Source organism: Jatropha curcas, chromosome 5 (assembly GCF_041381405.1).
Source record: "Jatropha curcas cultivar XTBG-Jc1 chromosome 5, XTBG_Jcur_1.0, whole genome shotgun sequence".
NCBI lineage: Eukaryota > Viridiplantae > Streptophyta > Magnoliopsida > Malpighiales > Euphorbiaceae > Jatropha > Jatropha curcas.
The window spans coordinates 2,050,704-2,122,792 of record NC_143155.1 but is presented as its reverse complement, the minus strand read 5'-3'; the positions used below and the strand labels follow the sequence as shown (position 1 = coordinate 2,122,792).

The 72,089-nt window shown below is 31.2% G+C and overlaps 5 protein-coding genes and 2 pseudogenes across 7 annotated transcripts; 3 read left to right on the top strand and 4 right to left on the bottom strand.

Moving 5' to 3' along the window:
• Positions 1 to 1,032: 1,032 nt before the first annotated feature.
• Positions 1,033 to 11,263, bottom strand: FUS12 (proteasome family protein). Its single transcript, XM_012220580.4, has 12 exons — positions 11,106 to 11,263; positions 10,848 to 10,940; positions 10,035 to 10,113; positions 3,698 to 3,938; positions 3,554 to 3,628; positions 3,338 to 3,472; positions 2,522 to 2,709; positions 2,060 to 2,128; positions 1,891 to 1,981; positions 1,674 to 1,808; positions 1,448 to 1,560; positions 1,033 to 1,301 (listed from the first exon to the last, which is right to left on the bottom strand). The coding sequence occupies exons 1-12, from the start codon at positions 11,113 to 11,115 to the stop codon at positions 1,211 to 1,213; spliced, it is 1,320 nt and encodes a 439-aa protein (XP_012075970.1). The 5' UTR covers positions 11,116 to 11,263; the 3' UTR covers positions 1,033 to 1,210.
• A 591-nt stretch (positions 11,264 to 11,854) lies between these two features.
• Positions 11,855 to 16,496, bottom strand: LOC105637168 (putative serine/threonine-protein kinase PBL3). 2 transcript variants are annotated; one of them, XM_012220579.3, is made up of 6 exons: positions 15,989 to 16,496; positions 15,219 to 15,544; positions 14,958 to 15,093; positions 13,733 to 13,866; positions 13,520 to 13,643; positions 11,855 to 12,618 (listed from the first exon to the last, which is right to left on the bottom strand). In XM_012220579.3, the coding sequence occupies exons 1-6, from the start codon at positions 16,056 to 16,058 to the stop codon at positions 12,206 to 12,208; spliced, it is 1,203 nt and encodes a 400-aa protein (XP_012075969.1). In that variant the 5' UTR covers positions 16,059 to 16,496; the 3' UTR covers positions 11,855 to 12,205. The 2 variants fall into 2 exon arrangements, with proteins under 2 accessions (XP_012075969.1, XP_089578288.1); XM_089722162.1 differs by lacking the exon at positions 15,989 to 16,496 and adding an exon at positions 15,798 to 15,816.
• A 24,308-nt stretch (positions 16,497 to 40,804) lies between these two features.
• Positions 40,805 to 46,057, top strand: PAG1 (20S proteasome alpha subunit G1). The gene is made up of 10 exons (XM_089721894.1): positions 40,805 to 41,012; positions 41,226 to 41,265; positions 41,381 to 41,464; positions 42,737 to 42,810; positions 43,072 to 43,158; positions 43,239 to 43,323; positions 43,476 to 43,522; positions 43,929 to 43,994; positions 44,703 to 44,793; positions 45,732 to 46,057. The coding sequence occupies exons 1-10, from the start codon at positions 40,909 to 40,911 to the stop codon at positions 45,801 to 45,803; spliced, it is 750 nt and encodes a 249-aa protein (XP_089578020.1). The 5' UTR covers positions 40,805 to 40,908; the 3' UTR covers positions 45,804 to 46,057.
• Positions 46,058 to 47,268: 1,211 nt separating this feature from the next.
• Positions 47,269 to 49,199, top strand: LOC105637166 (uncharacterized). Its single transcript, XM_012220577.4, has 4 exons — positions 47,269 to 47,410; positions 47,590 to 47,688; positions 47,792 to 48,006; positions 48,743 to 49,199. The coding sequence occupies exons 2-4, from the start codon at positions 47,599 to 47,601 to the stop codon at positions 49,041 to 49,043; spliced, it is 606 nt and encodes a 201-aa protein (XP_012075967.1). The 5' UTR covers positions 47,269 to 47,410; positions 47,590 to 47,598; the 3' UTR covers positions 49,044 to 49,199.
• Positions 49,200 to 50,763: 1,564 nt separating this feature from the next.
• LOC149496017 ((S)-N-methylcoclaurine 3'-hydroxylase isozyme 1-like) lies at positions 50,764 to 52,718 on the top strand (annotated as a pseudogene). Its single transcript, XR_016320803.1, has 2 exons — positions 50,764 to 51,855; positions 51,984 to 52,718. The product of XR_016320803.1 is annotated as a (S)-N-methylcoclaurine 3'-hydroxylase isozyme 1-like (transcript).
• A 14,127-nt stretch (positions 52,719 to 66,845) lies between these two features.
• On the bottom strand, positions 66,846 to 68,868 carry LOC105637220 ((S)-N-methylcoclaurine 3'-hydroxylase isozyme 1). The gene is made up of 2 exons (XM_020680548.3): positions 67,842 to 68,868; positions 66,846 to 67,674 (listed from the first exon to the last, which is right to left on the bottom strand). The coding sequence occupies exons 1-2, from the start codon at positions 67,977 to 67,979 to the stop codon at positions 67,072 to 67,074; spliced, it is 741 nt and encodes a 246-aa protein (XP_020536207.3). The 5' UTR covers positions 67,980 to 68,868; the 3' UTR covers positions 66,846 to 67,071.
• Positions 67,992 to 68,723, bottom strand: LOC149496016 (putative (S)-N-methylcoclaurine 3'-hydroxylase isozyme 2 pseudogene; annotated as a pseudogene).
• Positions 68,869 to 72,089: the final 3,221 nt, after the last annotated feature.

The following is a 72,089-nucleotide window of genomic DNA, read 5'->3' as shown; positions in this document are numbered from 1 at the left end:
ATATTACTTTTGGCAATGGCCATACATCTATTAGTTGATGAACACATAATTTAATCTCAGAATTTTGATTAAAAAAAAAACACTTGTAACGAATTCAAATTTTAAAATTGATACTGTAACATTTTCCAACTTAATTTTTGTACATACATGGTCATACTAACATCAATAATTTTTAAAGTTTGACTTTTCTATACAAAATATTAATTTACTATGTAGTTAATGCATCTCTTAGAATAATAATTTTCTCAATTTTTAACTATGCAATAAGAGTTTCACCGATATAATTTAACAAATTACAAGTTCAAGTATTTAATGGATTAAATTAAAATATTTAACAGATGTAGTTTTATAAGTAGAATTTTTAAATAATCATTATAAAAGTGTTAAGGGTGCCACAAAATGTTTCTTGAAATGAAACTAGCTTAAAATAATAATAACATCTAAACAAAGTTGGGCCAATGTATGAAAAGAAGGAACACCTGTCGACCTAATCAACTGAAGATGTCGAAAATGAAAGGTAAATTGCAATTAATTTTAGCCAAATCAAACCAACTTCAGACCCTACAATTACTTGTTGATTAAACTTCGGTTAAAGTATATCTCAATTATATCATAATTAATATTTTCATCTTTTTTTTATTTTCGAAAAATAACTATAATAACCTAATTTGTAAATTGAAGGATCTGACAGTGGAACGACAGCAAAAATTAAAGACATCATAGTTAGATAAGAAAATTTTAATTATGGTATGATTTAGAGACCCAGATAAATTTTACCATATTTTAAATGATTTAAGTTTAAAAAGGTCATTTTAGTCTTTGCATTTTAATCATCAGTAAAAACTAACTTTCTAGATTAAAGGACCTGACAATGGTAAAAGGTTAAAAGACATAACTATTATTTTTAAAAAATAGAGAAACAAAAATATATATTAGGACATTTGCCTATTAACATTTATGGAGAATAACTACTCTGGACTTCTTTTATTAAAGCTTGATTCTTGTTAATGAAATAATGAAACAGGGAGGGAATAGTTGAATAGGCATTTTTTTTTATTTAAATATAAAATAAATATTTTATGAAATACCAATTTATAATCTCAAATTTTTTAAAAAAAAAGCCTTTTTGTTCCACACGAGAGAGGAAAAGTTCCTACCAAAATACTGAGAAGTACCTCTACCAGATGGAAATCGTGACATAAACAAAATCTTAGAACACACGGTTACCGACAGTTTGATAAAGTGATCTAAGTTGTGTATTCCATTTATCGATGGCAGTATACTTTTTCATTCCCTTTGACCTGCATGACATTTTACAATGATAATGATCATGATGGCTGCAGAAATAGCAAGTGCTAACGACATTCATATCAGCATCAACAAATCAGAGAACTGATACCAAACAGAAAAAAAAAAAAAAAAAAAGGGTAGATCAAGGATAGGATACCTGTCTCCACGCTCCAAAAGCCTGTTCACTTGGTCAATATGTCCATCAATGCGATTATCCAATATCAATGAAACCAACAGCTGCTCGACATCTTTTTCTGGCACATTGAGTTCCTGCAAGTCAACCATATTCACAATATTTCAGAGATGATCTTCCTAATAAAAATAAGATAACAGCGTCATTGAAAGAATTGATACAATAGTTAGAAAGAAACAGTGTCCTTCACCTTTGATATGAATGGTATCCGAATTCTTGTATAAGGTTTAATAAGCTTGAGGAGTACTTGAGTTCTGACATTCTTCAAGAGATCTTCAATATAATTCCGTATGAATGGATCATCCATAATTGTCCTTCTGTTACTCTGAAATGTCCAACTTAAAATTAAGCACATGCAGAGAAACAACCAACAGTTATAACATTCCTCCAAAATACATTAACCATACCTTCAGGATTTTCTCAAATTCTAGTATTTCATTTCGTTGATATGCTGCTATAAGGTTCGTCATTGCCAAAATCTCAGGGTCATTTTTATATCTGAAGGGCAAATATCATAAGAGAGGTGCAAAAGACACAAAGGAAGCATATCTCATGGTGATGCATACAAATACTTACGGCTTTGCCTCTTGACCATCAAATGGATTCACTTCAGATTCCATCAGCATGTTTGCCAGGACCAGATATCTGTCAGCCACAATGATTAACATAGTTAGATCATACTGAAACAGTTCATTGAAAGTTCTCAGCAATGAAGAATCCTACAGCCAGATAAACCATCTTGAATAGAACATAAATCCTAATTGAAACTTCTTTTTTAAAGCTTATAAAATTAAAAATCTCAATCTAATGTCCAATTACTCCATAGTCCATACTGTTGTCCAAATGCCACGAATTTAGTATGTAAATAGAATGATACGATCCTGGATGTAGGGTTTATTCAAAGGCAGGGTTATGTTTCTAATAATCCTAGTACCTGATATTAATCTCTTACACATTTCAGGTAATACATAAAAGCCTTACTTTATGTTTGTGTGTTTGTAAATAGAAGAAAGAAATGAAAAGAAATAGGAAACATACTTTAGGCATTGTATGCGTCTTTGGTTCCCAGCCTCATCATAGTTCTTGAAAGCTTCAAAGAAATCTGTTGCAGCCTCAGCCCATTGACGCTCTGCCATATGCATCTTCCCACCACATTCTCGAATTATCCCCATTATTCGTGGATGTGGAATTGCTGACTTGATCGCAAGTGCTTTTTGGTATAATTGCTGGTGAGTCAAAACAGAGACACACATCATTATATTTCAAGCCTTCAATTAAATCCAATAACATAAATAGAGACTCAAGAAACAAAGCATATGTATGCTAAAGCTTAATGCCTGCATGCATTCTGTTCTTAAGACTGACACAGCCGCTACCCTGTTTCCTGTCCTTGGGAGGCACTAGGCATAACAATTTTGCATACTACGCACAATGGACAAATCAAATAGCTGGCAAGCTATCCAAAACTTAAAATAGAAAACCTTCCCCAACCTATGCAACCACATAGGCTGAGGACTTTTTCTCTACTTAATCTGTCTAGTTTAGTTAATTTCAACAATCACATGGCAAATTATTTGATAGTAGCAGATGATTAGGTCATAAATCCCCTACCCTCTAAGCCTATTTACAAAATTTCAGGTTCTATATCAAGTGAGTGTATGATCAGGTTGTAATTTGAACATGACAATATTTTAAAGAGTTCGGATTCAAAATTAGTCAATCATTTAACATCCTTAAACATAGTTTTGTTTTTGGAAATGAATTCTTTTGGAGATCGGATTGTAGTACAGGATAATATGATACATCATCTCGATACATGAGTGTATGCACAAAGTAAACAGTGGAAATCCTTACCTTTAGCTTTTTGTTGTTCTTGGTCTCAGTGTACATTTGAATCTCAATTGCATATACCTCCAGAAGTTGACTGCCTTTCTTTTGGTCATCTGTTCCGTCTTCTCGTTGACAAGATTTATGGAGTTCCTTCAGAATCTGAGCATGCAATTTATTCTCCCAAATAATTATTAAAAAAGATGAAAAATATAGCAAGGTCAAGCAATTGTGATAAAGTACCTTGCTCATCCGCCCATATTCACCCATGTCAAACCATATCTTGCAGAGCTTAAGATTTGTCTTGAACCAAAGTCTCTGCACAGGAGAGAACTATGTAAACATCCTCACATAAAAGGCATCACAAAATATTTATTAAAATATTACCTCATTCTTTGCTTCTTCCAGGGCCTCCAGGGTAGTTTGATAAAATTCTTGCAGAAGACCAAAGTTTTGACTAGCTGATCCAGAAACAAAATCCATGATGTTGTTTATACATTTCTCACTGTAGTTACGTGTGACTGCTGATTTAATGTATGTAACCATCTCCCTGTAAGCATCCATCATTTCTTTATACTTCCCCAAACGATAATAAAGCTTAACTGTTTGCTTCAGTGCTTTGAACCCCCTGGTAAGAATAGGAGCAAGTATCTGATTATGAAAACAATGGCTTGAAAAGAATAAACAACTATATGCCAAAAGGTTCCGAACATGCAAGAGTAAAACTACTAAACTACTAAACTACATCTCTCCAATCACATCATATTTTTCAAACAGCAAAGAGCATAACAAAACATGACCAAATAGAAAGGAATATAAATGCCTGTCTTTAGATCCTTTTTACATCTCTCCACTTCAGGCAAACCCCTATTCACTCTATCAAAAGTAAATTTTGAAATGCAAATTATTAAACTACTATTATTATGTGAAAACGAGCACTTGCATAGATCACTCCAAAATATATCCAAACACCACTTTGCTGTTACATGGAAAGGAGCATCTATTATCCTATTCATCCATAATGCCATAATAATAAAACTCAACCAGGATGTTAAATGAAAATACACAAATTCATCGACACCTTGCCAAGTCAGACAGTTTTCTACCAGCTAGAAAAAGATTATACTACTAACTGACTTCCCAAGTATGAGAACTGAAATCAAGACAACAGTGTATTTTACTAGGGCATTATTAATTTATTATTGCAATGGACTGGAAACTCAAAGGTGTACGTATCTGTTAGATTTTCCATAGATATGAAAACAAGAAAGTGCCTTAATTTCTCATTTTCAGCATAACCATCTTGGCGCATTATCTCCGCATCTTATTATAAGCCACAGCTTATTTTGACATTTCAAATTTCGATATTAGTATTTGGCATATGATTTCATCGAAGTAGCCCTGTCAAAGTGGCAAGTTTTATATTTTACATTTAGGAGTCCAAGCTTATATAAGCACTAGCAATTACATGCATCTTACTAATACTCCTCTTTCCATTTTTATCTTTCACTTTTGGCTTTTGCACAGTGATTAAGCAATTTTATATCACCTAAATTATAACAGAATATTTCTTAATTTGACTAAATTACCCTTTATCCCACCTAATTACTTCAATCTCAATAATTCTCTCTCCATTAATCTATAACTAAAATCAAGAGAGAAAAATGTGGATATACTAAGATGGTTTTAGAAAATTGTAAAAAACTATTGTGTTTAGTGGAGATAAGGGTAAAATTGGAAAAAAAATAATTAATACTCCTTAAGCTTCTCAAGGCAACAAATAATTTTGGACAAACAACTTCTAAAAAGCAACAGATAAAAATGGATGGAGGGAACTGTTTTCAAATATTTTCTGGTGTGCTGTCATTGGGCTTGTGTGAAGCATCCTAACCCTATATGTGATGCCTATTACCCTAGGAATGCAAGAGAACAGCACATAAAACCCTTGCCGTCAGTAGTTGATGATTTCTCTAGTTTCTTTCCCTTATAGTGCTTTTAATGAGTACATTTGGTATAACATGATTCCCACAAATGTTACACATATCCTTCTCAGTTTGGCCTTGGCTTTATAGTCTAAATATGACTTAGAAGAGAAAATACATGCCTCTTTGTTTCCCCCTTTTATCTGAATAAGATCCTAAAGACAAATCCTGTGATTTTACATAGAGAACTTGAAAAGCTAAAGTAGGAAGCAAAACCAGTACCACTGCAAACAGAAAGGTTAAAACAAAAAGGTAGAAGAACCCAAACTACAAGAGGCCAAAACGGCAATGGCAGAATCTAGTTTGGCTAATACAAAACCCAGAAACAGAGAGGATAGAAACAATTACCACAAAGGACCACAGCAGAAGCAAAAGTTGCAGATTAGTGAAATCAGGAACCAATAGCTACACCGATTACATCCAAAGGAGCCAAAGCAACAAGTGTGTGGCAACAAAAGAATGTAATGAATTGCAGAAACCAATAGAAGGAACAAAGGCAAGTAATCATGCTGTTTGAAAAGAAATCAGCTAATAAACGAGCTTATAATCAGGCTATTAGGCAGCCTTATTAACCGGCTTGCTACTTGAAGACTCATCTGAGGTTATTGCAGATGGAATTGCAAATGAAATCTATCAATTCTATATGAATATGATTCCTTAAGAACATCGGCAGCATCTACTCTCATCCCTATGGAGTTGACAAAGAAAACAGTAGCAAAAGAAAAACATTCAGCCAATTAAACTTCAAAAAAAAGAAACTACAAAAGATATTTTGATAAAGCATGAGGTCAAAGAAATGAAATTTCTAATTGCAAATCATATTGAAATTGCAGAAATTAAGTTGGAAGCAGAACAAAGAAAATCATGCTGACAGATGAGTGTATCTTCATTGTTCAGTATGCTAAACATGCTGAGTTTGTGCTGCTGCCTCTATATAGCTTTCAAGAGATCTAGACTATAATTTTCAACAAGTTGGCAAATGATTTTTAAGGGATCATTCAACTATAATTGTTATGATATAAATTAAGAAATTAATAAAAGAAGCAATGATGCAGGAGCATCCAAGTTAAATTAGTATTTCAATGTTTTAGTTTTTTGGTTTTCCTTCTTTATTTTAGGATTCCTATTTAATCGGCTTATTTTCACCCTTCGTGCCTCAATTATACCCTCTATTTCTTAATTATCCCTAAACTTTAATTCGTCACTTAAAAGTACCTTAACAATTATTTGAGGAACATAAATGTCTATTTGCCAGTTTTCCGGTCAACTCCCAGTGAGAAGCTGACATGGAATTTACCGGTCAGCAAATAATTGTCCCAAAAATGCCACATCAGATTATTCTAATATTTTTCTCTCCCAATTTTAATTCTATTTTTCTCTCTCCTCTATCCCACACTTTCCTCTATCCCTTCTTTGTATGAATGGAATGAAACACCAAACTGCAATTTTTGATTCCTGAGACTTCAACTGTTACCAGTTCCATCGTCATAGAGATCCTGGAAAAATAAAATTCCTCTTAAATTGTTTGGAGAAATAAAAGGAGAGAGAAAGACAAAGTTTTATAAAGAAGCAAAGCGAGAGAAAGAAAGAAAGAAAGGAATGGTCAAATTGAGGTAGGAAAATCCCAGGAAGGAAGAAAGGAAGAAAGAGGTGATTTGTTATTGTGCAATGGAGTAGAGTATTTCATTCTTTTTGGCTTGGATATCGTAGCTCTCTCCCCTGTCCATGTACAACCCCTTTCACTCTTTTTTATTATTTTTTTTCTTTCTCTAATTATTGGAACTCTGATAGCGATCTGTCCACTCATTTAGTATTCCAAATTTTGTTGTCTTCTTCCACATCTCAACCCAACCCCAAAACTCACAAACTGATACTGCCATTGATAAGCCTTTTAATTTTTCCAAATATGTTTTCTAGTTTCTAGAAAAAATTGATAGTAAGAAAGATAGAGTTGTTGAAGAAAAATCAAGCAAGTGATGAGAAGTTAAAGTTTATTTGTTAAATCATGGATAAAAGCATATAAAGATGAAAAGGACAAAAAAGTACAATTTGGACAGTGGAAAAGGAAAGAACAAAAGAATGTCATGGGAAAGAAAAAAAAGATTCACCTTTCCCTAGTTTGATGTGAAATTTTTTTCATTTATTATGTTAAAAATGTTTCCACATCAGCAAATTTACCGGTTGTCAACCTGGAAACTGGTAAATAGATTTTTGTGTTACACTAATCAAAGTTGATATATTTTTAAGTGATGAATTAAAGCATAGAGACAATTAAGAAATATAAGGTATAGTTCAGGCACGACAGGTGAAAATAAGCCTATTTAATATAGTTTCTTACTTAATTAATTAGGAATAGTTTTCGGTTTTTTCTCTTTCAGTTCAGAATTTTAATTCTATGTTTTTCCTTAAACCCAATTATTTTATATTGTCCCACCCACAATCATTCTAGCCTAGCCCTAATAGTTGGGAACTAATTGCCTAAACTCTTCCACCACATTTACTGGTGTTAGAGCTCATAAGATTCTAAATTACACTGGGATTTCATTTTTCTGGTATAAACTATGGTTGGTAGAAGCGGAGATTGAGGTAGAGGCAATCAGCCCCAACAAATGGAGTTGACTGAGATGCAACGAATGATTGAAAGAAGATCTTGAGACTGAAGAGGAAGCTGAGGATGCAAACCCATGTCATGAAGCTGGATCTGCATATCAAGCAGGAAAGTTGGATTGGAATAGCAATTGCTACATACTCTTGATTTGAATGGTGGAGGAGGGAAGATTGAAGTACCTAGTTTTCATGGAAAGTTATGAGTGGAATATTTGGATTGGGAAGCTAGTCTGCAGAATTGCTTTGAATTGAAAACCATGGCTAAAAATCTAAAGGTGCTATTCGTAAAGCTTAAGTTTAAAGGTATTGCACTTCAATGGCGGAAGAGAGTAGAGGAGCAACATGCACAAGTAAGCTTAAAATCATCAGTCAGAAGCACTCGAAAGTTAAGCTACAAAAGCAATTTTTGCCTGCTAATTATACAATGGAATTGTATGCGAAGTTCCATTGTTTGAAGCAAAACAACATGTCCAAGGAGTACACTGCCGAGTTTAATTACTGATTTGAATTAGTCTATTACATACAAGGTGGAAGTAGTTTGTTTACGCAATATTGAGGATGCTCTTCAATATGCATCAGTGGCTGAAAAGTGACTTCAAGTTACGGTGCAAGAAAACCCATATACAGAACCAATTGCAAAAAACAATTTGGGAGTTGCACGTGGGCATCAAGCAAGCCAACAAATTGGAAAGGGATGCAACAAATGTTGAAAGGAATGGTAAAACAAAAAATATAGTGCCTTATAGTGGAAAAAATTATTCTAGTTCATACACAGCTAAAGGAGGCAGCAATTCTTAGGTTCAATGTTTACTTATAGAGAGAATGAACATATTGCATTCACCTGTCCACAATGGAGGGTGAATTTAGCTGAGTTTGAAGAAGAGTTATCCAACAAGTTGGGCAGTGGCTAGTTGCAAAGTTTGATGTTATTGAAAAAGTGTTAGATGTTAAGGAAGTTCGATGTAGGCAAGGCAACCAATGTAGAAGGTACTCGTAAATTTATTGGTTAACCAATAGATGAAAGTATGGGGATTTCTGACGAAGAGCTAAAACAAATAAATCCAGCCATATATGAGAAATATGTTAAGGCTTGATCATTGGAGCTGAGTTTTTTTCTGACCCAAGGAGAATAATGCAGGAGCATCCAAGTTTAATTAGGATTTCAGTTTTTTTTAGTTTTCAGTTATCTTTCTTCATTTAGGATTCCTATTTAATGAAGTATGTTAATTAGTCAAGGACAATTTTAAATTGCCTTCTTTATTTACGATTACTATTTAATAAAGTATGTTAATTACTTAGGAATAGGTTTCAGTCTAGCATAAGGATTTGTCCTAATTAGTATAAATTGGACAGCGATAGCCATTTTGCATATTGTGTTTTTTTCTCTTTCAATTCAGATTTTTAATTCTAAGGTTTTCTTTAAATCCAATTATTTTATATTGTTCCAACAAGAATCGTCCTATTATAGCCCTAATTGATGAAAATAATTCCCTAGACTCTTCCGCTAATAGATTCGGCTACCCAAGCATTTTAATGATCAAGGTTAAGTTTCTCCAACAAAGAGTGAACGAATCAACAAAGGTGATACCATAAACCAGCAAAATAGTGTAACTCAATCATAATGATGCAATTTAAGGATTTGAGATTTTCCTACTTACTCAAGTTTGTCCAAATAGGCAAATTTGATTTGACCAGGCAAAAGACCTAAATAATACAAGTTTTCTAACACAAAGTAATACTGTAATAGTTTGATAGATGACTTCAACATGTTCTAAAAGTATTCCAAAGAGGTGTTCAAGCACTAAGGATGTTCTTTAAAACCATTAGAATCATAAACTAGTTTTCCTAAAGCAACTACTCTAATTAGGCTGCAACAAGATTTATAACTTCTCATTATTAAAAGTGAAGCCAATGATGCATTTGTATTACCTAAGGTCGCTCCCAAAGGAAATTCATAATTTTGATAAGTGGCCTCTTCTAACCATCTAGTCTCTATGTAATTACATATCACATTGAAAAATGAAATTTGAAGAGGAACAAAAGTAAAATTGAAAACAACATTCTCAAATGGACAACAAACATGGATTCTAACAGTGCAAGAACATCACAATAAATGTTAGTTCTATGGTGCTCACCATTCTGCCTTCTCTGGTTCCATGCTAACAACTTGTGCAAAACCTGCAAGTGCTCCTTCTGGGTCTGTTTCAACCAATCCTTTTTTTGGCAAAGAGAAGGAAAGAAAACCAGTGAAGATAAATTAATATAGTATATAAAGAATCAACTGGTATATTTGCAAAGATTAGTGCACAGACAGAGCGTCATAAAAAAACAGATTTCCCAACAAAAAGTTCTAAAAAATTCATAATACCTATTTACCACAAATGAACATTGTTAATCATAAGATACAAATCATGGAACACAAATTAACTGAATGAAAGATAGTAAAGATTACGCAAAAGCTATCAAATAAGGATATGACAATTACATAGAAAAGCAATACAATCATAGTAACTTGTACATGTCTAAGAATTACTATGCAAAAACACATAATTCATGCTTTCAATACGTTAAATCATTTCATAAGCACTTTAACGGGTTTCATACAAAAGAATTTTGTTCTTAGAGAACCAGTTTCTTAATAATCTTCAAAAGAAATCAAAATCCATATGCATTAACTCATGAGATTGCAACTGACAAAAAGCAAAACCCTAAGATATTTGCTCAGTATAGGTAGACTACTAGTTCTTCATCCTTTGGGTTAATAGGAAAATTAAGAATAGCCATTGGGTTAGTAGCCAAGTAGTGCACTACAACTAAAGTTATAGTCAAACAATTTTACCCAACAAGAGCTCAATGATATTAGTTTAGATACAGAGCATAAAGCTCAGAAATTTTTCTGATAAAAAAATAACTATTTTCAAATCTGTATGTAACTAAAAGAAGAAAACCTTTGGAGTTGTAATACTGATTCTCAATAACAACGTCCTGCTCCTCAGGCTCCTCGTCTGAGTACTCGAACCCATAATCCTCCATATCAGCATCTGCACATCCCCAAATAAATTGAACATCAAATTGAACTTCTAAGAGAAACAAAATTCTGATTTCCTGTTCAAGCCCTTGCTAGTTAATGGCTACTGATGATTGATTGAAGACGATAAAAAAATTAATAAATAAAAAAATAAAAAATAAAAAGGCAGATAGAGCACCTGAACCCATGATTATAAGCAGAAAATTGAGGCACGAGTGTTGAGAGTTGGAAGAAATGTGGGAAATAAAAGAATGGCAGATGATCGTAAGCAGTAGCACTCTGGTTCAAATCCTAGGGCACTTTCTCTCTGTCTATATAACTACTGCTTTTATGGTTTCACGGAAACTCTATGCTACTAATATCATGTTAGCACTTCCACTGCGTTTTGCTTTCTCCCACTTCTCCTCTCGCAAAATTAAAAATAAAAAAACAATTATTTTTTTTTTTTTTATTTATTAAGAAACTTACAGACACAAATAATATTACCCACTATATAATAATAATAATAATAATAATAATATATTTAAATTACAATGATAAAAAAAAACATTTAAAATGAGATTTTTCTAAGCATAACCTGATATTTTTTTTATTTAACAAATTCAAAAATTAAATTATTTCGTGCCAAAACATCCATTGTTTAAATAAATATTTTATTTTTCTATAACTATGCAGTAATATGAAATTTTGAGTTTTTATTTAAAATAAATAAAATAATAGTTTAAAAAACTATACTTTTCATCTGACTATTAATGAAATTTCAATTTTAAATTTGTTATTTCACTTAAAAAAACTTTAGAATGGAAAACAAATGTCTTTTTAGTCCATCAGTTAATAGATGTGAAATTATTTTGTATGATAATGTTGGCTTTGTGGAAGAATAGGAAGGAGACTCTTTGGAATGGCAATTGCTGCTCACCACCCAACTCTGCTGAAGTTGTTTTTTATATTTTTCCTCCATTCTATAACAAAGAGAGAATGCAATCTTATACAGATTTTTACAATAACAGTAACAACATTCTCCTAACAAACAAGAACTACTAAACTGATACTAAGCCACGATCTTCAAAAAGTTGAGAGATTATATACAAACATTCATTTGAGATTATATACAAACATTCATTTGATGCTAAAAGAACCTTTTATCATCATCTGGGAAACTGATCTCACAATTATGTGGATGTCGCATTTTTGCACGCAGTAGCTTCAACCAGCTTCAGTACCCAACACTAGCTATGAGTAACATGAATAATGCACAAGCACACAAGCAAAAATTGGTCATACCAAATTGGTGGTTACTCTATTACTCTGGCGAGGGCTATTAATATTCTTGATATTGTGATTATCCAGCTTAGCAGAAGGGGGTGTTCTTGGCACATCCTTTGATATGTTAAGTTTTTCTAAGGCAGTTAAAACTTCAATCATTGAGGGCCTATTTCTGGGGTCTATATGCAGGCATTGCAATGCAAGTGAGGCTGCAGCTTGGGCTCCTTTCTTCGAGTACTGACCACCCAATCTAGTGTCCATGATTCTCAGAACTCGCCTGCTGTCACTTAAGAAAGGTTTTGCCCAGTCCACTAGAGTTTCGTCAACAAAATTGGTTCTTTCATCATCCATTGCCCTTCTTCCTGACAGTAATTCTAGCAAGACAACGCCAAAGCTATACACATCGCTCTTTGGAGTCAAGTGACCTGTTTGGTTTAACCCAAGAAAAGGAGAATGCTGTTAAATATGTCTGAATGCATATTTTGCATTCTTTGATTTGATTTAACTTGCATTAAAATGCAAATCTATGGATGAAGAACAGCTAATAATATAAAAATTTCAATCATATTTCTCCTCATAAACTGACAGGAATAAGAGGTTAATTTAAGATGACTAGTTCTTGGTTAAATTTATTTATTTTATTTAAAAGACCATCATTTGTTTATTGTATTATATATATATATATATATATATATATATATATATATATATTTTTTTTTTTTTTTTTTTGTGTGTACAAATAATAATCTTTCTCCAAGTGATGATCATATGTCCAACTTCTCAATCAAAGGATAAAAAGAAAGAACATAACGGCAAATAAGTTTCTGGCATACAATAGACTGATGAAGCAAGTGCTGACAATTTCCACTCATTTTGAGCTTCTTAAAAAACATACACTTCTCAAGTAATAAATTTCCCACACCCAAAAATAAATGAGATGAGAAAAGGGGAAGAAGAAGATGCGGAGCAGTTCCAAAGGGAAAACAAATGCTGCCAACTATCCTTTGAATCGATAAGTATATTTTTCTGAAGCAAATAAACTAGAAGACCGGAGGTGTTTCTGTTCCAACTGTAAAGGGTAAAAAAAAAGGAAGATTGAGGGACACCTGTACAGGTCACATGTCTCTTGCAGCATCATTGGCAGCTTCTATGATTGGAAATGTACTATTAAATAGATAGCACAACATTTTGCAACATGCAATTTTCAAATTTTCTCTCAAAGAATTAGCCGGCAACTGTTAAATTTTGATCTATTTTGTGTTGTTCCAATGATTTTAGAACATATATATTGAAAACAAATTCGCATGTAACAGAAAGTTTACTAACCAGTGGCGACATATTCCGGTGCAGCATAACCCCGAGTTCCCACCACTCTGGTTGAAACATGAGTATTATCTCCAGTAGGACCATCTCTTGCTAGGCCAAAATCTGAAAGCTTCGCATTGTAATCCTGAAAAATATTTCACAAGTTCATCAGCTCATACCTTTAAGTATATCTCTATTTATCGATAAATCAAGAATTTTAAGGTTTCCACATACCGAATCAAGTAGAACATTGGATGCTTTCAAATCTCGATAAATGACATTGGCATTTAAACCATGTAAGAAGGACAATCCCCTTGCAACATCAATGGCAATGCGCATCCGAGTAACCCAGGTGATAGGTTGATCCCCTTTTATATATAAAGAAAGAATGTCAATTCATTGTAGATTCAGGTGGAAGAACAATCAATAAGTGGTCACTCGTACAATAAAGATGCATGATGGATAGGCTTTAAACACTCCCATCCTCACCCCCCAAAAGTAAAAAAAGATAAGAAAATGGCAATCAACCTTTAAATATACTTGAATGAGTTATTAAAATGGTTCATAGTTGTTAAGACAACTAAACTGCTTTGAAAATTCATTTAAAAATGCTATCCACATGCAAGAAAACAAAAATTATGGAAAATAGCATTTTTGTGAAAGCTCTTGCTGAATGTATTTCACCAAGTGCGCCTAACTTCTGTTATATAGGGAAAACAGAGCCAATTTGACTTACTAGAAACATAGCCCTAAAGCAAAATGTTAAGAATGCAATATTTCCTATCACTAATCAAATTAAGCACCCTCGGGTACGTCAGTCTCATTGGTCCAACCCTAAGTCTGCGGTGAAGCAACTTCATTCATTTACAAAGACATCTATAACACGTAAATACCCACAACCTTGTAATGAAAAGGATAACTTTCTTTTGGCTCCCTTTTGAACTGCTTGAAACAAGAGTTGATAAAAACAGGAAATTTATCCAAAATTATCTTCATAAATTTTCAAGAGCGTCGATGATCCCCACTAACCTTCAAACAAAATTCAAGTTTTTGTTCACTTGATCATACAGAATAATTGAAAATCAAAAGTTCCTATTTAAGGCCCTTTCAAAATGTTTGTCTATGTTTTCCTGCATCTATAACACATAACATGTATTCTTCTTCCATGAACTGCCTCTTTCTGCTTTTAATCAAATACTCCTCATCATCCAAATGACCTCACACATCAAATTCACTTCATCTCAAAAGAATCTGAATGTTTAGTAGCTATAAAAGAACAAATGAAACAACATGAAGATGATGTCCCTTATTCTAGTACTCTTTTGAATCTTAGTGTACTCCTGTCAGACATAATTTACAGGAGTTAAAAATGGAAAACAATGTCATGATAAATAAGATTTTACCATAAATTTTAACAAAAAATTGAAGAAATTAATCCTACAAGAACAGATTGACTTACTTCTGAATAAGTGATTCTCCAAACTTCCCTTTGGCATGAACTCATAAACTAGAAGTCTACTATCAGATTCAGCACAATAGCCAATGAGTTTCACTAGATTTTCATGACGAAGCTGACCTAGATAGTTTACCTCTGCCTGCCAAATTTCAAAGGATAACAAACGAACAAAAATGAGCTATTGCAAAGCAAAAAAAAAATAATAATAATAAATAAATAAAACAAAATAAAAAAAAATCAAATAATAGTCCTAAATGCACATACAAGCCACTCCTTGTGACCCTGACAACTTTCTGCCTTGAGCCTCTTTACTGCCACAACAATTCCAGTTCCTGGTTTAGTAGGAGCTAAAGTGTTTTCATCAAGCCATCCTTTGAAAACACACCCGAAACCGCCCTCTCCCAGCATTGTTTCGGAACGAAAGTTCTTGGTGGCATTCTTCAAGTCACTAAAGCTAAAGGACTTGAGATTGCTGGAAACATTTGCATCAACTTTGCTTGTTATTGAAGATTTGTTCGAGCTTGCTACTGATGTTTGATTGGAAGATGTAGAATCTTGCTTCAATCCATTATTATGAGACTTTTTACTTCCTAAATAACACAAAAAAAAGCAGCTATGGTCTATCAATATGTTCATATGCAGATAAAAGTTATCAATAACTTAACACCCAATAGAGTTTTTCCTCCTGGAAAACACAAAAACAGCGGAAGGAAAAAAAATTCTTCCCTTTTGGGATAAAATTAGAAGCAAAAAAAAAAGAGCAGAATTCAGGAACAAATCATGAGAATACTATTATTTATTAATAGAGCAAACATATAAGAAATTGAGTTAAATAAAAACTACCTCTTGAAAGGAATTTCATCTGTGAAAGAAAATTTGATCTTTTAGAAGACATAAAACTAAATAATAATAAGAAAGAACCATTCATTATATATATATACACACACATGCTCCATTACTTAATTTGTTTGATAAAGCAAGAAACAAAAACAGTTTAAAATAATAATTATAATGAAAAGTGAGAGCAGACCCACCAGAAGCAGAAGAAAAATTAGTAGAAGAAGCATGAGTGCACTTGGCGGGTTTCCTACAACAATTTCCCATAATTAGTTAATCACAAGAATCACTCCTTCTCCCATATAAAAATAGGAAGAAGAGAAGACCTTGAGATGGAGTGTATAGTTGAAATCTTTGAAAAGGAAATAAGAGTAGAAAATAAAAAATAAGAAGAAAGAGGAAATGGGTAAATGGGCAAAAGGGTCCATTTTATAGTATTTGATTATTTGACGGGAACAAAGCTAAGCTAGAACAGAGAGAGAGAGAGAGAGAGAGAGAAGGAGAAGAACAGAGAAGCAAGACAAGCTAGCAATCTAGCAATCAATCTGGTCAATGGAGGAAACCTCCTTCATTGACATTAGCGTATGAAATTCATTGCAAGGGCTATGGACCCACGATTTTTTTAGGGATCGAAAATAATTCTTTGTATTTGACTCTACTCTTACATAATAATAGATAATTATTGTTTGAAAGTTCAAAGCTATGAAAAGTAAGGCGTCTGGCTGCTCTATAGATATGGTTCAGGGTGGACCTGCAGTTCCAACTCTGCATTTCTTTCTTTTTTTTTTTTATTACTATTTTTTTAATAGAAACAATGTTGAATTTGCTTCATAAATTTGATTGCCATGTATAATTTATTTAAAAATGTTTTTTCTATTAATTTTAACAAAACTTTGAAATAGAAAAACAATTTAGCATTTTTTTTTTTCAAACTCAACTCTTATTTTAAACCATTAAACACTTTCACTTTTAAAATTACACATATTAAATAATTTTTAAAATTATTTTATTAAATATTTCAACTTGCAATAGATCAATTAAATACTTATTAAAAAGTTAAAATTTATGAAAATTATTGTTCTAAAAGCCATGCTAACTATATCAAGTCATGCTAACTAATCATTGGCTTTCTATATTATTTATTTGTTATGCGTATTGCTCAGTAAAATATTTTTTTTTTTTTCAAGTGGAAAATTGAATCTCATCAAGGAAGAGAAAAGGCTAACTCAACCTGTACAAGAATATCAAAAGGATGAGGTACTTCCTCAATCCAAATATGCTTCTCATCAACAGCAGAGATAGCATGCTTTGCTAAACTATCCGCTACCTTATTACTACTCCTATGGACATGAGATAATTAGAAAGACAAAAAGTTATCTAATAAAGCAAAAACCCATAAAAATCTAGTTCCCAACTCATTGAGAGAACATCTTTACTTCTCAAGATCTTAATATTGGCCAAGCAATCAAATTTACGGACGATCCTAGTGAAATTGAGATCGAGAGCTGTTTGAAGAGCAAATAACATTGCTTCTAATTCCGCATACTGGGGAGACAATGAATAGTTAACTCTTTTGAAGCCCGACGCTAGAACTGCTCCTGTGGAGTCTCTCACCACCATTCCAAACCCACATTTTGACCCCTCCACCACCGAAGCATCCTTCATAAAGTCTCTGACCGGAGCTACCCATTTTTATAGCACCTGTCGACTATGAGATTTTGTGGGAGTCAGTGTAGACACAGTTGTTGTATCCTGATGACACCTGCTGTCATGAAACTCTGTTAGCAAACTCATAGCCAATTGAGTAACCTACATAATTGTAAAACATTGATTTTGAAAAATCAGTACATTGCGAGCTTTCCAAAGACCCCACGCCACTGTCAACGCAATCTGTAGCTGGACTTGTTGATGCAAACTCATATAGCCGCAGTTTAAAAGAAAGAATCGGTCTAAATGGCTCATACCTCAACGGACTGAGTTTCCATAGTAATTTTGAGAACACATAATTGAGCAGTATATGGGTCGAGTGTTCTAGCTCCTCACCGTAAAATTTGCAAACTAGATCCACTTCCACTTTGCATCGCCGGAGGTTCAGTGCCGTCGGTAATGACTCATAGCAAGCTCTGACAATAAAGTGCTGGACCTTTAGAGGAATTTCTTGTCACCAGATTCACTTACACAGACCCGAATTGAAAGTGCTTGAGGACCGATTTCAGTTTCCGCCATTTTTAAGTGAAGGGCAAGGTGATAGGCTGATGAGACTGAAAAACATCCATTTTTAGTCAATGGCCATGTCAGTTGGTCACTAGCCCATCGCCTAGAGAGTGGAATGTTACAAATTAAACTCGCTTCATCTGGAGAAAAAAGAGATCCAACAAGCTCTCGATTCCAACACTCGTTCTGATGATCAATCAACTCCTCAACCAACTAATGTTTATCGAGCTGAGATGGAGGGGACGAAACCCGTGAGAGTGTCAAATGAGGCAGTCACTTGCCTTTCCATATTCTTATTTTATTGCCATTCCTAACTAACCAACGAGCTCCTGTATCTTGCAATCACCGGGCATTCATCAATCTCCTCCACATAAAGCTTGGCCTAAAATCAGTCTGAGCTTCCAAAAAGGTGCAGTTAGGGAAATACTTGGCCTTCAAAAAATGAAAGAGAAGAGTTTTCATCTTTACACAAATGCTAGCATTATTTTACCAATATAGCCATATTAAAACACTGTATATCCCTAAAACTAATGCCCCCCACTTGCTTTGCCTTACACAAATTGATCCACTTGCACCAGTGGATTCTCCTTTCTTCGTCTCTTTGTCCGCACCAAAATCTAGCCATAGAAGTCTCAGTTTGATGACAAAAATCATTAGGAAGCAAGAAGCAACTCATCGTGGAAGTAGGGATAGCTTGAATCACCGATTTACGTAAAATTTCTTTACATGTGCGAGAGAGGGACTTTTCTTTCCAGTTCTTAAGTTTTTTCACAACCCGATCAATCAAATTGCTATATGTTAGCTTCTTCTTTCTCCCGACTATTGCAGGTAAACCCAAATACTTATTTTGGTGATCAATGCCTCGAACTCCCATTTTTAATCTTATAGCCTCCTGAATGCTAGATTGAACATTCCAGCTGAAAGAAATCTCAGACTTCTCAATATTCACCTTTTGCCTTGAAGTGAGATTATAATTTGCCAAAATATATAAAAGAACATCCGCTTCAGCTGTATTTGCTCTACCAAAGATGATACTATCATCCGCAAAGAAAAGATGGGATATGGATGGAGCCCTCTTGTAAAAATGGAAATACCATATAATTTATGCTCCCTTTCTGCTTTTCGCAACTGGCTTGAAAAAGATAAGAGAATAAAGAATCACCCTGTTGAAGCCCTCTCTAAGGAAAGAAAACTTCTTGGGGTTCTCCGTTAATAAGCAATGAGTAAGACACAGAAGATACACAACTCATAATTAAATCAACCCATTACTTATGAAAACCTATCTTCAACATGGTGTTCTCTAAGAAAATCCACTCGGCCCTGTCATAAGCTTTGCTCATGTCCAATTTAAGTGCAAAGAACCCTTTCTTACCTTTTGTTTTGAGTTTCAAAAAATGAAAGATTTCAAGCGCTATAAGGGCATTATCAATAATCAAACGGCTTGGAACAAAAGCAGATTGAGAAGGGTGGATAATATAAGGAAGAATTATTTTCAACCTATTAGCTGTGGTTTTAGTAATAAGTTTAAAGATAACATTACATAAGCTAATAGGTCGAAAATCTTTTGTATGCTCGGGATTCAGAATTTTGGGGATAAGAGTGATAAAAGTATGATTTAAAGAAGCCCGCTGTTCCCCATTATTAAGAATAGCCAGAATTTTATTCTCTACATCTGTACCAACTATATGCCAAAATTTTTTTAAAAAAAGAAAGGGGGCATACCGTCTGGTCCTAGAGCTTTGGAAGGATGCATTTGTTTCAAAGCGAAACATATCTCCTCACATGTGAAAGGACGGGATAGGTTATGATAATCTCTGGAGTGACTTTTCTCTCCTATATCAAGCACATGATTAAAATCAGATGAATTGGAGGTGGAGAAAATTTTTTGTAATATCCTCATCCTCCTCAAACCTACAATCAAAATCATCTTTAATTTTCAAAATTGTGTTACGCCTCTATCTCTGATTTGCTTTCATATGGAAAAAGGATGTAGTTTGATCACCTTCCCTCAACCATTGAACTCTAGCCCACTGAGACCACATTACCTCCTCTCTCCTTAGCAGCTCCCTAATATGATCATTCAAACCTTTTTGGCTAAAAATTGAGCTTTCGGACTGTGGGCCAGCCTGGAGTTGTTTGATTGTTTCTTAAGCTTGCTGAAGCTGCTTCTTAATCGAACCAAAGTATCGGACATCCCAATTTTTTATAGTAATCCCACATCAACAAATATAGTCCTCAACCTGTGGACTTTGATTAGAAAAAGATAAGCCATCCCAAGCTTCCCTAATCGTATCTACACAAGACTGCTCCCGCAACCACATATATTCAAATCTGAATGGTCTATGTTTCCATTTATTCCTCCGTTTAGCATGCCAAAATAATTTAATAGGATATGGTCAGACCCTTGCCGTACTAAATGATTAACCCATGAATTTGAAAATAACTGCATCCAAGCCTAATTCGACACAAACCTATCCAAATGCTCCTGGACATTTCTAGAGCCCCCTTGGCCATTACTCCACGTAAACTTATACCCCGAAAAGCCCAGATCTTGAAGCCAACAAGCATTTAAAGTAGCCATAAAATAACCTAAATTATTTTGATTCTTCAAGTTACCGCCCTCCTTCTCAAATTGATACAAGATTTCATTAAAATCTCCTCCACACACCCAAGGTAATGAATTTAGAGGACCTAAACTACTCAATAATTCCCATGTGTTATATTTTTAGTTCTCCTCAAGCCAACCATATATACCAGAAAAGCACCACACCCCATCAATAGAGCAATCAATATGATGTTAAAAGGAAGATAAGACTTATACCTGTATAGTTGGAGACCACATGAGGCACAACCCCCTCGCAACCAATCTGTCTAACACAAGGGACAATGAAAAAAATCAATAAAACCGCATCTAACACGCAACTCAGCCATTTCCATCTTTGTTTCAATGGGAAACACTAATTGGGGAACTTGAAGCTTTAGAAGCCTTTTTAAATGTCGAATTGCATGAGGGTTCCCAAGCCCTCTGCAATTCCAGCATAAAATACTCATGGCTGTCGATGGGATTGCACTGCAGCCACTGTCAATATAGAAGAAGAAACATTTCATTAGGAGTCAAAGCTTCATTTAATCCTTTTATCCATCAATTCAATAACCACATCACTAGTCACACTCCTTCTAGCATCCTTCCTTTTCCCAATTAGAACAATCTCCTCAATTGGCACTGCGCTAATTGATTGACCTCTCGCCAAATGTTTCCAAAATTGTTTATGGTGGTTGAATTTAAAATTTTAAAACTTTTAATTGTTTAATATGTATCTATATTATTTTATATATATATAATCTAAAAATTTGAATAATTAAAATTTTAGAACTTTTTGAATTGTTGAATTTAAAATTTTAAAGCTTTTAAATTTTTTTCTTATCTATATCTATATCTATATACATATATCTATATATACCTCTCAATTTTAATGATCTTCTTCACGATGGTTTCTTCTTCTTTTTTTTTTTTTCTTTTTGTTGTTTGTTAGATTATTTTGCTTTCAAATTTTTGGATTTTGATTGTGCTCTCAAATCTTTATTTATGTATTTATTTATTTTGATATATTATTATTATTATTATTATTTCATATTTTTAATTGAAAAAGACGATAACAGCAACTTCAATCCCGCATTTTTTTCTTCACTTGAAGTAATACAATGTCGACGCAATTCAATTCTTTGGTCTTACTTATCTTTCTTTTTCTTTTTCAATTTTTTAACTTTTTCGAAAAGAAATAAAAAATTATATATTATGATTAAAAATTTATACTTCTTATTATATTTGATATTATTATAGTATGAAATAAATGATACCTATATGCAGGAAAAAGTTGAGATAAAGACAAAATCGTAGGGAAAGGGAAGACATAAGTAAGACTGATATTAATCGAAACTCATTATTTTCATAACTTATTAGATTTTTTTTTTAGGAAAATAATTTTTTTATTTTTGATCTTTGTACAATCAATTATATAATATTGAATATTTGTTGTAGTAATTTATTCAATTTATTGTGTAGTTATTATTATTATTATTATTATTTTGTAATTAATTTTGCTTGTGAGGATAGGAGATGAGAGAAATCTTTTACTAAGTAAACATTTACACGATTGATTTAATTAAAGAAAAAAAATCATTAAATTCGAAAAATATATTTAAAATAATAAAGAGAATTTATAAAATAACATCTAATAAATTAAAAATAAATTTAGCATTTATATTTAAAATGATATTTATCATTTAAATTTAAATTTCATATCTAATAATTAGATTTTAAAATTAATATTCATTTATAATAATTATCTATATCTATATTTCAATTTTGAATTTTGAATTTTGAATTTTGAATTTTTTTTATAAAATCATTTAAGATATCTAAATAAAACTTACATTATCAGCTTATATAATATTCACAAAATTTTATAAATTAATTTGAAATATTATATTTGCATCAGTAGCAAATTATAATTGGATAAAATATATTGAGTTTCTAAAACTTAAATAGTAATTGACACTTATTCTTTTACTTTTGTAAAATAATTGTGATGTATAAATAAAAATTAAAAATTTTAAGCAAGTTTAGTTTAAATTTATTTTTATCTTATTTTTATTATTCATTTAGTATAGAGTCATAAATAAAAGTATTTTCAAAATAAAAGTCAATATACAATAAATAAAACAATATACCACAATTTTGGACCCATTTTTTTTCCCTATCTTTATTGTCAATCTTACACAAAGTTCCTTCGTTGCTCAAATTTTGTTTGTCTCTGTTCATAGATCCGCGTTCCAGAAACAAATAAATAATTAATTGTTAAGACAATTTTATTTTATAAATTTCAAAAAAAAAAACAAAATTAGTTTATTCATTAGATGTATTTTTAATAAATTATTTATTACTAATTTTTGACATTTAAAGTTCTCATCCACTAAAGTAGTCTTAACATGCTCTAACATAAAATCAAGTCAAGCACACCTTTGTTTGTGTCTATTTATTCGTTAAAAAAATATCAATATTCTTCATTTTACATTTTTAAATTGCAAAGATTATTTAAAAACCTTCTAGCTTATTGGTTAAGTTGACTGAAACAGTGTATACTTAAAATACTTAAACAAGAAAATTTAATCTCCACGCTTATGAACTGATTAGTCTTTTTACGACGGACGTTGCACGTTGACTATATTTAATATTCATACTTATTCAATTTTTTTATGTGCTTTCTTCTATTTACTATTTATATTCATTTTCTAATATAAATATTAATTATAATTTTTGACTTACATTATTTAGATTTTTATGACGTTAAAATAAAATTTCATATGAGATTAATGTGAATATAACAGTTTATTAATAAAATGACAAAGTGTATATATACACTAATTTCGATTAAAATTAAAATTTTCAATTAAAATTTTTTTAATGATTTTTCATTTTATTTAAAAAATAAAAAATTAAAAACTTTGAGAGGATTAATTATGTATATTTTATTTGAAAATTTATTTTTTTAAAAAAATATGTCCAATCAAATTATACAAACATAAAGAAAAAATTAATATTATAAAAGAATAAACTTTTTTTTTGTTTTTTTATCCATCTCCTAAATAAAATATTTAAATTATAATAAAATAGCATTAACTATTTAAAAATAAATATAAAATATAAAATATAAAAATTTTGAAATATCTCATTATCGTATTTATTTATCAAAAAATAAATAAAAAAAATAAAACTTAAAATTTTGAAATGCTTAATTATCTACATGTATTTATTTAAAAAATAATTTTAATAAATTATATCCACATAATAATAAATAATAACTTTTTAATCGGTCATAACTAATGTTATTTTAGAATATTTAAATTCATCAAGGGCGCTACCAAAAATTTTATTATTTTTTCCTATTCTCACATTTATATATAGTATAGATAATTCAATAATATTATTGTTATATGCACGCATATATATACTACCTCCATATCATAATACTTGTCACATTCGAAAAAATAGTTATTCCAAAATACTTGTCACATTTAAAGTTTTAAGGAGTAATAAATCTCTTTTTTTCATATTTACCCTTTATATGATAAATAATTATTACTCCAATCTAATGGTTTTCTTAGAGAATTCGTATTAAATTAAGGCAGTATTATCAATTTATTTAGTAATTTATTGTAACTTAGACAAATTAAATGATTTTTTTAAGGAACGTGAAATTTCAAATGTGGCAATTATTATAGAACAGATGTAGTAATTATTACTTCAATTTAATATTTTTCTTAGAGAATAAGAGTAATATAGTCAATTTACTCAATAATTTATTGTAACTTAGACGAATTTAATGATTTTGTTGAGAGACGTGAAATTCCATATGTGACAAGTATTATAGAACAGAGATAGTATATAATTGAAGAAAAACTTTCAATTAAATATAATCTTTTTGTTTTTTTAATAATCAAATATAATTTTAAATTTATTTTTGTCCAAATGAAAGAAAAATATTGTACTTAAATCATTGTTATAATTTAGGTAATTTTTTTTAACCATATCAATTTATATCTTTTACTAATTTATTTTTATAATAGTAGCCTCTGCCTCAGTTGTGTCAAATTTTTACTCACGGCTGATAAGTGGGCTCCACAAGTGCTTACGTCAATGAAAATAACGATGGGTTTTTCTTTCTTACGATTCAAATAAATAAAGAAATAAATAAATAGAAAGAGAAAGTCAACAAATTATGAACGATGAAAAAGTAAAGCTCGGTGAATGCTACCGATGGACAAGGTCAATAACGGCGAGTTCAAGCAATGAAGAATTATTTGTAAGAAGGAGGAAAAAATTTTTATTAGAGTAGAATTTTTTCACTGACCTTTGAAATTATATAAAAAAAAAACGTTTAACACCTTTGCGTGAATCGATCCCATTCATGCTAGGGCCTTTTCAATGGATCCTTTAAGGAAAATCCAATTTCGTGACCACATCACTCTATACGAGACAACAAAGTCATGGATGTTATAGTTGTAGAAAAAAAAATTCATGGTACCATTCAAGATTTGGGTACAATTGCTAAATTGTGAAAGTATAGGTTATTTTGTAAAAATAGCCAAAATTTTATATAGTGTAAAATCCAGTCAATTAATGATTGAGGGATTAAGTGTATATGTGGCCCACTTAACAGCCACATTAATGAAAATTGCAAATTATAAAAAATAAATTAGCTGTATACCCGTACTATATATATATATGGTTTTAGCAATATACTTTTTAAAATTTTAAATTTTATTTAAAATGTGTGAAATTATTTATTTAGAAATCATAAAAAATGATTATTGGTTACTTTATCTTTTTACTGACTTGTTTAAAGAATTAGAGAAAAAGTAAAAAAATTAATTATTGATAATATTAATAATTGAACATTAATATTATTGATATATAAAAGAATAATACATATTTAAGGATATTAGATTCATAAATACACTACTGAACACCACCAAAGGAACCGTTGTTTTCCGAGAACCTTGCAACTTTGCGGTTCCCGGTAACCGGCCAATAGAACAAATAGGTGTGGGGAAGAGGAAGAGGGCGGGCTATGAGCCTTCTCCTGTTGTTTTTCTCGGATCACTACCTGTTTTGGCTCACCTACTTTAGGTAGCTTAAAGAAAGTCAAAAGCGTTTATTTATTAAGTTATTAAAAGAAAAATAAATAGTATAATATTAATTCAATTTTTATACATTACTAATTTATTAACACATCTTCACATACCACTTTCTAAGGGCTTTCTTTTAATGAAAGCTCAGGAGTGTGAGGGAGCTTGGAGGAATGCAAGTATTATCGGGAACAGTTTCAGGTCTTCTAAGATGACTATGATTTGCTGGAAATGCCCAAAGCCTAACTAGGTAGCGTTGAACACAGATGGATGTGCCAAAGGCAATCCAGGTCCATTAGGCTGTGGAGGGGTTTTCCGTGATTTCTCGGGGCATTGGATTAAAGGGTTCATGAGGAGGATAGGGCGATGCACTGCCCTAGAAACTAAATTACTGGGAGTCTTTATGCTCAGTATATCCCATGGGAGTTGGGTATGGAGTTAGTGGAAGTTCAGACGAACTCTCAAACAGTAGTCCAACTTCTCTTTCTCCCGGATTCTCAGTCCGTGCGTCACCAGAACTTAGTTTTCTCTTGCCAAAAGTTAATAAACCGAGCATGGAGGGTGGTTATAACGAAGATTTATAGAGAGGCGAATGGGGTGGCAGATTTTGTGGCTAATGCAGCTCTTCAAGCTGATAGGAAGGTTCAGGTGCTGGATAATCCGCCTGGACGAGTGCTGCAGTTACTTGCAGCAGACTTAGCTGGAGTAATCTGGCCTAGGAGACTGATTTAATAGTTTTTTGGGTTTTATCCCTCCTTTTCATTCAAAAAAAAAATTTTTTAGTTAAATAATTGTCATTTCTTAAATTAAATTATTTGTTTAGTTATCTGTTTATTTATAATATTATTTGAAATTGACATTCACTTATTATTATTATTAATTTTTTTTTTTTTGGCATTTAGTCACAAGTTAATTTTTAAATGAATAGGGATAATAATGATGCATATACATATTTTTTAAAGCTTTTGAGTAATTTGTTTTATTCATTTAGTTACAAACTATTTTTATCAAATAAGTTGTTAAAATAAATAATGAATAGAGATAATAATGGAGGACATATATAGCTTTTAGAGCCTTTGAATAGTTTATTTTTAACATTTAATCACGAATTAATTTTATTTAACAAGTTATAAAAGAAAACTATTTATATCATTCAATTTTTGAATATCTTGTTGAATGAATATAGATTTTATGTGGCATAATCTAATTTATTAACTCTTACATGACATCGCCAAATTCAAGTAATCATATTTGGCACTCTGGAAAATCCATACCTACTATATATATACATAAATTGATTAGTATATAATGTATGAAATAATATAATTAAAATAATTAGCCAAAATCATGAAAATGGTATAAATATATGATTTTTTTCTATTCATTTAGCTTTCTTTTTAGGAAAATATAACTCTTTTCTTTTTAAATTTAATAAAAAAGTAAACAATATAGACTGCATTCCTTTTCAAAACATTGATAATTTTGAAAATTTGTATGACTGCTAACTGGTATAACTTATACAATTTTTATAATCAATATGAAATTTCGAAGGATTAGTTCATTTTTCACTGATGATAAATAAAAAAACTCACGGATTGTATAAAATTATTTTTTATTAGTTAAATAGAAAAATACACAGTATACTTGTACGTATTAGAGACGAAAGACACTCTTTCATAAAATCATAGGAATTCTATAAAAATGTGGTAATTAAGGAAATATAATCTTTAAAATAACATATATATTATTATTTTTAAGGTAATTGATTAAAAAAAATGCAAATTCAAAACATGAAGTGAATTGAATGGAACCTGTTATTTGGTCGGTTCCACTTGCTAATTCAGTAGGATTTCTGCCATTAATGTTCAAAAGTGCTTCTTCTTGATGGTTGACATGTCTTAAAAATTTTGAATGTCACTGTCTATTTATGTATGCTGAGTATTGTTTACTACGGTTATTGCATGTTGAATGTATTCATTATATTCTTATTTTTTATACTATTCAAGTTTTTAATCTATGTAATACTATTCAATTTTTTAATCAACATATAACAAGAAAAAAATTATATTAAAAAAATTACAAATTTAAATTTTAGAGATTCTCCTTTCTCTACGGGAAAAGATCATGTTATGATGCAATATTGGTAAGTTAATGAGTTTATTCAAATATTTTATTTCTTTACTGTTCTAAGTTGTAAATTTAAAATAAATAAAAAAGATTTGATAAACAAACATTATCTCCTCTTGGAATAAACCCTCAATTTTTCCTACAACCATATAGAAAAATTATTTTTTCTTTTTTATCTCTCTCCTAAATAAAATATTACATATATTTTATTTGAAAATTTATTATTAAAATAAATCCAATCAAATTATTCAAACATAAAGGAAAAATATTAATAATAAGAATATTTTTTTTCTAATTTCTCTAATAAATAAATATTTCAAATTATAATCAAAATAGAATTAAATATTTAAAAATAAAAATATAAAATTTTCAAATATCTCATTATCATATATATTTATTAAAAAATAAAATTTAAAAAGGATAAAAGTTAAAATTTTAAATTATTTATTATATGTATGTATTTATTTAAAAAATAAAATAATTTTTATAAATTATATCTAATCAACTAATAAAATTTAATTTTCTAATTGGCTATGAGTAAAGTTATTTTAGGGTTTTCAAATTTCATTAGAAGCGAAAATTCCATTATTTCCCCCTTATTTCCATATTTATATATAATATAGATAGGTAGGCGTCATTTAATTATATTTTTTATTATCAAAAATCATATTTAATCGTAATTTTAATTTTCATAAAAAAACTAATCTAATAATTAATAAAATATAAATAAAATAATAAAATAATTGATAATTGAATAAAATCTTTAATATAATTTGGTTTTTCTTGTATATTCATATTCTTTTCTTTAGAATTTAAATAAATATATTAGCATATTTGAAAATTGAATAAAAAATTTATAACAATTTAAAATTTAAAATTTTTATTATTAAAATAAGTTCTTAATAAAAGTAATAATTTTTGATTAAAAATAAATAATTATAATTATAATAAAAACTAAATTAAACCAACTTATGAGGACGAGCATAAGTTAAAATTTGAAACTATAAATAATTTATACCTAAGTTCATAACATTTTATATATAAACACATAGTTTAGAGAATTTAAAAAATTAATTACAATTGTTAAGGAATAACATTGATAGCACAAAAAATAACATTAATATCGAGTTGAAATTGATAAAAAACTAAAATTAATATATTAATGATCAACAACAACAGGTCTAACTATTATTAATCGATTAAAATGGAGATATTTTAAACGGTCAGAACTGAATTTGAATTATTTAAGTTGATTTCATATGAAAATATATGCAAATTTCATACCTTTAACAAAATTCATTTCCTAATATCTATACTTTAAATTCAAGGATTCTAGAAAAATATATCATTGTTGCAAAGATGAGACTTGATGATATTTTGGGTATTTTCTAGAAAAATATACCCATGGTCATTTTGGGAATTCAAGAAAAATATACCTATGTTTGAAGGTTTCCAAGCTTTTTACTCTTTGTTTGGATAGGAAAAATAGAAAATGGAGAAAGAAAATAAAGGATAAAAAATACAAGGGGGAAAGTGAAATTCCTCTGTTTAGAAAAGAGAGGACAACAAGATTAGAGAGGAAGGTAAAAAAATATATATTTTCTCCCTTAAGTCCATCTAATAAGTATCTCTAATTTGGAGAGAAAATAAAAATAGAGTGAGAGAAAAATGAAGAAGGAGCTTCTCCAATTATTTTTCTTTTGTATCCAAATAACCATTTGACTCTATTTAATTTTAAGAGACATACCCTGAATAAAAAAAGATCAGCATTCAGTAAAATTTTAATAAACTTAGTAGGTATAATTTGAATATATTAATAAAATTATTTTAAGAATGGTTATTGTTAGAATGTTAAAATAATCATTAAAGAAATAATTATTTTTATATATTATCATTTATAATATATATTTTTATTTTTAAAGTGAATTTATTATTTTTTATTTAATGTGTAATATAAATAAAAAATATTAGTTAAAATTTTATTATAAATTTTAATATATTTATTATTTTAAATAATTATAAGACATAAAACTATTATTTGAAAGAAAATTTATAAGGTCAATATAAATATAATATAAATATAAATCAGTTAGCAGCTAATATAAAAAAATCTAAATCGTAGCTAATAGATAGTATTGCATCATAATTTTATATTTTTTAATATATTTTTTAAAGATCTCTATTTTCTATATTAACTAATAAATATTATAATGTATTTCTTATAAATAATTTTTTGTTAAAATAAGTTACTTATAGAAAATAATTAATCAATCAAATTAAAATTTATTAAAAATAATAAATTAAATATATTGTATTCTTACCATATTTAATATGTACTTTATCTAATATTATATAACTAAACAAAACTAAATTACCTTTATTTTTTCAATTAGTAAAATTAAAATTCTTAAAAATATTATATACTTAACATATTTAATATATAACATAATTTCTTAATTTATCCAATAGAATTTATATTTAAATAGAAAAATAATATAATAATAATAATAAATTAATTTTATTTTTTCAACCAATAAAATTAAAACCCTTAAAAATATTTATATTCTTACCATATTTCATATATACCTTATATAAATATATAATATAATTTCTTATTTTACCCAATGGAATTTAGATTTAAATAGGAAATTAATATGTCCAATCAAAATTAAATTACTTTTATTTTTCCAATCAAATTAAAATCCTTAATGATATTTTGTCAATCATAAACTTAGCAGGAGCATTTTTAGCAATCTTAAAGTTTCCCTATCAATTCCTACTTATATATAGTTATTTACTATCAAAAAATAAGCAAAGTCTTAGATTTACTATTATTTTGCTATTTGCAGAAGGAAGAGTATCACTATTTGATTGATAGTTTACTATATAAAAAACATAACATATTGCTTATGGTAAATATATCGGCAATTAATTGATATAGCTGATTTTTCCTTGAGAGTTATCAATAAAATGTCGATTTTTTCTATATTTGATCGCAACGTTATCTATTACCTTGTAAGAAATTTAATACTCTTCAATTAATATATTTGATTTTCTATAGTCGGTTGCAACATTTCTCAATTATATATGTGAGAAATTTAGTATTCTTCAATGAGATTACAAATTAAAAACGGTGAGGGTGAGATTCAAATCCGGACGTAAATGACCTTTATTTTGACTGTTAAATCAGGACTTTATTGATTTGTTAGGATAAAAAAAAAAAAAAGCCTCCCTTAGCCATTCTAAACATGAAATGTCTCATTTTTATTAATAACATTTGACACAAGTAAAAAATTACATATATGAAGGTTGAATTTATGAAATTCAATGATTATCTATTAAGATTTTATATGGATATTGAACTTCTTTTTTAAATTTTATATTAGGTACATGCTAGACATGACCATGGTTATAAAACCGTCGATTCCAATTATAAAAATGGTGGAATCAAATAGTATTACCATATTTTATATATACCTAATACAATATCTACTACAATTTCTTATTTTATCCAATAAAATTTAGATTTAAATAAGAAATGAATATGACCAATCAAAATTAAATTACTTTTATTCTTTCAATCAATAAAATTAATATTCTTAATGATATTTTTATCGATCCATAAACTTAATAGGAACGGTTTTGCAATCATAATGTTCCCTTGCCTAGTCTCACTCATATATATATATATTAATCCTATAACGATCGGTATCAACAATTATCATTTTTATACATTTTTCTCATATCTAATTATAAAATTTAAAAATAAGAAATATCTATAGCTACAAATATTTTTTTATGTTGTTATAAGTTAAAAAATTTGAATATTTACTATTTTTAATATTATAAAAAATAGAAAATGAGTTATTTAGAAAATATTTTTTAACTTGTAAAATATATTCTCAAGATTAGTTATTTTTGACAAACAAAAAAGCCCTAACACAATTTCAACGGCGTCACTATCTTTGTCTGTTATGTTTTTTTTCCCTGTTGTTTTAAATGACATGTGAAGCATGTGAACAGAGATAGCATCACATCAGAGATAGAAGGGTGGACAGATCTATATTTGTGAAGCTCTTTTTTTGATAAATTTCCCATTTTCCATATTAGTGTACATAGTCATCAATAATTCATTTTGAGGTAAAGAAATATAGTTTCAGTTCATTTTTTTATTCTTCTCCCATCCAAATGGAGGGAAAAAAAAAACTATAATAAGGGGAATTTTACTTAAAATATATTATTATTTCCATAGTTAGCTTCTTCAAATAAATTATGGTGCTATTTATTAATTTTGGGATGGTCACACGCAACAACTGAGAATGACCTAAGAACTAATATTACAGTTGCCCTTGTTAAATCAAATTATTGTTAACTCAAAGACCTAAGTAAGATGCAAATACATATATTAAATAACCACCATATGAATCCCTTAAACTATTTTATAAAAGTAAACTCTTCTGCTGGTGTCGATTGTAATAAATTTTTGAAAAAATAATGTTTGAGACAATATTGTGGAAAATTTATTTTATTGTCCTATTTGAAAATAAACCCATTTTTACCCGGAAAATTAACCTCTTCTTTCAAGATGAGGAGGAGCATCTCCAAATAGAAAATTTTCTATTTTCTATTTTTATAGAAATATTATGATATACTTAACTTATATTTATTATTAACGAATTGTTAAGTTTAAAAAACTCGCGAATGGATTTTTGGATTCATTTTAAAAAATAATAATAATAATAATAATTATATATAGAAGATGTTAGATTTTTTTTTTTGGATACAAAACTTATTTAATGTTTTTTTTTATTATTTTTCTCAATTTTTTTATCCTTTCTTTAAAACTCAAATACAATTTAATAGCTCCAAATTATCCCAAATCATTCTCAAAGGAAACTTTCAATCTTATCTCGGTGAAAAAGACTAGAATATTCTTTATAAGAAATATTAATTAATACCTCTAAATTTATCAAAATATCTCAAACTCAATTTAAAGCAATATTATATTTAAAATACTTTTAATATAGCTAAAACATCAATCTAACACGACTTAATATATAATTTCACCTCTCAACTTTGCATGAAAATATTTGAAATACTTCTGAAAGAAAAATTACCAAAAACTTAGGGATTTTATAATGGCATGCATTGTGACTTCATCGCTATAATTTAGACCAAGCTAATAGTTTATGAGTCAAATAATTTTATAGTAGTTCAATTTTTTCAAGCTAGATTTTGTAATTATTTCAAAATTTACATTAAAATTCAAACAATAATAATAATAATTAGTTTATTGTTTATGAAGTACTCTAATTTTATTTTAAAAAGGTGTCCATGTATCAGCATTATTTATTTATTACTTATAATCAATAAATAAATAATTTAAAAATATTAAAATTTCATAATAGAGATTTTTCTTACTATCAAAGCCTATGTTTTTTCACTCACATAAGTTAATTCAAGTTTAAAGTCAAGAGCGAACCCCATAATTGTAAATTTTATATGTAATTTAAACCCTAATTGTAATTTTAAGGTGCTATTATAATAGAATGTCAAAATTTAGGATAAAATTAATATAAATGTTGAATTAGAGTGGAATTGCAATAGAATGTAAAGTTTAAGATGACATACTATATTAAATTGCCTATAAATACCTTTACTTGTTTAATTCCAATGAACTAGGGACACCTATGGTATACCGAAAAAAAAAAAAAAAAACCTTATTTTAGAGTTACTTTTTTTTACTAAGAAAAAGATAATAGTCTCCGAAGAAGTTATAAAAATATCAATATTATCATATTTTTTTAAAAACTTTCATACTTCCTATTTAATTAACATTGATATATTAAGTTATTTTTAAGTAGTTATTAATCAAACATTTAAATTCTTTACAAACTGCTTAAAATAAATTTTAACAAATACTTAAATTTTTATTTTTATATTTATTTAAATTATTTATTTTTGATTAATTTAAATTACATCTTAAAAGGTGTTTGATTTAGCGGATTAATACAATTGAATAGTATTAAGAACGTGCTTTGCACGTTAAAATTCGTTATACGTACCCATTTTTTATTTTTTATTTAAACAGTAGTTCATTGATTTTTTTATAATATAATAAAAATAATAATAAATTATTAAATAAAAAAATTAATTAGGTGTGCTTTATTTTATTGTAAATATTATAATATGCATGCAGACAAAATGAATGAATATTGTAAAAAAATAAAAATGAAATGAAAAAAATAACACTTTGTGATTGAAACGATATGGAAAATAGAAATAATCATAACTCAGGTAAAATAATATCTTTAAAATTAAAAAGTAAAATGATAAGAAGAAAAGTTTTTGACATAAAATAATAAAAAATTCTGTAACCAAAGAAAAATACAATTATTATGGTGATTTTTTTTTATAAATATATTTTATAAGATTCCTAATTGAGTTATATTATAATTTATAAATTATTCATAATTAAGATATTACTCGTATGATTTATGTTCAACTATTGGAAGTATAATAATAAATTTAAATAATAAGTGTCAATGTTTTAATTATTTTAATCATTTTTTTAGAATTGTATTTTATAAGAGTTAGCTAACATAGCTAAGTTCATTATAGATACCAATTTAATATTTATTATTTAATCATTTTATTATTTTATTAATAGTTTTATTTGAACTAAAAAATTTTTAAGTCATTTAAATTAATATAAAATAAATTTATATAATTTTCTATCAATTGAGTTAAAATAGTTTGACATATACTCTGTGTTTCTTAACTGGATGTTTAACTTTATTTGATAATTGATTTTTGTTAAGATAAAAAAAAATTTCTGATTTTCTAGTTTAATATGTTTAATAGAATAGTATTAACCAATCTAATTAAAACTTATTATATAATTTTAATCAGCCAATAAAATTAAAACTTTTCTAATTAGGATGAGACTAAATTATCATTAATGATATTGTTAATCAATCAATAAAACATAAAATTTGAAATTTCTATACATGCAAAAAAATTATGATTTACTAGTATATTATAATTTGAATATTGAAATTCTCATGGCTTACTTTCATCGAAATATTTGAAACTAAAAAATAAAAAATAAAAGATATTATCTTAAAAAATATTAATCTTACAATCCAAATATAATTTACACTTTTATTAATAAAATATAAAATAAAATGGAGGAAGAAAAGAGAAAAGGATGCAAAACAAGTTGTTTGGTTATAACTTTTAGCAATGGATAAAAATCCTGTTGCTAAACCATGAGTAGAACTGTTTCCTAACCCTTACCGACGGGAAAAGAATGAAAACAATTTACGTTATAACTTTAGAAACGGATAAATATTCCGTTGCTAACCTGTTTGTAGAACTACCCTTGGCAATAACAAAAAAAAAAAAAGAATGAAACAAGATTTGATAATTAATTAAAATAATCTAATTAAGGAAACTAATATAACTAATCTAATTAAAAATTACTATATAATTTTAGTCGATCAATAAAATTAAAATTTCTCAATTAAAATAGAATTAAATTATCTTTAATGATATTTTTAATCAATCAATAAAATATCAATTAAATTAATAATTTCCTAATTAAAATAAAGACCAAATTATCCTTAATAATATTTTTAATCAATCATTAAAAATAAAAATTTGTAGGAGCATTTAACGCAAGAAGAAGATACGATTGCAAACTCAATAATTTCAAGTTAGCAAAAGTTTGAAGTAACAATTCTTGATAGTCAAAAAGCAACAAATTCTTGATAGGTAAAAACAATTAAAACTAAACATGTATATAGTGGTATGAAAGGACGAATTCCTAATTAGAATGAGATTAAATTTATAATATTAATATAATTAAAATGATTAATCGATATCATAATTAAAATATGATTAGTAATGATATTTTTGTCAATACATAAACTTAGCAGGGCATTTTAAGAACCCAATGTTCCCCCCTCATTCATACTTTTATATATATCATAGATAGATAGATAATTCACATTGAATAGCTAGGTTATATATATTTGGTAAAGATTTTAATTAACAGGAGGTAGTTGACACAAGAATCAGTTATATTATGAGGAGTTTTCTTTTTTCATCTGGTAACTAAGTTGTACTTATATTATATTTGGACTTTATTAATCTTATAAAAAAATTACTAGTAATTTTTCATTCAAACTAATATTTATTTGCGATAATTTTAATTTACAATTATTTTTAAAAATAAATTTCTATTATATTTTTTTTGGAAACATTTAATTAGTATTTTTTTATTTATATAGCACGTTAAAATATTTACTTTAAAAAATAAAAAAAAATACACATTTTAATCATAATATATAAAAGCAATTATACAATTCTTTGAAAAGTTAGGGTTCAATCCGCAGAAAAAGTACTCATGTGAAGGGACAACCGTTCATGCGAAGAGGCAACAAGGATTCCAAAATGAGAATAATGTCAAAAATACTTAAAAGGTATGAGAATACTGGTGGTAATAATTTAAAAAAAAAACTTTTAATTATCGGTTATTAGCAATTGTTGCTCGCATAAAGAATTAAACCAAACCGCCCTACATCAAAAATTAAAAAATAAGTTATCAAATCCAACACTTCTAAGTCTTCCCAATTCGAATTACCAACGTATCTGGACACAACTAACTTTGAATTCCTATGTTTAGCGGAAGTTTTAATCAAACACTTCCAAAAATAATCATTTGACTTTGGATTTTAGTTTCCAATTCTATCTTTGGTTCCTACATTTAGCTGAGGTGTTGAAGGAATCAATTTGTCATTTCCCATCAAAGCAAACACTTCCAAAAATAATAATTTGATTTGTAGAAAAAACTTTCCTATTTACGATGTATGAACCTATTATATACAAAATTAATAATTAATTGTCATTTAAAAAATTATTGCTTTTTTTACCAGTTTATCTTTTTTTTTTTAATGAAAAATGAGAGGAGAAACATTTGAATTGGATTCATATATAAGTAGATAAAAAATCGGAATCGAATCAAAATCGATTCAGTCAAAACTGTTAACTATCAGAATTGAGGACTGAGAGTATTTTAGAATTCGTCCCTGCTTGGAGTAAATTTGGGATAATATTTATTGGGGTCAAAATAAATCTACTAGGATAAGGATTGTGAGGATCCTACATGTATTTCTTAGTTAAAGTTTATTTGGGATTCAAATATTCCTCAATATATATTTATTTATTATTATTTGATATATTTTATTATTATATATTATTAGTGGTCCCCAAAAGGAGTTGGTTATGTTCAACAGATGTTATATCTGGTAGAGTGTTGTGGTTGAATTACTTAATTTGGAATGAATGTACTGTTTTAAGTCCGAATAGGTGGATTAAGTCCATTTAAATGTTGAGTTGCTTTACCTCGACGTGAACTGCTTTAAGTTCGAATTTATTGGGGACTGCTTAAATGTGAGCTGTTAAGCTCGAATAGGTGCACTGCCTAAGTTTGAATAGGTGAGCTACCTACGCTAGAATAGATGGACTGCTGAAGTCTATATGAGTGAGTTGCTCAAGCTCGAATAGATGGATTGCTTAAGTCCGTTTAAATTGGCTTAACTGTTTAAGTTCGAACTAGGTGAGCTGCTTAGGCTTGAATGTGTGGACTACTTAAGTCTAAGTTGATGGACTGTTTATGTTTGAACTGATGGACTATTTATGGACCCCTTAAATCCGAACTAGAAAATTGGTTATGTTCGAACTAATGGATTGTTTATGGACCACTTAAGTTTGAATGGTGAACTAAGTATATCCGAGTTGCTGTACTTAGATAAAGGACCGCTTAAGTCCTAATGGCAAACTAAGTATATCTGAGCTGATGGACTTAGATAAAGGACTGCTTAGGTCCATTCTAGCGAGTTATGTATGTCCAAACTATTAGACTTAAATAAAGGATCGCTTAAGTCCTAATGGTGAACTAAGTATGTCTGAGCTGTTTTTTAATCTCCCCTCATAGTAACAACCTAGCCCTTATCAGAGATAAATTTCATAATGAGGTACCTGATACACTTGGCTGCCTTTAGTTTTTACAGGGCCAGTCGACCAAGTATGGTGTTGTAAGGAAAATGAATATCTGCCACCGTGAATTTTGACTTGAGCTTTCCCAACAAGTCTTATGTTTTGATCTCCAAGGAGATCTCTATCGATCTAGACACTTGCATAGGCTTTTCGGCTAGGCTAACCAGTGGGGTTTGAATAGGCTTCAGTCTTGCCTGGTCTAATTTCAAAGCCTCAAAGAGTTCCATAGTCAATAGGTTAACCGCACTGCTTTCATCTATCAAGATTCTCTTTACTAGGAAATTCTCCAAGACCCCCTCAAACTAGGGCATTATTGTGTGGGGCATGTACATGTTCACCGTTGGCGTCGGTAAAATGGAATAAATTTCCTTAGCTCTCCTTTTCCGAGCTAAACTGCTGTCGCCTTCTGAGGAACCCCCAAAGATAGTGTGGATTGTATTTAGGATGTGACATTCTTTCACCTGCTTACCCCTCTCCTCAGTTTCTTTTCGGGCTTTCCCCATAAATTCTTTTAGTTCGCCCTTTTGCATAAGATGTTTAATCTCTTTTTTTAACTGCCAACATGCCTCAGTTTCATGGCAAACATTTCTATGGAACTCACAATATTTGCTCTTGTCATGGTAGCTCGAGGTATCTTCCTTCATTTTCCTGAGGTAATAGAGCTGAATTTGTTCACCTCATCTGCTGGCCTAAGACAATATCTTCGAGCAAGACCTGTTCAAAGGAGTGAACTTTCAGTCTGGCTGCAGTTTGTCATCCCTTGAATATGGTGTTCTAACAGTATACGAATAGGCAATCGTCTCCTTATTAGAGAGGGATGTCTTCTGTGCCTGTGCTTCTCTTCCTTGGGCGATCTACGTTGTTGAACCTCATAGGCTCCATCCAATTTCGTGTATTTATGGGCTCGTGCCATGAGTTCAGCAAAAATTAGAGGAGGGTTTATACTTAAACTTTCAAACAATTTGTTGTACCTACAATTCTTTGTCATAGCTCTGATCGCCACTTCATTATTTAGGTTCTTCACCTGCATTGCCACTCTTTGAAACTTGGAGACGTATTGCCTTAGGGTCTCTCCCTCCTCTCTTTTCAAGTCTACCAGGCATATGATGTGTTCCTAGGCGGTACACACGTTATAAACTGAGCTCGCAATGCTGTGGCTAACTGGGAGAATGAATGAATATACCATGTTTTGAGTATTTGGTACTATTACTGAGCTGCCTCTTTTAATGTAATCGAAAGACTTTGCATATGAGGTCCTCTGAGCTGGTTTGGAGATATATCACAATTCGAAAGATTGTCAGGTGATTTCAAGGATCTGTAGACCCATCGTATAATTGGAAGGTCGAAATTTTGAATTTTAGAGGAAATGCTGCACCTAGGATATTGGCTGACAATGGCAAATCATGTCGGAGACCGTAATCTCCTGCCTTTCTTGTCTCCCGACATTCTCTAACCAACTCTTTAACAACGTTACAAAGATTAGCACTATCCAAGACTGGTTGAGTGTGGCTCGATTCTTGACTGCCAGGGGTGGTTACGTTAGGGTTCGCCTTCGATTCTGCTTCTTGGAATCGTTCAGATATTAGATGACTTTGTGACTAGGGGGATGGCAGAGGTATGCTATGTTCTTGGTTGAGAGGATTTGGTGGCCTGTCTGGTGGTGTTAATTGGTTGAGAGGATTCGGTGGCCTGTCTGGTGGTGTTAATTCGTCGTTAGGATATGGGGTCTTTAGGAGGCGCTTTAGCACAGTAGTGAACTGAGAGTAAGCTTGGGCTAAGGCTGCCACCACATGAGGATCAATTGTTGGTGGATAAACTAATATGGTTTGCATGGTTGCTTCGACGCGGCCACTGCCTTACCCTTCCATGGTAGGGCGATCCCTGGAATCGTTAACCATAATTTTCAAAAGTGAAAAGGGATCGGGGGAATTTTTAGGGTGAAAAGGTGTGTTCCATGCATTGCACCAATTGTTAACTATCAAAATTGAGGATTGAGAGTATTTTAGAATTCTTCCCTGTTTAGAGTAAATTTGGGGTATATATATTAGGGTCAAGATAAATTCTATTAGGATATGAATTGTGAGAATTCTACGTTATTTGTTAGTTAGAGTTTACATGAAATTCTAATATTCCTCGGTATATATTTATACATTATTATTTGATATAATTTTATTATTATATATTATCAAAAATTAATATTAAATCGTGGTCAATGGTTTCAAGTTCTAAATTGTGATTTAACTGTGATTGAAATCTCATACTTAAGTTTTGATTTCGATTCTTAATTTTTTGAATTTGGAATCGATGATTTTGATCTAAAACTAGTGGAAAACCGATGGTTTCAATTTTAAACTGTGAAAAACATGATTTAAAAGAAAATCTCAATTTTTTTATTATAATTTTTTAAGATAAATTTTTAAAGAATTTTTATTAGTTCAATTTTGTTCAGTAGTAATATTTATTGTTATTATTTATTCAAACTATAAATTTAAAAAGAATCTTAAAAAGCTTGAAATATATTATATAATTTTGGAATAAAATCAGAACCGCCGGTGCTAAAATCATCTTAAAAACGGTTTAAAAATGGTTCAATTTTAAATTTATTTATTTTTATAATTGTAATCGAAGGGTTGTGCAACCATGGTGGCGCCTAAGTAGATCTGCGCGGGTTGATAAGTTTTTTCCTTTGATTCTAATGCTCCACCGAAACCGGCTCCTAAAACCGGCCAATTTTTTTCTAGAAAAGGCAGAAACCAGCCCTAAATTGAGTTTGCAATTTCGGGAGCCTAATGCACTAGAATTGAGCCCATCTCATAAAATACGAACTTAGCCCATGGGCCTATCTTATAAATACAACTTCTCATCTTATGGGCCATGGCCCATAACCAACACAAGTTTTATTCTCTCTGCGTCTTCTTGCTTTCTGTCTTGAGATCGAAGAAAACTCTGTATTAAGAAGCTAAAACCACAGCCAAACGCTCGCAAACATTCAAAGGAAGCAAAAAGCAGAGCGAAGGCTAAAACGATGAGTAGCATAGGAACAGGTTACGATCTCTCAGTCACTACTTTCTCTCCTGATGGCCGCGTTTTCCAGATCGAATACGCTGCCAAAGCCGTCGATAACAGCGGGTCCTGTCTTTACTCTCTAATAATATCATATTTCTGTTTGTTTTCCCGAGGAAATTACTGTCTTCAACCATTGATTTTTCTTATCACTAACTATAGGATTTGATTTTAAAGTAGGTTTAGTGACAGCTCGAGGAAATGTTGAGCTGCATTAGGGTTTTTTTCCTAGTTATGTTGCCTTTTTTTTGATGTTTAGAACAACCTTTTCTGTTGCAGTACTGTTATTGGAATCAAGTGTAAGGACGGGATCGTTTTGGTAAATTTCTTTATTTTCTTCCATTTTGCTCCTCTTTTTCTTTCAGTTCAGTGTTGATTTGGAATGTTTTACATTCATCTTAGAATTGTAATTATAAATTTTCTTTGGAATTTAGGGTGTGGAGAAGCTTATAGCATCTAAAATGATGTTGCCGGGTTCCAACAGGAGAATACACTCTGTTCATCGTCATTCTGGCATGGTACTATTTTGCTTTGCTCTTTTTACTTGTAAATTGTCTGTCTTACTCGTTTAGTTTATTGTTATTTGTGCTTTACAAAGCTTGTCCACATGTTTTGCGGATTTTTATGATCATCTTTGGCAACACAAGTCAACACATTAGTGTCATTACTCTCCCATCTGACATGATCTGGGCTTCATGTAGCCCCCGACTTTTACACATAATTTCAACGTCTATATCGCCTTGTTTTTGTTTAGCTTAACCTGATGATCCACTAAATGGGTTGTCTTTCATGTGAAATGAGCCATGAACAATGTATATGGTTAATGCTAATAAAAATTTTGAGTAAATGAAACTGAAATGCATTTGGGCATGGACTGAAACAAATGATATTGCTTTTGAGAAAGGAACTATTTGGTAAACTTAAACTTGACCTGTGTGTTTATGTCTCGTTGGAAGGCTTTTGATGGAGAAACTTTTTATTAGTTTTCTAACCTTACATAGACATTTTCATACAAGTAATTATGTCTTGTGCCTTTTGAATAAATTCTTTATGTGTCTGTGCAAGAAGAAATTTTTTGGAGAATGTGACGTTCTAACTTAAGTTCTCCTTAATGATGATTGTTGGTCAGATACCAGTTGACGATGTACTCAATTTCTGTCTATATTCATTTGTGTTTCTTGCTTTGGGACTTGGATGCAGTACTTTGTTCATAAAACAAATTTGCAGTTAGCAAAATATTAACAGTTATGCAACGCATTTTGGGTTGTAGGAATAATACAATTCGCCACTTCTGTTATGATCTCACTATAATATCTGTTCTCACTTTAAAATTTTAACTGCAAATTGGATGAAAACGCATTTCTTAACTGCTTTTTCTCAAAATGTGTATGCCACGCCTCTCATGTGCTCCCATTCAGATAAAGCATAAGGATTAAAGAGTGGAAAACTATCTTTTATTTAATTCTTAGATTTTGAGGGAAGTACTATTTCAAGCATAGGTGAGGTGCTGTTTGAAGCATACAAAAAACACTTGTTATACACACTAGCAATTATTTTACTTTCACTAACTGTTAAATATAAGTATAGCTCATAAGGTATTGCTTATGTGCTCCGTGTACTCCTGAAGTGCATGTGATTTTTTACTTTCCAATTGCTGGAATTTTTAGATCATTTTTGTCCGGTGTCTTGACTTGTGGTTGCTTTCATTTTCTCACTGTGCTGATCAGTGTGTTTATACTTCTGATTCTTTAATTCTTTTTCTCTCCTTCTCAATCTATCTTCAAATACAGGCTGTTGCTGGTTTAGCAGCTGATGGGAGACAAATTGTTGCAAGAGCAAAGTCGGAAGCAACTAACTATGAAAGGTTTGTTGTTTGAACTGTGTGTCTTCTTTCTCATGCTAAAGCCTACTTGAATATTTAAAAGAAAGATTAGATATGTGAAAACTTTGTTTATGGTTATTATTCTAGAAATGAAAAATGTTTGGGTTAGGCTGAAACCGTAAATTTCAGTGTCCATCTCACATTCTACTTTAATATTCTACTTTTTTGTGCTCCAAGTATTGGGAACCTTAATCCTTTTTTTTTTTTTTTTTTTTTTTTATTTTTATTTCTCCCAATTTTTAGTGTTTATGGTGAACCCATTCCTGTGAAGGAACTTGCTGATCGTGTTGCCAGTTATGTGCATTTATGTACCCTCTACTGGTGGCTTAGGTAAGGAAAACTATGATTCTTAAATTGTGCATTTCTGGCTCATAACTATAATCACTTAACTAAAGTTGTTAATGTTGCAGGCCATTTGGTTGCGGGGTAATCCTCGGTGGTTATGACAGAGATGGACCCCAATTATACATGATTGAGCCATCTGGAATATCATACGTAGGTTGCATTGCACTTAATAAAGCTTTATTTTGATTCTTTCCGTATAAGTTATGATTGCCATTACTTGTTTTTTACTTGGTATGTATTTGATAGTTGTGTTATTGGAATTTCTTATAATTTACATTTTTGCTTCAAAAAAAATGATATAGAGATATTTCGGTGCTGCAATTGGGAAGGGGAAGCAAAATGCTAAAACGTAAGTTGTCATGTCCTTCTCTTTTTTTTTTTTTTTTTTGGGTGAAGGTGAATTTATTTAACCATATAATAATAACATTCATCTCATCATACCAATGATATTGTGCTTAGACATGGATGTTATGTTTTGCTGGGTTTAATTTTTCTCGTTAAATATGGAAGATAGTGATGTGCACTATGGTTATCAAGGTAAATATATTTGGGTGAAATGTTCTCATCTCAAGTTAGGTAACTGAGGAAGTAACCTATTTTGGTTGTGGAATTTATCTTGCTAAAATATGATCTTATCTTTTATCTCCCTTATTTGATTTATGATACATTGCTTTTCTCATGATATTAACATTGCATATAACCAGATTTTGCATTCCTTTTCATTTCTAATAAGATGGAATGAATGGTATTGACAGAGAAATCGAAAAGTTGAAGCTTTCTGAAATGACATGCCGAGAAGGGGTTATTGAAGTAGCCAAAATGTAAGGCTTGCGTTCTGCCCTCCGAACAAAATTTGTTCTCTTCCTCTTTTTGAATTATGCTGCAGTCTATGAGTTCTTATTTGTTGATTGTATCTGTTCTTTGAACCTGCACCATCTTTCTTTAAATTCCTATGATTAATTTCTAATCAAATAAGCTATGTTTGTTACAGAAAGGGAACAGAAAAAATCTAGGACTGAAATTAATTTCTCATAGCTAAATTTTAAAAATTCATCAATTGCTCTTGAGAGGTCAGGGTGGCTAGAAGCCATTTGTTAGCCATGCAGGCAATATATTACTCTTCTATTGCTGTTCTCAAGTAAATTACATATACGTAAGGTAAGAGAAGAAATATTTACTAAAGACTCCATCCAAGCAGAGACATGAGATGAACTTTAGTTTTTCTATTTTGCTTTTTCCTTTTCCTTTTTCCATGCTGCTAATAATGTTTAAGTAGAATTCTTTTCATCTTTTGCTTAAGGTGGCTTTGTTGCCTAGCGCATACTGATGTCTATGAAATAAGGATCCATTTCATTGCTAGGCAAACATCTTGAGACACCTGCCCTTGTTAGGCACAAATCTTGATTGTTATATCAATAAATAGAAAGAGGGTTGAATCTAAAGTGGGGAGGAAGAATTCAGTGTGAATGAATGTGCTTTTGTACTTCATTGCTAGTTGTGTTTTGATTTTTTCCATATCATTCGAGCAGCATCTACAAGGTGCATGATGAAGCAAAAGACAAGGCCTTTGAACTGGAAATGAGCTGGGTTTGTGATGAGTCAAAGAGACTGCATCAGAAGGTAATTTCTGGCCCAATACTTCTTTGTTGTTCATGATTGTGGTAGAGCAGGAGCATTTTGTTTTCTTCATCTGAATAAAAAGGCTTCAAATAAAGGCTTCAGTTTCTTTGGCAGTTGAAAGCAATTTGTTGCTAGTTCTGGCATTTGCAGTCCAGCATTTGGATTTATTAATTTGCATAACTTAACAATAAAACTGAATGTGGAGAAAACAGATGCTAGTATACTCCGGGTTAATTTGCATATTTTATGGGGCTTTGTATATGAGGAAAAACACCTATTTCTGATGTAGGAACAAAGAAACCATGCATTATAGGTATAATTATAGAGTTGGTTTTTGGACTAAAGCAATTTTTCTATTTCCACGTCGCACCTTTAAGTTTTATCAATAAGTAAATATACTATTAAAGTGAACTATTTTATCCCACCCCTCCATTTATTTCTGCAGATTGTAATCTTTGTTGTTTCATTTCATTCCATATCATTTTTGTGAGTTTCATATTCTATTTTTGGAATATGAGAGAAAACTAGAAGAAATTCTGGAAATTATTTAGAGAAAAAGGAGATATTTGAGGAATAGAAAGAGGGGGAAAAAAAAATTGAAGGAAGAAAGATGAAGCGGGTGTATGTTTCGGTACGAAATCAGTTGCATTTATTTTAATTTTCCAATATCTCATCCAATCAAATGCACTTAAATAAAAACAAAATTGTTCGTCCAAATATTTAATTAATAAAAAAAATAAAGTTTAGATACTATAAAAAAAAGACGCCAACTGTATAACTATGAATGATCCTTTGTTATCATGTCGTGTTATGTTCAGGAGCTGCTTGCGAGTTTTAGTCATGAGTCCATGCTCACTTGCAGTAGTTAGAGAGCAAATAGTTAGCTGGTGGGCTATTTATTTAACCAAAATCTTTATCATTATTGTGGAACTCTTCAGGTTCCCGATGAACTTTTAGAGGAGGCCAAGACGGCTGCCAGGACCGCACTTGAAGAAATGGATGCTGATTAGAAAATAGAGCTTTGTAGAGCTGGAAATTTCTTTGGAGATGGTTGTCACTATGTTATGTCTCTGCGTTTCTTTTGAATTTCCCTCGTCGGAATTTGAGCGGATTAGATTTATATTTGGCGAACTTCATGCATGTACAATTAGCTTCCTCCTGCAATTCTTGTCTACCCCTGTTCTTGTATGGTTAACAATGTGCTTGGTCTGAGCAGTTCTTAAACTGAAGCCACAATCAATGAAATTATTTCAAATATTACTTATGTTTTTGGTTCCGAAATATCAGGGAACATATTTGTTAACCCTTTATTGGAGAATGTATTAGTGTTATCATTTTCCATGATGTTTTAAATTAGATTGCAATTTAGTTTTTAAATTGTTCAAATTTAGGACAGTAGTCTATGAAATCCCCTAAATATTGTTTTCTTTTTTCCTGATAATATCACTGGGGCTAAAGTACTAATTTTGAAATAATACATACTAGGTTTTATTTTATTTAATTTTATTTTTTGTTCTCCTAACTCTCATTTATAACTTTAATCCCTTTTTTTCTTCTAATTTTTCTCTTTCTTTCCTCTTTAACTAAATATATGTCTTCATTTATCTAGATCCGTTAATTAAAGATTAAGAGAAAGCAATGGAAGAATGGGCTATAATACAATCTTAAAATTTAGATGTCCGTCAAAATTAGAAAGACTAGTTGGTTATAAAATGTTGTTTTTAACACAGATTAAATGGGTGGAATTGCATTATGGTGATGATGTTAATTGTAACTTAAAACGGAAACAATATTATTGTAATTAATTAATAGCGTTTACTTAGATGGTCATGTTATCAAATAAAGTTTATTTTGGTTGCTTTAAATTATTATTATTATTATTTTTTTTTTGCAGGCGTAATATTGTTTTTTAATCAAAAAGTTCACAGTTTACACCGTCTGTTTGTGAGCGATTTGTAGATGGAGAATGACTGACATGTAATGCTAATTAAACGGATTTGAGTATCTTATATATCATCTAACGTTTCTTATAACTCAATTGTATTAGAATTACTCATCAATTAAACTTCTTTTATATAAACAAATATAAGTATGATTTTTAAAATTTAAAATTAATATAATTAATTACTTCAACGTATATAATATAATAATAATATTTATTTATTTAATCATTAATCTTTAAATTTTCAATTTGATTTAAATTATAGTTTAATTGATTTTGATCTTCAAACAATAACCTAATCAATACTGGCGATTTTTTAAATTTACAAATAATATTAAACTATCAAATTTTGAAAACTGTGGTTTATGAGCACCCGATTCTATCCCTGGCTCATGCAATTATAAAAATAAATTGGCCCATTACAGAAAATTCCATTTTTTGGTTTTTAGCCATGAAAACTTAAAAAATTAGAAAAAAGCACCACTAGCGATGCAGCATTGCCCGACCGATAGGGAGATACTGACGGCTGGAATTTAGAATCACACTTGATAAGGACTTTCCTGCTTTATTATATTGACTCGGAGAAAGGGGAATAGGATTAGGTCAATCGGACTTAAGGCCGTTTTTGCTTCGAATCTCCCTCTCTTATCCCTTTCTTCTTGTTCATCTTTACAGGTAATCAATCTCTTAAATCTTACTGCCTTTTCTAATAATTCTTACTATTTGTTTCGATTTTTGATTTAGTAACTTGTCAATTAAATGATTTCATGTTTGTGATATGGATTTGTAATTATTACACTGAATTGTTTGATTTTCTGTATCTGAATTTTTTTTCTCTAATTTATTGGCAAAAGCATCAAGTTATGGCTGTTACTGTTCGGCAAATGTCTGTAATTGTTGCGACTCTGGGGACACTGTCCTTCATATTTGGGGTAATTGCAGAGAATAAGAAGGTAAATTAATTTTCTGTTTTTTTGTTTGGTTTTTCGTGTTATTTTGCTTTTTGGTCTGATATATATATATGTTTTTTTGATAATTTTCCTGGGCTTTCTATAGCCTGCAGCTGGAACTCCCATAACTGGAAAAGGTGTTGTTATTTGCAAGTATCCATCTGATCCAACTGTGGCCTTGGGATATCTCTCTTTTGCATTTCTTGTCTTATCTGCACTGGCAGGGTTTTGGTCTCTCTTTTATCCTTACAAAGGAAAATCTATTCCTCAGTCTGCGTTGTTTCAGAGTACCAGTTTCGTTGTCTTCTTCAACATTGCCGTGTATGCACACTTTTCTCATCTTGCAATGTTATATTTATCTATTTGTTTTGCCCCTTGTCGTTACTTATTGAGCTGATTGAATTCAAATGAACAGAAAGTTTTGTTTTTTTAGCTTTAATCAAACAAGCCGAATGGCTAAGAAGCTGTCTGGCACTCACCCACCCACCCCTTCTCTCCTTTCCCTATGTCATTTATTCTGTTTTTTGCTGGAGTTGAATGCTATTAATGCTGATTGTGATTGTTATTAGCAAAAAAAATACCGTGAGCAATGAAGTTGATTTGTGAGGATTATCTTATCTTGTGCAAAAATTTTCTATTTTATATACTTTTAAACATCTCTGAGCTCAAATTAGACTTGAATCGTGGGACTCAATTATATTTGGGTGCCTCCTCCAACCCCTAAATCCCACTCTCTCAAATGGTAAAGTTTAAACCAAGTGCATCTTCTTTTGCAGCCTGTTTGAAACAAATGAATTAGATTCAAGAAGATTGAATGACGCAAAATAAGGAATGATATGAATTTCATATACAGGGGGGAAAGGAGAGAAATGGGGAGGCAATAGGATACAGAAACAGGAGCCTGGGAGGAAAGAAAGAGTAGGATAAAGAGAGAGAGAGAGAGAGAGAGAGACAGAGAAGAAATTATATGGCATTTTTGTCAATCACATATTCAATTAAGTCATGTCAATTTAATAAATGGAGAACTGAACATTATTTGAGTGTTTTCTCATTGCAGGTTTACAGCAGGACTAGCAGCTGCATTGCTGCTGTGGCCAACAATCACAGAGCAGCTTCACTTGATGCGTAAAGTTCATCACAATATGGAGACAGATTGCCCCACTGCTAAGACTGGTCTTCTTGGAGGTGGTGCTTTTATTTCTCTTGATTCAGCCCTCTTTTGGCTAGTTGCCCTTATGCTCGCAGATAATGCCAGAGAGGACTACTTTGACGAGGTGGAGAAAGGTGGCAAGGGTGAATATGGGCAAGGTCTTGCAGATGATTATGATACACCAGCACATCTCAAGGGCAATGCATAAAAGCACAGTGGCCTGAATTATGTCTTCTGGTATTAGAGTTGTCTATTTGGTTTGAGACATTAAATAATTCTGTTAGTAAGGAAGCAATTGTATGAAGATGGATTCCCTGGTGTAAATATTAATTCTTATTGCATGGTTTTTGTATTTTATTTTGCACCTACTGTGTTTTGGTTCTCCGATCTTTATTATTATTATTATTTTATATATATATATATATACTGTGTTTTGGTTCTCCGATCTTTATTATTATTATTATTATTTTATATATATATATATATATATATATATATTTCTTTTTTTTTTTTTGTTAGGAGAAAAATAGTAATATTATTGGAGTAAAATAATATTAGCTCCAACACAACCAAAAGTCTATTCCAAAATTGAAAAATCAATATGAAAATTTTTTGTAAGGGATTGGGTTTAAATTGGGCTTTTTAAATGCTTTTGAAGTGAGTTTTTTTATTTTTTTGGAAAACTACATGGATCAACTTATGGATTGAGTTCTAAATTCATTATTAATTATTTAATATTTGATTATAGCTTCCAAATTAAATTTCTTCTTCTAAATTAAATTGCATAATTTTCCATCAAGAAAATTGGGGTCTTACATTAATAATTAAATTGCCAAAAAATTGTTCAAAGCATTTACCCTTTTTTTTATTTGTTGCAATTTTGTACAAATAAAATGCAACATTATGTTTTTTAATCACATGCATTGCAGAAGCATACAATTAATAAGATTATATTTGGCATACTGTAATTGAATGCTGTATAACTTAATTTAATAAAAAGCATTTTGTTCTTCAAACTTTGAACTAATAAAAAGCATTTGGTATTATATTCAATCACAGAACGTAAAATCATAATCCAATTTAACTAAAGATAGAAGTTATTATTACAACTTCTAAAATGGAACGTAGCCACGGACATGGAATGTGTAATTTATAGTTTTCTCTTAGGAACAATGAGCAAAGGTTGCTCCTTCTGTAATGTTGTGGCAAACTTATCATTCATGTCTAGCGGAGCAGGTTCTTCACCGTTTGGAAGAGACCAATCAAAACAATATATTGAAGAGGCTAAAATCAATGGAAGTTGCCTTGTAGCCATAGGCTGTCCTGGGCACATCCTCTTTCCTGAACCAAAAGGTAAGAGATCAAAGTGTTGGCTTTTAAAGTCTAATCCAGAGTCAAGAAACCTTTCAGGTTTAAAAAGTTTTGAATTTTCTCAAATAAAGGGATCATGTGTAATTGCCCAAATATTTACTAATAATACTCAAGAGTATTTTTTGGCACCCAGAAATCCATAATTTCACAGGCCTCACTTCCCAATTCGTATCTATATTTGTTTTTCTTTTTATTTTTTAAATAATATTTATTTAAATAATATATAAATATCTGCATATATAAATAATCAAGACTAATATCTATTTATTTAATGTATTTGAATAATACATCAAATAATATCTAATTGTAGGTAGCAGGGTGGACGCAGGCCAAGGCCAAGGGGGCTGTGGCCATCCAAAATAATAATAAAAAAAAAAAATCAATTTTTAATCTAAAAAGTTTTTGTAAAAAAAATATATTTTAATTTTATTACTCATAATTAAATAAAATTATTTTTTGGCTCCTAGCTATTTATGTTGGGTCCGCTACTATTAGGTAGGAAAATTTATTACGCAGTGACTCAAGTAGCTTGATACTTCAAGAGATTTGTGGTTCTTCTTCCTACTCGTCTTCAGAAAAGATAAACCACTTTTTTTCCAAACAAAATAATAATGAAAATGACATGAACTTAGCTGTCTATGGATCTGATCAAATATTTTCCAATCTTTGTTCTTTTTCAAGCAAAAGCTCTATTTGATCCTTGGAAATGAAAGCTCTCTCATCAAAACACTCTCTGCAAATACTGTTCAAGTCTCTTTGCGGCATGGATCAAACATTTTCTGCAAGTCTCTTATACCTTCCGTTTCTTGTTTTTCTTCCTATCATTTTCATTATCCTCAAGCAATTCTGCTTTCCACCATCAAAACAATGTCGTCTTCCTCCAGGCCCCAGGCCATGGCCTATCGTAGGCAACATTCCTCATGTTGGGAAAAAACTACACATTTCGTTGACAAACATTGCCAAAGTCCATGGCCCTTTAATTTCACTTTAGGCTAGGCAATCAACTTGTCATTGTTGGCTCTTCATCAAAAGCAGCTATCGAAATTCTGAAAAATAATGATCGTTTGCTTTCTGCTAGATCTATCCCAAAAGCGATTCCTCACAAAAGCCATGTTCTTGAACGCACAGCTCTCGTTTGGAACCCCACATGCAATGGTCAGTGGAAGTTCTTCAGAGCCTTATGTAGGACAGAACTTTTTTCTGCCAAAGCAGTTGAATCACAAGCTGCTTTAAGGGAAAAGAAAATGACAGAAATGATAGAATATTTAAGTAGAAGAGAGGGAGAAGTTGTTAATATTGGAGAAATTGTGCTTGCTACGGTTTTTAATATAATTTCTAATCTTCTATTTTCGAAGGATTTGATTAGCTTGCAAAATCAAGGATTGAAAAGTTTGTTGTGGAGAATGATGGAGTTGGGTGCTGCTCCTAATGTGGCAGATTTTTATCCCACATTTGCAGGGTTGGATCCTCAGGGTATTAGAAGAGAAATCTCAGAGTGTCTTAAAGAAATGTTTGGCATATGGGAAATTTATATCAAGGAAAGAAGAGAAGAAAGACATGCGAATGCACATAATACTTCCAATACAGATTTCTTAGGTGTATTCCTTTCAAATGGATTGGATGATGATCAAATCAATTGGCTGGTTATCGTAAGCAAAAATTTCCTTTACCAGAAGTTTATTTTAGTTATTTTTCTGAAAGTGACATAAAAATGGTTTGGATTTCGAATAAAAAAAGGTCTGGACAGACAATAATTAACATAATTTTTATGTTGCAGGAACTATTCAGTGCTGGTGTTGACACTACTACCACAACAGTTGAGTGGGCAATAGCTGAGCTTTTGAAGAACAAACAAGCCATGAAAACACTTCAGCAAGAGCTAGAAACAAAAATTAATAGAAACCCAATTCAAGAATCTCAAGTTTCTCAACTTCCATATTTAACTACATGTGTGAAGGAGACCTTGAGATTACACCCTCCTGCTCCATTGATGATTCCTCACTGCTCTACTGAGGCCTGTGAACTTATGAATTTCATAGTGCCAAAAAATACTCGAGTATTAGTAAACGCTTGGGCAATTGGACGTGATCCCTTAGTTTGGGAAGATTCAGAACTTTTTAAACCTGAAAGGTTTCTTGACTCTAGTTTAGATTTTAAAACTCAAAACTTTAACTTCTTACCTTTTGGTTCAGGAAGGAGAATGTGCCCAGGACTGCCTATGGCTACAAGGCAACTTCCATTGATTTTAGCCTCTTTAATACATTGTTTTGATTGGTCTCTTCCAAATGGTGAAGATCCTGCTCTGCTAGACATGAACGATAAGTTTGGCATAACATTACAGAAGGAGCAACCGTTGCTCATTGTTCCTAAGAGAAAACTATAAATTACTGCCCTCCAATTAATTCTTGTTTCCAATTTAGTTGTTTTTGTAACAGTGATTTTATCTTCACTGAAATTGGATTATGATTTTACCTTTGGTGATTGAATATAATATCAAATGCTTTCTATTAAATTAAGTTACGTAGCATTCAATTATATATGGTGTGCCAAATATAATCTTATTAATAGTGAATGAAGATCCATTTTGGTGCATATAGGATGATGAATTTGGCATGAAAGTGTAATACACTAGAGGATTATATTTTGACTTCAGAAATTCTAGTGAGAAAGAAATACAAGTCTTGCCCCAAGACAAATTACATGGACGAGGTGAGCTTAGATTGATTCCCTTTTTTATTATTGTCCTTTGCACGATTTGTTTGAAATTTATATGTAAATAATTTCAGTTAGTGGAAATACATTTGTTATTAACATATCACAAACTTGGTTAAAAATAATGGTTCTTCCATTACCATAAAATGGTTCAAATACTTTGGGACTCAATCAACCAAATTTTCCCTAATCGTGGAAAGTTCAATAGGCTAAAAGAACATTGTGAGCTATACAATATATATTATTGCTCACTAAATTGGATTTCAAACATGAAATTTTCCACTTTCCACTCTCCACGTGAGTGTAAAGACCAACCAAATTTTATTAACACTTTTACTTTGGCTACATTGAATTGAATTTTTAACACGTTTTACTTGTTTTTATATATGCCTCATGCTCCTTAGGCGCCGTTTATTTCCATAAAATAATTTATTTTTAAAAAATATTTTTTAAGAAAAATGTTTTTATTGAAAAATATTTTTCGAATGACTTATTTTCCGTTGTTTAGTTGCAATATTGAAAATTAGTTAAAACTATTAAAATTTTTAACTTATAATACTGTAAAATATTAATAATAATAGAAATTTTGTATTTAAAACTTTTATTCTTAAATATGGGAAGAATATAAAAAGAAGTTAAATTATAAAAGTCGTTGGTGACTGGTGGTGGTGGTCAGCGGTGACTGGTAATAGTGGCCACCGATAATTAATAAATTAAAAAATATAGATTTGTAAAGTTATATAAGTTTGTCAATGTTGAGAAAATATTATACTCTCTTGAAAATGATAAGTTATTTTCTTTTGATTAAGAAAATATTTTCCGTTGACTTATTTTCTTAAACCTCCTAAATAACGGAAACTATTTTCATGCAAGTTATTTTATAGAAATAAGCGGAGGCTTAGTCTATTAGATATTTAGTGCAGAAAATTGTTTAAAATAGTTGATATGAAGACTATTGTTTGTCCTATTTGTTCTCTCTCTCTCTCTCTCTCTCTATATATATATATATATATATTAATCTAAAGTTATTCTTATTCATGTTTCTCCTTTTGAATCTGACTTCAATTCAAGTTTGATTTAAATGTACATCAACAATCAATCAAGTGTGATTTGATTTGTCCCACTAATATGAAGATTAAAAAATTTTGAGTTTAAATCCTCTCAATCAGAAAAATTTTTACCATTTTGACGAGTTAAGAGAAATGAAACCCATATTATATACATAGCCCATTATATTGCATCAGCATATTTGGCCGTCTGACAGCTTATTTCGTAAATGTACGAATCGCTACAAGTAATATATGATGAGTAAGATATCGTTCCCACTGATGGGAGCGGGTATAAAGCGGAAACAACCCTTAACGAAACCATATGAGGCAAACTAAAAATATTATCGAACAAATCAATAAACTGACCTCTTGAAGCGCAGAATCGCTCACCGGTCTTCTTTCCAGAGATCTTGGAGTCACCCACGATCTTCTGCAGTAATCCCTAATTATCTCTCTTTTGGAACTCTCTGAGTGGCAGAGAATAGAATAACATGCGTCTCTTTATTCTTAGGGTTTTCCAATCTTATATTAAAAAAAAACTCTCTTCGATAGGAAGATATTTTTTAATATAAAATAAATTAAATAAAAAATTATTTAATTAAAATAATATCAATTATTTTAAAACTAAATAATTTATCTATTATTTAATACATCCTTAACTTTCCAAATAATTAGGGCACTACAGGGACCGCAGGAATAAAATAAATCAGGCTACTAATTATAATAAGAACCTATGTAGACCAACATATTCTTATTATAATTAATCATGAATTATTCCACTAAAAACTCATGACTGAACTCCTTATTTATTTTACAATTCCACAACATAATAAAATAATGTTCCCCACGTTAAGATTACAGATGCTGTCATTTAAATAATTTACTGACAATTTATTTAAATCACAATATAACTTTAAGATTGTCGCTCAACTTATTTCATGTGTCGGATTCAATATCCACCTGCAGGGTTTACACTATGAAACCTTATAAGCTTACTTAAAGTGCATCATCAATCTCTAAACCGAGACATGGATTCTATCATTAATTAATATTTCACAAACACAAAATATCTTTGCCCAATTCACCGAGAATATTATTCCAATAATGAAACTCACCCTTTAATGAATCAAAGCACAAGACAATCAATGTTTGCTCATATTAAAATAAATCAAGATTAAGAACAATAATAATTATTTCTAATGTCCTAGAGAATATGTTTAACAGTCAGTACTAAACATCCATTCTCTACTTGGTCCAATTAAATACATACAAAATGTACTAATCACAATTATTGTTTATATGCTAATAACATTTATTTAATGCAAATTTCCAATTAAATACAAAGAAATAATTGTCAATAGAAAATCATTCATAGCTATACTATTACATATGCATGGTTTGTAACACCCCTTCTTGGTCCACCCGATAACCCGAATGAACCGAGTCGAGACGTTACAAACTGGTTGACTAAATGTTCTGACATGCTGATGTCATAATGGTTACTGGCTATTTTAGTATACAGAAGTTGTTTACATTAATAATGTAATGAATATATACATAACATGATACTAGTTTACAAAATGGAATGGGCCCAACTGTGTGCCCTGTACATGCCATGAAAGGAATATATAAAGATACACGTCAAAATAGGGAGCTACCCTGAAGACCGTGTCTTCTACAGATGAACTGTTGCAGTTGTAAGCTGACGCTCTCTAGACCAGTCTCAAAAACCTGCGAGTTAAACAGGTAACTCGCTGAGCTATACGAGCCCAGTGGATATCTCAACATAGAAAGAAGTAATTAAGCACACATATATGCAGAAGGAATTATGTAAGTACATATAATCACACATAACATACGGCTTTCATTTCACCTTGATGATCTTTCTTACTGTTTATTTTACTGTCTGATTCATGCAATAGCAAGTTAAAATATCTGTATGGCTCCATAAGGTTATAGTGAAACCGAAGTGATAAGATAAACTGTATGAAACTGGGTGAAACTGTATGCTATAGGCCCCGAACCGGATTCGCCTATGCCAATATTGTCCGTTTTGGTGCCCCTAACCGGATTTGCACCGCACGGTTTAATCATATCCACTCAACGGCCTGTAGCCGGAGTTCCAAACTGTATGGGGCGCAGATCTGCTATTCTATGTCGCGACATAGCCTTATCTACCTGGTTTCTACCTAACCTCAATGGAGCTTCTTATGTACATGTCAATAATATAACACCATAACACATAAATGGTTGCATAACTTCATAGTTCATCACGTTGATTTAATTTCACATCATATGAATGCTTGTATGTTGTTTTAATCCATGTTCTTATGTTGTATTTTTGTTGAAAAATGCTTGGATGCATGCATGTTGAGCAAAGGAATGTAATTACATAGCAAATGAAAGGCAAAAGAGTATCAAAGCATCAGTCGCGAGCGCGACATTCCAAGTCGCGAGCGCGAGATGCTTCCCAGAGAGAAGTCGCGAGCGCGTCTTCAAACCTCGCGAGCACGAGAAATGCATTTGAGAGTCAGAGGGTTTCTGGCTCAAGTCGCGACCGCGTATGTGAAAGTCGCGAGCGTGACTTGTGCATCCTGAGAGTCAGTGTGTTTCTGGCTGAAGTCGCGACCGCGCAACACAAGTCGCGAGCGCGAGATGAAGTCGCGAGCGCGCTTGTGTGATTCGCGAGCGCGAGATGCGCACTCTGAGAGTCAGAGAGCTTCTGGCCAAAGTCGCGACCGTGCATGTGATCCTCGCGAGCGCGAGTTATGCAATTGCGAGTCAGAGAGCTACCTGACTCAAGTCGCGAGCGCGCAATAGGAAATCGCGAGCGCGACTTGCTTTCCAGTATGCGCGAGCGCGCGACGTGATTCTGTGCAGTCTGTATTCTTTTGGCCATAACTCTCAATAGCTAACTCCAAATTGAATGATTCAAAAGCCCATGTAAAACTAACACAGAAAGGAACAAATAACTCTTCTATGACAATTCCTAATTCCACCATTATATGGGTTCAAAATCAAGATGAAGTTCCTGGTAACATTTCCAGCAAACTCTGTTTCCGCTTCATATATTCATCCCCTGTTTTCACATCATTTCCAGTACTTCCACCCAACAACAAGCAACATATCATCTCATTGGCAACACACCACACAATTTACATGCAAAGAAAATAGTAGACAGCATGAGATATCAAACCTTGACGTCAAAAGGCTTGACCTCTGTTTTAGCTTCTCTTTTCTGCAACTTTGGAACTTTCTTCTCCTATACACAAGAATTCTCATAACTCATCTCCAATATAACTCAATTAAAGAGTGAATAACATATAGCTTCAAGGAATTCTACTTACTTGGAGTGGACTTACTGCGTAACTTGCATGAAAAGTGCAAGGAAATGGAAGGGAAACTTAAGAAGAAAATGAAAAACGTGAAAATAGGAAAGTGAAAATGATAGGAACGGGTAGACTCTAGAAGAAATGATTTGGCTGTGTAAACTCTCTAATTGGTACCTCAAGTATACAAAGGCTACAACTTATTACCCAAGCTATATGTTTGGAGGCAAACAAGTCCTAAACTTTCCATGCAAATAAGTCCACTTATCATCCATTCTACCCCAACCAGGTTTGGTTCAACCCGACTCAACTCAAGAGGATGTTACATGGTTAATAGTATATCTCTATCAATCTCCCACTTAGACTTATAACCATGCATCTATAATTTTAACTCCCATTCCTTCTACATGACTGTCAAAAGTCTTTGCTGGTAAGCTTTTTGTAAAAGGATCTGCCAGGTTGTCTTCCGATGCAATCTTTGTCACTACCACATCTCCCCTTTGAACTATGTCTCGTATCAAATGATACTTCCTCTCAATGTGTTTTGCCCTTTTATGGCTCCGTGGCTCCTTCGAGTTTGCAACTGCCCCACTATTATCACAATAAAGTGTAATAGGCAATTGCACTGAAGAAACTACGCCTAGATCCATAAGGAAGTTCCTAAGCCATACAGCTTCCTTTGCAGCTTCAGAAGCTGCCACATATTCAGCTTCCATGGTGGAGTCAGCAACACAAGTTTGCTTAATACTCCTCCAACTTATGGCTCCACCTCCCAAGACAAAAACATTACCAGAGGTTGACTTCCGAGAGTCCTTATCAGTCTGAAAATCTGAATCTGTATACCCAATGGGTACAAAATTGTCAGATTGATAAACTAACATATAATCCCTAGTCCTTTTCAAGTACTTGATTATATGCTTGACTGCAGTCCAGTGTTCTCGCCCAAGATTAGATTGAAATCTGCTAACCATGCCAACAGCAAAACAGATATCAGGTCTGGTACACAACATTGCATACATAAGGCTTCCAACTGCAGAAGCATATGGAACTGCCTTCATGTTCTCTATCTCCTCAGGTGTCTTAGGACATTGGTCCTTAGATAGAGTGATTCCATGTCTGAAGGGAAGAAAACCCTTCTTGGAATCCTGCATGCTGAAACGAGCAAGAATGGTATCAATATAAAGTGCTTGAGATAAGCCAATCATCCTTTTCTTGCGATCTCGCATAAGCTTAATCCCAAGAATATGAGCAGCCTCTCCCAAATCCTTCATATCAAAACGTTGGGATAGCCAATCTTTGACAGAATTCAACATACCTACACAATTCCCTATAAGCAGAATATCATCCACATATAGTACCAGAAAAACAACCTTACTACCATTCCATTTCTTATACACACAAGACTCATCATGACACTGATCAAAGCCAAAACTTTTAATCGCCTGGTCAAAACAAGTATTCCATGACCTAGATGCTTGTTTAAGCCCATAAATGGACCTATTCAATTTGCAAAGCAAATTTTCTTGTCCATTGTTTATGAAACCTTCTGGTTGCTTCATATAGATGCATTCATCAAGACTTCCATTTAGGAAAGCTGTCTTGACATCCATTTGCCAAATCTCATAATCATAATGAGCTGCAATGGATAGAAGAGTTCTAATAGACTTTAGCATGGCTACCGGCGAAAAAGTTTCCTCATAATCGATCCCTTCTTTCTGAGTAAACCCTTTCGCAACAAGCCTTGCCTTATAAGTTTGCACTTTACCGTCTATACCCCTCTTTTTCTTATAGATCCACTTGCATCCGATGGGTTTAACCCCTTCAAGTGGTTCTACAAGTTCCCAGACTTGATTAGAGTACATGGACTCCATCTCAGATTTCATAGCTACAAGCCACTTATCAGCATCTTTATCTTGTAGTGCTTCATCGTAACAGACAGGTTCAATATTCACTTCTTCAGGGATTCTATCAAAAGCTTCTCCCAAAAGTGTATATCGAACTGGTGGTCGTCTAATTCTCCCACTACGACGAAGTACTACAGGTTCTGCAATCACACCTTCATTTTGCTGTGGCTGTAAAGCCGGCAAGTCCATGACTGGTGGGACTACATCTTGATCATGTTCTGGAACTTCAACATGTCTGTCAGCACCAGGAGGCAATGAAATGTTAGAAGCCCCAACATTGTGCTCCTGTATATTTGGATCAACAGCTGCCACTTCAGTTTCTACATAACTCCCACTACTTTCAGGTGGTAGTGAAATGTTAGGTACTGGATATTCAGGCTGATGTTGATTTACTGGTCGACTAACATTTCTTCCACTACGACTAGGCAATGGAATGTCAGCTCCAACCATTGATGGTTTAGGTTGTTGTTCTAATGGAAAGGTTCTAGTTGGTATATTTTCTCCTCTCAATTCATACAAGGCTAATCGACTTTTGGGAATATGGTTTTTAATATAGTCTTCCTCAAGATAATGTGCATTGGTGCTAACAATGACCGTTTTATCTTGAGAACTATAAAATAAACCACCTTTCGTTCCTCTAGGATATCCAATAAAGAAGCATAAGTCTGTTTTTGATTCCAACTTATCTGCTTTCCCTTTCAGCACATGGGCTGGACAACCCCACATCTGAACATGTCTTAGACTTGGCTTTCGCCCAGTCCACAGTTCTGTAGGAGTTTTAGGTACTGACTTAGATGGAACCAAATTCAGAATATATGCTGCCGTTTCTATGGCATACCCCCAAAATGAAATGGGCAAATCTGAATAACTCATCATTGATCTAACCATTTCCATAAGCGTCCTATTTCTTCTTTCTGCTACACCATTCTGTTGTGGCATACCAGGTGCAGACAACTGTGAAGTAATTCCTTGTTCTGATAAATAAGTAATGAATTCCCTAGAGAGGTATTCGCCACCACGGTCAGACCGTAACGACTTGATATATTTTCCATGTCGTTTCTCCGTTTCTGCCTTGAACTCTTTGAATTTCTCAAAGCATTCAGACTTACAGCGCAACAGGTAAATGTATCCATATCTTGAGTAATCATCTGTGAAAGTCACAAAATACTCAAAACCACCCCTAGCTTGGACACTCATTGGACCACACAAATCAGAATGAATTAATTCAAGTACATCATTAGTTCTATTACCCTTTATAGGAAAAGGCCTCTTAGTCATTTTACCTTCCAAACAAGATTCACAGGTTGGTAGTGCCTCCACTTTCAATGAACTCAATGGTCCATCCTTGACCAACCTAGAAATCCTATCTAAATTAATATGACCAAGCCTTAAATGCCACAAATAGGTATGACTAAATTCAATAGGACGTTTTCTTTTCAATGGAACAATGACATCAAAGTTATTAACTTCAGAATTAGGAATTTGCAGTTCAGGTGAAACTTTGAGAATAAAAAGATCATCAATCATTGAGCCAGAACATATCATTTGTTTTCTAAATTTAATAACGACAGAATCATCATAAAATTCATTAAAACAAACCGAATATCCATTCTTGCTCAAACTAGAAACTGAAATTAAATTCCTTCTAATTGAAGGTACATATAAAACATCCTTCAAAAACAATGTTCTATTATTCTCAAAATTCAAAGAAACATTTCCTATAGCTAGAACTGCAACTTCTGTGCCATCTCCCAGAAGAATGCTTACATCTCCTTTATTTAGCTGACGAGTTACCTGAAACTGCTGCAATGAATTGCAGACATGATTAGTGGCTCCAGAATCTACACACCATTGGAGTGTACTCAACACTGCTAAACAAGTTTCAACTATCAGCATATAAAACAGAGACATACCTTGCTTCTTCTTGGCTAACCATGTTGGACATTGTGACTTCCAGTGCCCAGGTTGCTTGCAGTGAAAACACTTACCCTTAGGCTTTTTCACAGCAACACTTGCACTAGTAGATGCAGCACTTGTTTTAGGCTTAGCCTTGTGAGCATTTTTTTTCTTCTTACCCTTGTTCTGGGCAGAAGAAGAACCTCGCTCAACATTAAGCACAACAGGTGCAGCTCCTTGCTTAATGATAGTCTCAGCAGCCACCAGCTCATTCAGCAACTTAGACAGAGTGAAATCCATCTTATTCATGTTATAGTTCAAACGAAACTGTTGAAAACTGGCTGGCAAAGTGTTCAAGATCATTTCTATCTGTGTAGCATTGTCAACCTCAGCACCAAGAACCTCCATGTCATTCAGAAGACTCATCATCTTCAAGACATGAGTTCTAACTGGAGTTCCCTCCTCCATTTTGGAAGTAAGAATCTCCCTCAGTGCATTTTGCCTTGCTGCACTAGTTTGATCTCCAAACATCTCCTTGAGATTTTCGAGCATGTCAAAAGCTGTGTTCATCTTCTGATGCTGATGTTGCAAAGCATTTGACACAGAAGCCAAAATGTAACATCGCGCCATCTCATCAGCTTTAACCCATTTCTGGTAAGCTCTGGTGACCTCCTCAGAGGCACCCTCACCGGGTTTTTCAGGACAAACTTCAGTAAGCACAAACTTATACTCCTCAGCAGTAAGCAAAATGTCCAAATTCCTCTTCCAGTCAACATAGTTTGGACCCTCAAGTTTGTTTTGGGTTAAGATGTTTGCAAGGGGACTGAATGATGCCATTTCTATATCATGCATTAAACAAAATTAGCATATCAATAATAAACATTGAATAAATCAAAATTGCAAACATACAACATTGATATCACAATTCAAAAGAAAAAAAATACACATTCACAACATTCATGAATAGCAACCTCGATGGGAGAATTCAACCAATCACATGTTTTGCATATTATAATTAGATAAGACCGGCACATACTACTCGATGGGAGATAACATGCCTCTTAAATTAACATTAATGTGTGAGAAAATATTACATCTGATTCATGTCACTAATTAATTTACTCAGATGGAGAGTTAAATCAATACAGACAAATTAGACTAGTTCAGTAATTATATTAAAACATGACATCTTTCGATAGGGAAGAAATGCAAATAATTACAACTAGAAAGTAATAAAAAACCACTCACAAATTAATTCATATAATTAAAATAAATTAATTATAATCAAAATTGCAAAATAATATATTTTTAAGACAATTTTGCAAATAAAATTAACATTTTTGGTTGAAAATGTTAAAAATTTAGTGTTTTGGTCTATTTATGCAAAAAAAAATTAAAACATTCTGGGTTTATCTTGCAAAAACAGAAAAATTCTGGGCCATTTCGCAAGTTTCAGAACTTGTTTGGACTATTTTGCATAAAACAGAAACTATTGGGCCAAAATTGCAAAAACCGAAAATAATCTAGGCAATTTTAATAAAATCAGAAATAATCAGGGTCACTTTATAATTTAAATAACTCCAGGGGGCCAAAACGGAATAACTGATACTTTCTGGGTCAAAATATAAAAAATTAAAGTCCAGGGATTAAAATATAATAAACAGAAGATCCAGGGTCAAAAAAATAAAAACTTAAAGATCAGGGGTCAAAATATAAAATTTAAAAAATGGAGGGACCAGACGGGAATTTTGGCAAGCAGCAGCTTCTTCTTCACGAAGAAGCCCTAGCCGCCGCCCCTTTTCCCTTCAACCTCCATTAACGCAGCTGCCCTTTTTTTTTTTTTTTTCTTTCTTTTCTTTGCCCCTCTACTATCTTCAAAACAAAAACCAAATTTTGTCTTTTCTTGCCCCTCTCCTCTTCATCGAAACAAAACCCAATATATATATATATATATATATATTAATGCCCATTAAAAAACCACAGTTTCAAAAAAAAGATTGTATCAGTTACTGCACTTTTGTGCTACTGTCCTTCAAAAACTCTTGAAGCTCTCTTAACCATGTACCAATCAAACAATCAAAACAGATTATAGATACACGATTGAAACATGACAAAATAGCCACCATCATACAGTTTCGTATGGCTCTGATACCAATTGATGGGAGCGGGTATAAAGCGGAAACAACCCTTAACGAAACCATATGAGGCAAACTAAAAATATTATCGAACAAATCAATAAACTGACCTCTTGAAGCGCAGAATCGCTCACCGGTCTTCTTTCCAGAGATCTTGGAGTCACCCACGATCTTCTGCAGTAATCCCTAATTATCTCTCTTTTGGAACTCTCTGAGTGGCAGAGAATAGAATAACGTGCGTCTCTTTATTCTTAGGGTTTTCCAATCTTATATTAAAAAAAAAAACTCTCTTCGATAGGAAGATATTTTTTAATATAAAATAAATTAAATAAAAAATTATTTAATTAAAATAATATCAATTATTTTAAAACTAAATAATTTATCTATTATTTAATACACCCTTAACTTTCCAAATAATTAGGGCACTACAGGGACCGCAGGAATAAAATAAATCAGGCTACTAATTATGATAAGAACCTATGTAGACCAACATATTCTTATTATAATTAATCATGAATTATTCCACTAAAAACTCATGACTGAACTCCTTATTTATTTTACAATTCCACAACATAATAAAATAATGTTCCCCACGTTAAGATTACAGATGCTGTCATTTAAATAACTTACTGACAATTTATTTAAATCACAATATAACTTTAAGATTGTCGCTCAACTTATTTCATGTGTCGGATTCAATATCCACCTGCAGGGTTTACACTATGAAACCTTATAAGCTTACTTAAAGTGCATCATCAATCTCTAAACCGAGACATGGATTCTATCATTAATTAATATTTCACAAACACAAAATATCTTTGCCCAATTCACCGAGAATATTATTCCAATAATGAAACTCACCTTTAATGAATCAAAGCACAAGACAATCAATGTTTGTTCATATTAAAATAAATCAAGATTAAGAACAATAATCATTATTTCTAATGTCCTAGAGAATATGTTTAACAGTCAGTACTAAACATCCATTCTCTACTTGGTCCAATTAAATACATACAAAATGTACTAATCACAATTATTGTTCATATGCTAATAACATTTATTTAATGCAAATTTCCAATTAAATACAAAGAAATAATTGTCAATAGAAAATCATTCATAGCTATACTATTACATATGCATGGTTAATAGTATATCTCTATCACCCACGAGGATTGTAATCCAAGTATCAAAATTATGTTATCTTGTTATTATATAGACGATAATTGAGAGAATTATTTTATAAATGTAAAATAAACAAGAGTCAAGTAAACAAAAATTGATTAAAAGAAATCAAGGAAGTAAAGCTACTAGGGGTTTTGATTTCACTTAACTCTATCCAATTTATTTCATTAGTTCATTGATCAATTTAATTATTCAAGTAGGGGAAACAACCCAAAAATCACTAACAAGCTCTCCCGATGTATTGTTAGCTATTTTAACCCGGTCTAATTACCTATCTTCCAATAGCGCAATCAAACATGAATTAAATCATTAAGTTTTATGGTTTGTTTTGTGAATTCATAACCTAAGGTCATTAACTTATGAAAACCCCCCATGAGTCAAACCGTATAGCTTCCGCATCAAGTTATTATTCTCATGTGTTTTATTAACCTTTTCATATCAAAGATCCTTCTTCCGATAGTGATAATTGAAATAAATCAATCTAGGGAAAAAATTCTGCCTAGAAGCATTAAGATCATTAATAAATCATAACTTGAATAAGGAAAAATAAATCTAATTGCATAAATTGGAAAAGAGATTAAACTACATCAAACCCCCTAGTATAAGAGTTTAGTTACACATAGTACTTAAATAAAATTCAACAATACTTGATAAATATTCCATAATCAATAAGGATAATGAAAGAAATAAACAAGATTAAAAGTTTAGAAATAAGAACTAGTGAGGAATTGCTTGGATGGCTTCCTTGAAATTTTGCACAACTCTTGAATACTTAACTTCTAAAGAAAATAAAACTATGCACAAGACTATAAAATGAGAGAAAGAAAGAGTGGAGTGTAGTGTGTGAGATGGATAGATAGGATATTTTTGAATGGCTTCCTTCTCCTCTTTATATAGGCTTCTTGGGGGAACATTTCTCATGTTTTAATGAATAAAGTCTAACTTTGTGAGGTGGAAAAGCTCCAAATCAAGCTATAAATTGCTCTCCATTATGGCTTTCCAAATGCACATGGTTGAACTTTGACTGGTATGAGAGGAGAGCATCCAAAGTGTCTTGTGAAAATTGTAGAAATTAGTTGGCAACTTTTGACTTGATTTCAGGGTTTTTGCTTGGTACGGGCGTGCTGCCTGGCACGGTCTTGGGCGTGCCAGGCTCTGGAGGTTTAGAGGCTTCGGCATGGGCCGTGTTCCGTAGCATGGTCTGGCAAGCTAGCGCGCATGGTCGTGCGGTATGGCACGTGCTGAGGCGTGCATCTCTCTGGAAGTCTAGAACTAGTGCGGCACGGGCGTGCTTAAGTTGCACGGGCGTGCTTAAGTTGCACGGGCGACATCCAGTGCGTGCACGGCTGTGTTACTTAGCACGGGCTGAGGCATGCCAATTGTGTTTTGCCTTGTTTTTGTTCTTTTCTTTGCAAAATCCTACAATTTTTCTTCCCAATCAAGTGAGTTGTATTTCAAGGAAGCTTTTAATTAAAAACATACAAATATTATACAGAAACTAATTTATATAAATTAAAAGTACTAAAAATCTTAGTAAAAATTACAATAAAAACACTATAAAAATCAACGCTATCTCCTTCCAATAAAAAAAAGTATACTTATTATTTATATATCTATATCTATATATATCAATTTTTATTAAGTCAATTAGGATTTTATGGTTTTTACTTTTTATTTTAAACTCTGCCGCCTTAGCTCTTTAATTCATTTAGGGTATGTTTCACAGTATTAGCTATTTTAGTAGCTGTTAAATGTTGTAGTAACTATTAGTTATTAGCTTTTAGCGGGTAATATTTATATAGTGATTTAAATTAAAAATGTTATAAAAATAGTTTTTTAACTTAAACTGATAAAAAAAGGAAATCGATTGTTTAATTAGTTGAATTGAAAGGAAAAAAATAATGAGTATTATTATCAAAATTTAATTAAAAGCTAAATATTAAAAAAAAATTCATTTAACTTCTAAAAGTTAACTTCTAAAAGTTATGTCACCGAGCGGGTACAATTAATAAAAATAAAATTTTAATTTGGCCCATAAATTAAAAGTTTTATTATAAAAGTTCATTTAATTTTTTGGCCCGTAAATTATAGCAAAATTAATACATAGGTTATTCTACTTTTAAGAAATAATTGCATAGTTATTAATTCTGCTTCCGTCTCAAATTAAGATTTCCGTCCAAAAAGTCAAATTTTGGCCGTCAATTTCCAAAGAAAGGCTCAAAAATATTTCCAACCCTAATTAAAATTCTTAAATTGGCAGATAAAATCTCACTTTTTGAATATTGTTTAGAGACTTCACAGATATTTTTTAAAATATATAATTTGGAATGAAATTTTTTTTTTCCCTGCAAACAGAAGCAAAGGAATCAACCACAGTGAATTTTATCATCAATCTCCAGCCTCGAACATAATGAACTTGTATAAATTAAAAAGAAAGAATATATATATATATATATATATATATTCTGCAATAATAAATTAATTTATGAAACAGTTAAATAATATATGCTACTGTAGTTTTGATATACTAAATTTAATACTACAGCAGTGGCAACTCATATATATTATTATTAAAATCATAATCCAATTTAACTAAAGATAGAAGTTGTTATTACAACTACTAAAATGGAACGTAGCCATGGACATGGAATCTGTAATTTATAGTTTTCTCTTAGGAACAATGAGCAAAGGTTGCTCCTTCTGTAAAGCTGTGGCAAACTTATCATTCATGTCTAGCAGAGCAGGTTCTTCATCATTTGGAAGAGACCAATCAAAACAATATATTAAAGAGGCTAAAATCAATGGAAGTTGCCTTGTAGCCATAGGCAGTCCTGGGCACATCCTCCTTCCTGAACCAAAAGGTAAGAAATCAAAGTTTTGGCTTTTAAAGTCTAAACCAGAGTCAAGAAACCTTTCAGGTTTAAAAAGTTCTAAATCTTCCCAAATAAAGGGATCATGTGTAATTGCCCAAATATTTACTAATACTCGAGTATTTTTTGGCACCACAAAATCCATAATTTCACCGGCCTCAGTAGAGTGATGGATAAGAAATGGAACAGGAGGGTGCAATCTCAAGGTTTCCTTCAAACATGCATTTAAATATGGAAGTTGAGAAACCTGGGATTCTTGAATTGGGTTTTTATTAATTTCTGTTTCTAGCTCTTGCTCAAGTGTTTTCATGGCTTGTTTGTTCTTGAGAAGCTCGGCCATTGCCCACTCAACTGATGCGGTCGTAGTGTCTGAACCAGCACTAAATAATTCCTGCAACACAAAATAATATATATGATTTCCCTCACTAAAGTTTTCCGGTTAGATTCCGGTCCAATCAGAGCGGTTGTCAAGCAAGCCTAATGGATCTCCTTAAAAAAATGTGTGAAAGAACAAAAAATTTTTGATAAAAACTTTTGGTAAAGGAATAGTGCACGTACCATAAACAGCCAATTGATTTGATCATCATCCAATCCATTTGAAAGAAAAACATCTAAGAAATCTGTATTTGAAGCATTATGTGCATTTTCATTTCTCTCTCTTCTTTCCTTTATATAAATTTCCCATATGCCGAACATTTCTTTAAGACACTATGCCATTTCTCTTCTAACACCTTGAGGATCCAACTCTCCAAATATAGGATAAAAATCTTCCATGTTAGGAGTAGCGCCCAACTCCATCATTCTTGACAGCAAAATTTTCAACCTTTGATTTTCCAAACTAATAAAATCCTTAGAAAATAGAAGATTAGAAATTGTATTAAAAACCGTAGCAAACACAATTTCTCCAATATTAACTACTTCTCCCTCTTTGCTACTTAAATATTCTATCATTTCTGTCATTTTCTTTTCCTTCAAAGCAGCTTGTGCGTCAACTGCTTTGACGGAGAAAAGTTCTGTCCTACACAGGGCTCTGAAGAACTTCCACTGACCATTGCATGTGGGGTTGAAAACAAGAGCTGTGAGTTCAAGAACATGGCTTTTACAAGGAATTGCTTTTGTGATAGATCTACCAGAAAGCAAACGATCATTATTTTTCAGAATTTCAATAGCTGCGTTTGTTGAAGAGCCAACAATGACAAGTAGAGTGCCCAGCCTAAGTGAAATTAAAGGGCCATGGACTTTGGCAATGTTTGTCAATGAAATGTGTAGTTTTTTCCCAACATGAGGAATGTTGCCTAAGATAGGCCATGGCCTGGGGCCTGGAGGAAGGCGACATTGTTTTGATGGTGAAAAGTAGAATTGCTTGAGGATAATGAAAATGATAGGAAGAAAAACAAGAAACGGAAGGTATAAGAGACTTGCAGAAAGTGTTTGAGCCATGCCGCAAAGAGACTTGAACTGTATTTGCAGAGAGTGTTTTGATGAGAGAGCTTTCATTTCCAAGGATCAAATAGAGTTTATGCTTGAAAAAGAACAAAGATTGGAAAATCTTTGGTCAGATCCATCCACAGCTAAGTTCATGTCATTGTCATTATTATTTTGTTTGGAAAAAAAGTGGTTTATCTTTTCTGAAGACAAGAAGGAGCAAGAACCGCAAATCTCTTGAAGTATCAAGCTGCTTGAGTCACTACACAAGTACATGTAATAAATTTTCCTACCTACCTAACATTAGCGGAGCCGGCCCAAATAACGAAAAATATTTTCATGCAAGTTATTTTTATAGAAATAAGCCTGAGGCTTAGTCTATTAGATATAAAAACTATTGTTTGGTCTATTAGATATAAAGACTATTGTTTGTCCTATTTGTTCTCTATCTAAAAAACAGAGAAATCTATTTCCGACAAATTATAATACAACAACAAATTCATTTAAACTTGTTAATGTGGACCTCTGGGGATCTTACTCTATTACTTTCATTATTGGTGCAGTTTACATTATCACTATCGTAGAAGATCATAGTAAATACATGATCTCATTTAAAACATAAGTTTGCACCAATCATTTTAATACAAACATGATCAGTTGTATGCTATTCTGAATCAAATTCATCATATCTTAGTGAACATATGAATCTTGAATTTTACTTTCTACCCTCAAACAAAAAGAGGGTTGAGTGGAAGAGAGAGAAAATTGGAATGGATTTTTCATTAAAAATAAAAAACCACTTGTTAAATACGTGGCAATCCAGCAACTGAAAATTATCAATTGCGGAAAAATGTATTTTATTGTTACAAGTGTGAGAATTTAGGTATTTTTAAGATAGAAATTGAAGTTGGTATCCATTATATGATTGGGTATATAATTCAAGTCCTTCTAATGAAATTAACCCCTATTTCTCCAATCCTTTTATATCTAATACAAATGTTACGAGCGTGATTAGGAATGACAGTTCGATTTCAAATTGAAATCGAATCGAAACTGAACTGGTCAAAATCGATGCTAAACTGTGACCAACGATTCTTGGTCTCAGACTATTACCGAAACCGTGAATTTAAGGTTCAGTTCCAATTCTTTATTTTTTGAGATTGGAACCGACAATTTTAGTTTAAAAACTAGTGTTTTCAGTTTGAAACGGTGAAAAACACGTTTTTTTGAAATCCTAACTTATTTTTTTATTATAATTTTTTAAAATGTATTTAAGAATTTGTATTAAATTAGTTTAGTGTTTTTCAATAGTAATATTTATTATTATTATTTATTTAAGTTACAAATCAAAAAAAGAATTTAAAAAAGCTTGAATGAATTATCTAATTTAGGTTCCAACCTGGAACAAAACTAGAATCTATAGTTTCAAAACTGTCTTAGAAATTGCCTAAAATAGTTTGGTTTTAATTTCACTTTTCTTATAATTGGAACTAGCGACTTTGAAACCGAAAGCAACGGTTCTGGACTATGGACATGTCCTAAGCATAATATATGTTGTCTCAGACATGAAACATTATAAAAATAATAAAACAGAGAATAATAAGATCATTCTGATTTTTTGTTGGAGGGATTTCAAATTTTTGAGAAGACAAGTTTAGGAAATTTTAGAATTTTATTGAAATATAAAAGCAATTTTGATTTTTTTTTTCTTGTAATTGATAATTAGAATAAACATATTAAATTATCGCAGATTGAAACCCAAAAAATTATTATTTTTTCCAATTAATTTATTATTGTTTTAGTCAATTACTTCCATCTACAGTTTCACTTTCCCATACCAAGTTGTTTTTGAAAATTATTTTAGTAATTTGTTCTAAAAAAAAATATTATTTTTGTGGTAATTAAGTCCAACTAACAATGTATAGTTTAAAAACTTAACAGAAAAATCATTTACTCTAGGTAATTAAATCTCAGAGACGATTATTTATTTTAAAAATAGAAGGACAAAGTTATGGATAGCATCAACATGAGCGATTAAATTTATTGTAAAAATAATAAAAATAAAGTTTCACTTAAAAAAATAAATAAAAACAAAATTTCATTTCTGGACATTCACGCTTCCAAAGCCTTAACCTATTTGACTTTTTGCCGCCGTGCGACATTATAACAAAAACTAGGATTAGAACTCGTGTAAGACGCTGAGCAATATTAAAGGATTAAATTAAGACAATATTTGATAATATTAACTGTTTTAATAGCAGTTAGTTAATAGATGTTAGCGGCTAGCTATTAGCTATTTAAATAATGATTGAAAGCGAAAGTTTCGATAAAAATAACTGTTTAATTAGTAATAAATTTAAAATGACAAAAAAGATATTTAAATATTCACCCAGAATTTTCAATTAAATAAATTATAAAAACATGATTTCACAATACCTAAATTTTCCAAATTTAAGGGAGCAAAAATTGAAAAGTTCATTATTTTATAAATAAAATGGAAGATTTTTAATATTTTAGGGAATCAAAATTTTTAATTTTTAATATTTGTTTGAGTTTAAATACAAATATATAAATAATGTAATATAAATAAGCCAAACATAAAGATAATAAAACACCTAATGTGATAACATAGGATTTTTATATTAATTAAGGATAAGGATAAGGTTGTAGAAAAAATTCAGTAAGAAGACTGAAGCGAAACGTTAGGTGAGATAACATTTTAGAAAATACTCTATAGACATCTGAAAGCTATTCTATATATCAAGTTACCGAATATAATAATTTAGAGAAATAGTGTTTTGACTAGTTCAAAACACTAAATGCTATTGTTGAACATCTCCTAATTAGAGATGAAAGTGGGGCGAGTATTCACGAATTTTGAACTACCCGTAACCGTATACATCCTAAACCTGTTTAAATATCTATAAATATCTATTTAAATACTCGTATCCAAACTCGTTTAAAATTTTATTATTCGTATCCATCTTAAATATGTTTATATACCCTTAAATGGATAAGTTATCCGCATATTTTAAATTATCCAAACTCTAATTTATTTAAAATGCATTTCTTACTAATAAATGGATAAGATACTCATGGCTAAAACTGTTTATTATAGCGGGTAACCTTTGTAAGTATTAGATTAGGATTACCTCGTTTGCTTTATAGTAATATAAATAATAGTTAGGTGTGGTTTGGTTGGTTTTCTCAAAGTAAAAAATTTTGAGTTCGAATTATCTAGACTATAAGAGTTTTTATCAATTTTATAAGCTAAGTAAGAACTAGCCTTGTTGTATGGTCAGTCATATTATTTTGACCCATTGATCTATCGAATAAATAAATAAAAAGAAAATTGATCTAAAAATAAATAATTAATATGCA

Excerpts from the sequence above, each read along its gene's own strand:
- FUS12 (XM_012220580.4), bottom strand. Across the intron at positions 3,629-3,697 it reads TGGAAGAAGCAAAGAATGAG|AGACTTTGGTTCAAGACAAA; the intron begins GTAATATTTTAA and ends TCTCCTGTGCAG. Across the intron at positions 1,982-2,059 it reads GATGGTCAAGAGGCAAAGCC|ATATAAAAATGACCCTGAGA; the intron begins GTAAGTATTTGT and ends TTTGCCCTTCAG.
- LOC105637168 (XM_012220579.3), bottom strand. The coding sequence starts at position 16,058 with ATGGGAAATTGTTGTAGGAAACCCGCCAAGTGCACTCATGCTTCTTCT. Across the intron at positions 13,644-13,732 it reads CCAATGTTCTACTTGATTCG|GATTACAATGCGAAGCTTTC; the intron begins GTATGTGGAAAC and ends AATATTTTTCAG. Across the intron at positions 12,619-13,519 it reads ACCGGAATATGTCGCCACTG|GTCACTTGACTCCAAAGAGC; the intron begins GTTAGTAAACTT and ends TAAACCAAACAG.
- PAG1 (XM_089721894.1), top strand. The coding sequence starts at position 40,909 with ATGAGTAGCATAGGAACAGGTTACGATCTCTCAGTCACTACTTTCTCT. Across the intron at positions 43,995-44,702 it reads GTTATTGAAGTAGCCAAAAT|CATCTACAAGGTGCATGATG; the intron begins GTAAGGCTTGCG and ends TCATTCGAGCAG. Across the intron at positions 44,794-45,731 it reads CAAAGAGACTGCATCAGAAG|GTTCCCGATGAACTTTTAGA; the intron begins GTAATTTCTGGC and ends GGAACTCTTCAG.
- LOC105637166 (XM_012220577.4), top strand. The coding sequence starts at position 47,599 with ATGGCTGTTACTGTTCGGCAAATGTCTGTAATTGTTGCGACTCTGGGG. Across the intron at positions 47,689-47,791 it reads TAATTGCAGAGAATAAGAAG|CCTGCAGCTGGAACTCCCAT; the intron begins GTAAATTAATTT and ends GGCTTTCTATAG. Across the intron at positions 48,007-48,742 it reads GTCTTCTTCAACATTGCCGT|GTTTACAGCAGGACTAGCAG; the intron begins GTATGCACACTT and ends TTCTCATTGCAG.
- LOC105637220 (XM_020680548.3), bottom strand. The coding sequence starts at position 67,979 with ATGTTCGGCATATGGGAAATTTATATAAAGGAAAGAAGAGAGAGAAAT. Across the intron at positions 67,675-67,841 it reads AAATCAATTGGCTGTTTATG|GAATTATTTAGTGCTGGTTC; the intron begins GTACGTGCACTA and ends TTTGTGTTGCAG.